A 71,374-nucleotide genomic window follows, 5' to 3' on the forward strand; every position below is an offset into this window, starting at 1 on the left:
TTTAAAACACTGTTATAAATGAGTTATTGCGAAGATCCATTCATCATTTTCCATTTCCTTGGCCGAAAACCTCTCTTGGGACCCCTGTTCCACAAACCCTAACCCCCAACGGTGCAAGAGTAAGAAGAAGATCAGATCTACAACCTATGCCCTGCGCAAACCTCATTTCCTCTTTGCTTCACAAATATTGACCTCGACACCGTTTCTTCTACTCCCAGACTTTAGTGTGACCCCATTTCCTTTACAAACCTGCGACTCGTCGCTCACTTATCGATGCTCTGTCTTATGATCGAGCTGAGATCGTTGGCTTTGGGTGAGTTGTCGGAGGAGTCGCTGGGAACCAACAGGAAGACGAAGGTGAACATGACTAGCAAGGTCAGGAATGAAATCATGGGGAGCTTAGATTAGAGGTTGATTGGATTAGATTGGGAATTGGAACAACAAGATCTAAAGCTCTGTGAGGAGATATTGGATTAGAAATTGGCACACGGAAAATTCCTCATCCATTGGTTTTGATTTGTTTTTTCAAAAGTCTTGTTTTTTGTTTAGGTTAGACTATTTCAATAAAATTTTCAGTTTTTTATTAGTTTTCGATTCAAAAATTAGCAAAAACTGATGGGTTTGTTTTGTTTGATGAATTTGTAAATAAGCACCATATACATTGATGTACACGACAGGCCCCTGACATGCATAAGACATGCTTACAGATCTGAACTCAACTAAAAGCTCTCTTTCGACATCCTTCTATTTGAAATCAAACAAATGACTCAATCAACTGTGTATTTCTACAATTTATATGTGGGTATTTTCATCATTTTACCTTTGTACATGGTGTACATGGAGTATGCATGATCGATTTGTCCTATTTTGGTCCAAAATAACAAAATTGGTAATTTCTGTCAATTGTCCTATAATAAAAGTCTTTATTATGAGATGAAACTTTCATTAGGGGTTGTGTAATATCCCACATTGCCCAGAGAAGTGGATCATGTAAGCCTTATATGCATATTTTCATCTCTACCTAGCACGAGGCCTTTTGGGAGCTCACTGGCTTCGGAGTTCATCAAAACTCCGAAGTTTGCGCGAGTTTGTGTGAGGGCAATTCCAGGATGGGTGACCCATTGAGAAGTTCTCGTGTGAGTTCCCAGAAACAAAACCGTGATGGTGTGGTCGAGGCCCAAAGCGAACAATATCGTGCTACGGTGGAGTAAAGCCCGGAATGTGGATGTGACAAGTTGGCACAGTGCGGTTCGGCCCAATTCCACCTTAAACCGGAACTAGAAAATATTAACAGTTTGGTTCGGTGCAGTTCCGCTTGAATTTGTTATTAAAATTGTATACTTCGGTTAATGCTAGTTTACAGTTCCGAATACTAAAACATTTGAATACCAATTAAAATGGTAGTCAAAGTTTACTTGTTTTTTGCTTTTTTGCATGCATGTATTCAAATATGTCTTCTTCAATGGCTAAACAAAGTTACAAACAAAACAAATCATTTTCAAATATTAAATCAAAATGCAAATGTCCTTGGCACTTTGGCAACAAGCAAACAAAAAACTACATCAACCCGCTATTAAGGATATGGTAGAAAGAAATAATAGAAAAAGAGCTCCAGTATAAAGATCCTTAGTAGTACGTAAACCGATTGTATATCACCATTGATAAACACCAGAATAAGCGATATTCACTGGGCCAAGAGCACTCCCACAAGTAAAGGCTTCTATAGCCGATTGACCAAAATAAGGATCCCAAATTGCATGCAGCAATAGGTATTACATGTAAAGGATCATGTATCCATGCCTCAAAATTTCCTTGCCAAGCTACATGAAATAGATTTCCGGAAGTCCACAGAAAAATTATTGCCAATTGCCCAAAATGGGAAGCAAAAATATTTTGATAAAAACATTCCTCAGTAATATCATCATGACTCTCGAAGTCATGTACGGTAGCAGTACCAAACCAAATATGACGAGTAATGGGGTCCTGAGCTAAGCCTTGGCTAATCAAGGTGCCAAACCTTCATGTCGATGTGAAAGCTCTTAGGGAAGATCAGCATGTTATCCCTAGAGTAAGTTTTATCCGTTGAGCGATGACTTTTCCACTTGACACTATCGGATCACTAAGCCCAACTTTCGTCCTTGCTTGACAGGTGGGTCTTACAATCAAGCTCCCTATTGATTCTCTCCCAATTGGTTGGACCGTAGATGCGATGATTTACTTCATGGGTGAGGTCTCTGGTTCAAGTCCAGGATGGCCTAGCTACGCCAAGGAAAATAATAGAAGAAGCATTTGACTCATTCATGCATTCTTCAGTTCTTTTTTTTCAAAATACTTCAATTGGTACACGCAAGAAATAGGTCAATTCAGCAGCTTTTTGCTCAATCTCTCGTGGAGTAAAATTCTCATCAGTAAGAGTCAAGGGAATGGCTTATCCTTCTATCTCCATATAAAGGACACGACGAGCATAAATACCCTCTTTAATTTCTATTCTGATGGACTGAATGTCTCTCATAAGGAATCGGAGGAACATGCGACGATTTTTTCCAGGAAATCCCCAACGAAAAATACACACTATGCCCTTTTTTATATCGAATCAATCATAACCACTACCTACATTCCACGAATTTGTGCACCATAAATAGGAGCTAATAAAAGGACCTGTGATCCCATAGAAAGACATCATGATACTTTGTGGAAAAAAAAAATAATATTTGTTGAGAAGGAAATAAAGATATAAAATTCCTATCAAAATAACTAGACGTTCCAACCAATAAAAACCCTAATGAACCTAAAAAAAAAAAGAATAAAGGCCCAACAGAAATTACTTGTTTTTCGAGACCCCGCTATAAGTTCTACCCATATACGTTCTGATCGCCAACTCATACTCTAACTAGACCTAGTTGCATTTTATTGGAATTGGGAGAATAACAAAAATAATTTATTTTCTTTACTTTTTTTGTTTTCGAAGTAACTCTTATCAACCAACACTATTATGATGTGAACCTTTAGGGATAATTCATTGAATTTCTTAGATCCAAACTAAAATAATAACATCCCTTTCATATGATTTCCTAATACATATGGATATATTGACTTTACATTTCAAAAATTCTCCCCAATCCCGATCTATTTGAAAATAGTTATAATTCATTTATCATGTTTACACATACATAAGAGCTTATGCTCGAAGGAAGCAGCATATTATGCCATATTTTACTAAATAGATTTCCGTGTTATGATCCAAGTAAATCTTAATATATATATATATATATATATATATATAAGATTTGTCCTTGTTGTATCTAAAAAAATCTTGTTTTTTGAACATAAAGAGATAAAGAAGCCAATTGCCAAAAATACTAAGCCCATTAAGGCACAAAAATGGAGGGGAGACTGTTGAGAGTTATCATAGAATGGGTACCTCGATTTAATATTTGTACATGTTATTTATTGTTTTATATTTTAACCATATCCTTATATTGTTATAAAGATACCTAAGTGAGTATATATATATATATATATACTTAATAGGGATAGGGAGTCTATAAGTATATGTTTTAAGAAATATATTAATTAATAAAATACAATAAATATATAAATAAATTGACATATTCATCTTGAGAAATATGACCAACTGTGGTTTGAACGTATATACAAATAATTTCTTTTTTTTATACTTCTTACTATTAGATAGTGCCCATAAATCTCATGATAGGTACCCAAAGATTCATAGTGAACTTCTATGGGGTCGCACAACACATGTACTCTTTACCTGCTTAAGCATTCATAGCACAAACACTTTACTACTCAAGTTGCATTATATACTCATCACCAATACATCGCATGATTCATCATGACAAGGGCTTTTGCTCATGGAGCTATATTTTTTATTAGAGATTACAACCCGGAAAAACACAATTGTCCTAAAATAAACCAAAAAACAAAACTCCTGTTACGACACAAACCGTTCTACACTTTGTCCAAAAATTTTGGCATGCCGGCAAGGCAAGGGGCTATGAGGTGTGGATCCATGGAACCAATCGAGTCAAGCACTTCAAGAACAAGCTTATGGCTGGGTGAGAAGTGGGATGTGGGAAAGCATGAGAGAGAAAATCGGGTGGGAGAAAAAAGGGAAAATAACGAAAAATGCCAAGGAAGCCAAGGAATGGACATGAAACCCAGATCTAAGACAAGCTCAAGGAAATTGGGATCAAGCCTAAGAAAATATGAGAAAAGTACAGAGGAAAACTAAGAAAAGTGAAGAAAGGAAGAAAACAATGAGTAGTAGGAGAAAAGTGAGGGGGTTGCCATCGGCAACCATGGCTTTACTTTCTTTTGAGTTTTTAGAGGGCGAGAGTGTTTTTGGATGATGCTAGATAGCAGTCAATTATTATGAGAAATACTTTAATGATATTGACACTCTTCTTGTTATTACCAAAAAGACTTTCATGATATCAACATACTGCTAGGATAGCATCCCAAATTAGTTGAGAAAAACTAGCAAAAATAATAATAAAATGAGGATTTCATTAAATTTTTTTATTACAACTAATATTATGCAGAAACGGTAGCGATTTTATTGCTTAATAAGTAGTATCTTTAGAAAGTACAGCTAAATTTTTGGTATAAATCAGTGTTGAAATTTCTAGGAATTCCTTAATAATGTAATATAAAAAGTCTAAAATCATTTGGTTACATCCACTTCATCCTTTAATTTATGGGTAGGATTGCACGGACAAAATTTTATGGGTATAGGACTAAGGAATACGAGAAGAAGTTATATGGTGGTACCATTGTAACGTTGTTGCGTTATCGACACAAGATGTTGTGGTGGCAGTGTTTAAGTGTCATGTAAATTGATTTTTGAGAATGAAAGTTAGTCTTATAAGAATAGTAACTTCACGTGTTTGTATTCCGATTTTTCTACGATAATTCAGTCTACTCAGTAGTATAGAAAATGAACGATCATGATTGAATTGAAGAAAAACTATAATTCTCAACTTGGCAATCTATTAAAGACAAATGAGTAATTGAACTAAACTAAGCTATAAACTCAACTCATGGTCCCTTTACTTTTTCATTTGGGACATTCTTCATCATCAATTGAAACCGATGTTTTACGTCATTTGAGATGCCATGCTTTTGTGTTTTTATGCTTCAGTTATTTTATTTTTCATTTGGGTTTAGAACAGGAAAAACGACGTTGTGCAAACTTGACTTGAAAATTTTCAAAATAAAATAATTTAAAACAAAATTTTTTTTAAATTGGTGAATGACCAGGATGGCATCGTATAGACATTTTGGTAGTATGCAGGCGGGACGAGACGGAATGGAATGGAATTAGACGACACAGGACAGGACGGAACAGAGAGGGAGCAAATATGCCGTTGCATGGAAACAAGGAGGAAGAAGAAGGAGACGGAGAAGTTATAATTTTGTGTTACACGGATGTGGAATGAGTCGTTCCAGAGGATGAGATGGAACGAAAATTCATCCAAAACTCGTCCCGTGGAACAGCGCGTTCCACCCGTTTTAGGCACACCAAACATGGGATGGAACGCTTCGTCCCACTCCGTTCTGTCCTGTCCCACTCCGTTCCGTCCTGTCCCACGTACCAAACGGTACCTAAGAGAAACCAACGACGTCAGCAATTCAAGGTAGCAGCTGCATTGCGCGCGCTTTCTCATGTGCTTGCTTTTGTAAGTCATGCATCATTTTTAAAATATCACAACTCCATAGGCAGGACCTCAGAAGTCTTTTTTGTTCAAATTCTTCTTCTTCCTCTTGTCATTCTATTTCAGTTTTTTAATTTTTTGGTTGTTGAATTCTGATATATAAATTTGGGAATTAGGGATTTGGTTAGCTTTTCTATACCGTAATGTAAGGTACCACTTGGATGAGTAACTTTAAGGAATATGGTGGAACATGAAGTAACTTATTTATTGTTACAATTCTCCAATTGATTCCTACTAACATCAGCATCATTTCTCATCTTCTGATCAGAATATGTGTTTCTTCATGGTGTTTGATATAATGCTTGAAAGAAAATTGGTGTTTCGACACATTGCAGGCTTTTGTATTTGCTTAATTCCACAACTAAATCTCGTCCACTAATTTACCAAACAAACCACAACCAAATCCCTCTCAACTGCAAAAGTTCCTCACACACACGCCACACTAAAGGATTCAATAATACCTTTTGAGATTTGGCTTCATGAATTAGCAAGTGACTTCTTTTTTTTTGTTGATCTTTGTGTAATTTTGTTGATGTGGCTTGGATTTTAATAGATTTTTGGATGTTTTCAGATTTTATCTTTGCAATTTTAGTGGCTTGGTAGGTTCACCATATAGGGTTGAGAAGAGGCTTTAGAGGAACAATCTCTAAGATTTTGTAGAGGTAAAGAAGATGAAGAATAAGAAGAAGAAGGTAGTGAGTCTTTAAGAGCTTCAGCTGGTTGAAGGACAAAAGGGTCTGATAAGGCGAGTTGTGAAGTTGGAGAAGCTTAAGTTGAAACTCTGAGTTTGGTTTTAAGGGTTTGGGCGTAGAAAATAATGGTGCCGACGGTCTTTGAATGTGGGGTGTGAATGATACAGCAGCCATGGATTTGGTAGGCTATGAATAATAAGAAAAATAGAATGTTGTTGCTAAAGATGGGGTGTGGGCTTAAACTTTTAAACGAATATTCATGAGCAGAAAGTTTATCTGGAAACTTCAGTATAATCCTCTTTGCTTTTATGCCATTTCCCAAATTGTACGAAACCTGTTTAACACTTAAATACTTACTTCTACGTTATCACATTCGCTTTTGGTCTATTAATGGAATCAGGGCTCCAGATATAACCGTGATTTATGTATCAACTGGGTGCAAGTTAGAATATCTAGTTTATCTGCGATACTTTGCAAATAAGGGTGGTGATGAAGGGTTAAATATACTGCCATTGTCAAATCCGAGGGTGGTTGTGTAACTTGTGTTGGTGGAGAAGTGAGAGGAAATTTGTATAATTGAGGAGTTCTTGAAGATGAACTCTCAATTTTGGTCACTTTCCATGGCCTTATATCTGTAAACGGATCGAGTTTATTGGGTTTGGGTCGGGTTGAACTCGACCCGTTAAGTTAACGGGTCATCCGAACCAAACCTGTTAAAGCACCCGTTAAATCCGTTAACATGTATTATTATTTTTTTTTTTGCATAGAGTTTATATTTTGTTGTTAAAACTTTATTGAAATTACTAAAATATTCTCAACTAACGGGTGTTAATGGGTGCTAATGGGTTTAACGGGTTGACCCAAAGTGACATGTTATTTAACGGGTTGACCCAAAGTGACCTGTTATTTAACGGGTTGTTAACGGGTTCACTCGTTAACGACCCAATCCGTTAAACATCCACCCAAATACTAATACTAACGGGTCAGGTCCAAAATACCAGGTCTGCTTATACCTGATACAAAATTTTATCCCTCTATCTATCACGCAGTTCCCGTTGCATAAAATTTGTGAAGTTGATTGCTTTTTAGGAATCAGCTAGTACATATGAGCTTTTGGAAGTTAATTCTGGTGGGAAGTTGAGCAAGCATAATCTCCATGTTCAACAACTAGGACCAGACACAATCACCGATTTATAAAAAAGCAATTGTCTATCAGTAATCAAACACAAGATCTACATAATAATGCAGTCCTGGACCATCCATGGGGTTATTTCAGACAACTTCACAAGTGCATCGTGTCTCATTCTCTAGGACAAGCTGTTTTTTTATGGGATCATAAAGGTCAACATGTAATCTCTTTCATCTGATTGTCCAGATTACTGGGACTTCTTAACTTTGTCTCACAAAACTTTGTGTCCATTCTCTCGCCCGATATGAATTTTTTGTTTATGGAGACTCTCAGATTTTATGTTTATGTAGTTCTAGACCAAGTAAATTAGATGTCTCTACTGTGTGAAAGCAATGTTAATTTATGGGGTTATTTTAATGAAGTTCCTTTGCTTGGACAGCATTTTTTCTGAACTTATGAGGCTTCTTCTTGTATCGTTGACTAGATTTATGTTTGCTGCTCACTGATACAGTCACAAAATTTGCACTTCTAATTTGCAGATATGCTCAGCAAATAGGCGGTAGGCAGTTGACAAAGTCTTCTTCTTTCTTACACCTCGTGCAACTGTAAATGTCAAACCCAATCTTCAAATTATCGTTGACGGTATCAAATGTTCCCATGGATGTGCAATTAGGTACCGTTTGGTACGTGGGGCGGGACGGAACGGAGTGGGACGATGTGTTTCTTCTCACGTTTGGTGCGCCTAAAATGGGCGGAACACGTTGTTCCACGGGATGAATTTTGAGTGAATTTTCGTTTCGTCTCAACCCCTGGAACGACTCATTCCACATCCGTGGAACACAAAATTATAAACTCTGTCTCCTTCTTCCTCCTTGTTTCCATCCGATGATACCTTTGCTCCCTCTCCGTCCCGTCCCGTCCCGTGTGCATACCAAACGATAGCCATGTAGAAGAAAGCCAACTCTTCTATTTCCAGGCACGTGACATCAACGTAGAGGCAGCAAGGAAGGCTCTCCTATTTACCTTTGGTGCAAAGGGGATTGAAATTATCTACTTGGATGAAGAACAACGTGAAAAGTCAAATTAAAGAGTTGTTCGATCCTACTGCTGATACATTATATGCATAATGGGATGATCTAGCACTGATCGTCTTATGAGCATTCTAATTCTCATTGATTATCGAACGATTCTTCTCCATTTGATTAATGTTGTCAATGTAAAATGGTTCCTGTTGTGTCAAAGTTGTCACGTATTCATCATCAATTGAAACCGATGTTTCACGTTATTTAAGATACCATGCTTTTGTTATTAACACTTCAATGTATGTGTTTTCTGCATCGATGCAAATTCACCGTGAATTCGGGTGTATTTAATTAGGATTTGAAATTAGCTTATAACATTTTAGGTGGATTCAAGTAGAAATGGATTTTAAAGGATTTTAAAAAGTTAGAAAATTTGATGGAATTATAGAGGTTTCATAGTGTATTTCAAGTATTTACAAATTTCACCTCTCCCTAAGAATTTGAGGGTATTCATTCAAAATTTTACATAGAATACTTAGAAATTGTTTGTACCATACTTAAGGCCTCCGTATTTAGATCTCATATAAATATTCGGGGGACTCAAATGTAATTATATAATAAAGGAAGGGGCAAATATGTAATAAGTGATGAGCCCTTATTCTATAAAAGGACCCATCACCCTCACAATTAGAGGGGCCTCACTCTTACCCTCAGAGGCCAACTCTTAGGCCTGAAGCCCCCTCATCCTCTTAGATCCCCTATCACGTTACAGAGGTTCTCTTCCTCACAATTCTCTAAGAGAAATACAATATCAGGTGTGGACATAGCCCAAACATTAGGGTGAACCACGATACATCTTGTGTTATTTACATTTATTGCAGATTCACGGTCGGATTTACGTTGTTTCAAGACCTTCGGTTTTGTGCATCAACATTTGGCTTCGTTTGTGGGAATCGACACAAAAAACTATGTCGGTTCTCTTTCATTTTTTCACCTCCACCATGAATCAGCAAAATCTGCAAAAACCCAAAAACCCAAAGCTTTCCTAAAAAACCCAGAAACAAAAAAGATCAAAATCTTAAACACTCCCCATCTCTCTCTCTGCGTATCTGCACTCATTTAATGAAAAATAAACCTTGAGAGATAACCCTGTCATGCTCGAATCCAATCGAGCTATCATAATTTATGAATGCATCTGAGAGAATCCAACAGCAGGAGGCGACTTTCACCGCAATCCGAATCCTTTTTTTCGTTCAAGTATTTAAATCCAATTGGACAGGATTCAGCGTCCGTTTTCGCTGAGTCTTTTGTTGTTGCTGTTCTCCATCTTTGTTCTTGATCAGACGACTGAGATTCTTTCGAAGATTAGATCGAGGTACGCAGCAGGGTGATCAACCGGTGTTGAGCTTGAGACTTGGGGGCGGTCACGGTAGCAGTAGACTCCTTGGTCATCGCCTTGACTCCTCCTCCTCCGCCATCCAGCAACGAGCCGTCAGGCCCATCATTAAGGGCCGCGACGTCATAGCCCAGGCCTAGTCCGGTACCAGCAAGACCTCCATGATTGCCCTCACCGTTTGCTAGCCCGTCTGCCAACTCGGTCTGCAAGCAGTTCCCGGCGCTGACGTCCTCAGCCATGGTTCCAGTTGAGTTGTTATCTATATGCGCAAAGCTTTTGCAGATGAAGGAACCTCCAGCTTTTCCAGTTCGAGACCTACTAGTAATGATATACTCCCAAAATGATGATCTTCATTTCTGAGTTTCGAAAAGGCAGATGATCTCCTGACATTGGGTACCTTTCTCCAGCTGCTCTCAAACAACCCAGCTGCTCTCAGGTTGCAGCCATTGATCCGCGACCCAGAAACCGGCGAAGCCCCACCTTTCTCTGAATTCTCCTTCACCGGCCGATCGAACCGCAACTCGAGCTCACTGACTCGGTCGTTCAGGCTCTACAGGAACAGCTTACCCCCAAGCTTCTCGACTCACCGAATCATCCTGTATGAAAGAAGCGACATCGTTTTGATCGGGGTTGGACTCAACAGCTCCGCATATTCTTCATTCCAACTCTCTCAGTGTCTCATTTATAAGCCAGTCCCCAGCAAGCTAGCAAGCCCCATAGTCGACCCACTACTCGAAACACTATCGTTTTGTAGCGAAACAGCACCCGGCATTCAAATCAGCAATGATGGTTGATCATCTGTTCGAGGACATATTTCAGATTCTGCGATTGAACCCAGATGGAAAAAAGTTCGATAAAGTTACTCGAGTAGAAGCAAAGAGTGAGACTTGCTAGATGTTCATGCACCTAGATGTGAATTCAGAGGTGTATCCGATGAAAGAAGGGCAATCGCAAGACATTGGCTGACGAATATGAGTATGTCATGCAAGGGAAGCTTTTTAAGATTTCAGAGGGTTCTAAATGTGATCCAAAAACCAGTGCCAGCACAGCATCACCACCGTCGATTGCCAGCTCTCTAGCCCCATCGACGTCATGCTCGTCTTCGTTAGCGGTAATCTCCAGCTTGCCGGCGAACAACACGCTCTCAAGTTTAGCCAGATAGAGACTGAGACTGAGTGAGAAAGGTGCAGTGGAAAGAGAGGACCGAAGGTGGGGAACTGCACGTGAGGGAGGTAAGCATGCAAGTGGAGGCCAGCAAGGAGAATCATGGGGGAACACATGGGGGACAACACAAAAGAGAAAGAAAAAGAAAAAGGAGACCACCAGTAAAGCTAAAGGAAAAAAAACAAAAGCAGAAAAGAGAAAGTAAAATCAAAAGAGAAAGCAAAAGCAAGGAATAAACATCCCACCAGAATGATGTGATTTACTTTTCTTGTTTTTGTATGATGTGATTTATTTTTCTTATCTTTCGGAGACATCTGTATAAACCCCATCAGAGGGTAATAAAAAAAAAACATCAAGCCCAAAATAATGGGCTGGAATGTTATGTGGAGGGCAAATGCCCATATGCCCAAAAGAGCCAAGCCCTATGGCTCCAAATTTATTCGGCAGTCTGCCGCTATTATCACCAACCAGGTGATCAAAAGTACGCCCAGTACTCCCAAAATTATTCGGCAGCCTGCCGCTATTATCACCAACCATGTGATCAAAAGTACGTCTGGTACTACAAAAAATTATTCGGCAACCTACCGCTATTACCACCAACCAGGTGATCAAAAATATGCCCAGTACTCCAAAATTATTCGGCAGTTTGCCGCTATTACCACCAACCAGGTGGTCAAAAGTACGTTTAGTACTCCAAAATTATATATGAGCAGCACTCATGCCAATCATACATAAACATTCATGAGCATTACTCATATCAATCATACATAAACATTCATGAGCATCACTCATGTCAACATCCATGAGCATCACTCATGTCAATTAACATAAACATTCATGAGCATCACTCATGTCAATCAGCTTCAAAAGCTTCATTTACAAAGCTCCAGCTTCAAAAGCTTCATTTACAAAAGCTCTAGCTTCAAAAGCTTCATTTACAGAGCTCCAGCTTAAAAAAACTGCATTTACAAAAGCTCTAGCTTCAAAAGCTTCATTTATAGAGCTACAGCTTCAAAAGCTTCATTTACAGAAGCTCTAGCTTCAAAAACTTCATTTACAGAGCTCCAGCTTCAAAGCTTCACTTGCAAAGCTTCACCTATAAGGCTTCAGTGCAGGGTATACAAATCCACCTCCGAACAACCGCCACGTCGGCCCATACATGGATTCAATTTGAAGTCTCCAGCCAACAGACTCTATTGACCGAAGACTTGGGGGACTACACTATGTACCATATATTGGGCCTCATGAAAAATACTTGGGGGACTCTAGCCCATTATTTATGTATTGAAGAGTGAACCCTTATTCTATAAAAGTGACTCCCTCACCAACATTAGAGAGTATCAACTCTAGCTCATTATTCATGTATTGAGGAGTGAGCCCTTATTCTATAAAATGGACTCCCTCACCATCATTAGAGAGTATCGCCACCTACTAAGCAACCACCTCACCGCGAGCATCAACTCTAGCCCATATTTATGTATTGAGGAACGAGCCCTTATTCTATAAAAGGGATTCCCTTACCTCCAACGCCACAAGCCGAGCCAACCAAGGCAACATAAGCCACAAGCCTCGCAACCTCGCAACATGTGCTACTTCTAGTTGAGCATCATTTCACATTGAGCACCACCTCGTATCGAGTATTCAGTTCTAGACGACATCTAGTTACTTCGGCCTACACATGGACTGAATTTCAAGTCTCCAGCCAGAAGACTCTCTTGACTGAAGACTTGGGGGACTACTGTTTGTACCATACTTAGGGCTTCCGTATTTAGATCTCGTATAAATACTCGGGGGACTCAAATGTAATTATGTAATAAGGGAAGGGATAAATATGTAATAAGTGAGGAGCCCTTATTCTATAAAATGACCACTCACCCTCACAATTAGAAGGGCCTCACTCTCACCTTCAGAGTCCAACTTTTAGGCCTGAAGCCCCCTCACCCTCTCAGATCCCCTCTCACATTACAAAGGTTCTCTCCCTCACAATCATCTCAGAGAAATACAATATCAGTGTGGACGTAGCCCAAACATTGGGGTGAACCACGATACATCTTGTGTTATTTACATTTCTTGCAGATTCACGGTTGGATTTACGTTGTTCCAACACCTCCGGTTTTGTGCATCAACAAAAATCAATTAAACTTCATCAAAATCCATGATTTTTTAAATCTGTTAAAATCCCTCAAAATTCCAATTAAATACAAAAAAGAAAGATGGGGATTTGAATATGTTTTCCTTTGTAACTACAAGTGTCAATCGCGAACTTAGTTGTTGATATTTTAATTATACTTTGTTTGTACCATACTTAGGGTCTTCGTATTTAGACCTCGTATAAATACTTGGAGACTCAAATGTAATTATGTAATGAATAAAGGGGTAAATATGTAATAAGTGAGGAGCCCTTATTCTATAAAATGACTCATCACTCTCATCATTTAGAGGGGTGAAGGTTTTTGGCCTATAGCCTTAGAGAGAAAACAGAAAATAGCCTAGAGAGCACTGCCTCTAGCCTTCTTGTATATTAGCCATTCAGAGTGAAACAATATCAACATCAGTGTGGATGTAGCCCAAACATTGGGGTGAACCACGATACATCTTGTGTTCTTTACTTTCTTGCAGATTCACGGTCAGATTTACGTTGTTCCAAGACCCCTCCAGTTTTGTGCATCAACATTTGGCGCCGTCTGTGGGAAACGACACGAAAAGTTATGTCGGTTCTCTTTCATTTTTTTCATCTCACCACCATGAGACCTTACCACAATATTCACCGTGAATTTGCAAAAAAAAAACCCAGGAAACCAAATACTTTATCTCTCACTCTGCTATCCTCTTACAAAAAAAAATCATAAAAACCAAGAACACCACTCTCTCTTTCTAAATACCCAGAAAGCCCATCTCTCTGTTTTAAAGAAGAAGAAGAAAACAAAAATGCGGCTGTGGATACTTTGATGGGTCCTCCTCGCGTCACTATCCAACATGAAGCTGCGCTGCCGTTGCCGCTGCTGCTTCTGCTGTCCTTGCTATTTCTGCTTCTCCAGCTCCTGCTGCTACACACTAAAAACCATGGCTAACACAAGCAGTATCAGTGGTTCAGATGCCTGCAGTATCACTCCAAGGCATTCCAAGATTGCATCAACGAATTTTTAAAGGATATCAGCAAGTGACAGTGGTACATGGATAATGATAAGCTGTACGAGTGCAAGAAAAACTCTAGCATGTTAAATGCTTAAGCATTGCTTCCGTGCAAATGAATTCATGTGCCTATCATAATGGTGAATGGGTCGTATATTTGTGGGGGAAGGATTTATATAAATCTTTATATTAGTACCTCTTCTTATTTGAACTCGATCGATCTGTGCTTGTTTCTTGCGTTCATGTTCGTAAACTAATGTTTCGTTTGCAACTATTTGGTGGAGACGGGTCGGCGGTAGCGGTAGTGTTTGTTGGCAGTGGTGTTCTTAGTCCCCCATTTCAAGAATGTGAATGGGAAGTTGTGCAGCGACGGCTTCACTAGCACTGTCGCCATTATTCCTGATCAACCCGCAGAGCTCAAGCCTTCAGAATTTCGAGCCCATCAGGCGGCTATACATACAAGACAACTTGGTAATTTAATGGCGTGAGCCTGAGGGCTTGGTATCTTTTCCGGTCAAAGTAAGCATGTGCTCTCCAGATCTCTTCACATCATCGCCAGTGTATGGGACGGCGCGCGACGCTATTGTCGGTTGTCGCTCTTTTAGCTGCTGCTCGGGCGGGCCAGACACTACCAGCCCGCTGCTGAGCTGTGAGATTTACCTCAGAGATGTGGCATCCCAATGTTTACGCTGATGGAAAGGTTTGTGTTTCAATTCTTCATCCCTCTGGTAACGATCCAAATGGCTACAAGTTTGCAACTGAGCGCTGGAATCCAATTCATACAGTAATGTCGACGAGCATGGAAACCAAGATGCAGGCTTGTGGTTGAGCTGCAGTGATGGTTTATCTTTAACAACCTACTTGGACAAAGGGAATAACTTTTCCCAACAAGGACTTAGCTTTACCAGATATTCACATGAGCTAGCATGTTGATGCTCTGTCGCCTAAGGCTAAAGAAAAGTTGAATTCAGAGTTTCATGACGCTTTGAATAAAGGACCGATGACTTTGTCGACCACATGGAAAAAGATAAACGCTTTATCTTTTGTCTGATTTATTTAAAATTATCATTTGTTTATTTAATATCTTATTATTTTTGTCATGATGACTAATTATAAAATAATAATTTTATTATTTTTATGTCAGGATGGCTTTTGATTAAATAATATAATTATTATTTCTAATATCATATGATTACTACCATGTTATTGATTTATACAACATGTGATTTATCAAACAACTGAATAAATCATTTATTCATGATTATATATATTCACACACATTTAGGCAATACCTAATATATTATTGATTTATATAACATGTGATTTATCAAACAAATAAATAAATTGACACACCCCAACCCAGAGGATCAAGGCGTGCTGGCCGTCACGTGAGCGTGACGTAACCAAAAGTGCGACGCGGAAGCAAGATATAACAGAAAATGAAGGAATTCAAACCAATCTCTAGTAGAACCACCTACTAGAATAAAATGATGAGTTATAAGGTAAACACATAAATTCAGAGCATATGTTTAAGTGCAGTCAAGTAGGACCAAAATAAAATACATCACCCGCAGGTGAGTCCTACATGCAGAACGTCTGTCAGAATGCCGAAAAGGACCTCGAGAGTCACCAACCGCTAACAAGAACCTGGAGGGGCGCAAAACAAAGATGAGTGGGTCAGTAAAATCAAAGACTTTCCAAAACATTTCATTTAAAATATTTCTAACTCCTCACCGTAAAACCTGTATACTTTCCCAGAAAAATAGTATATAAACATATATATACACATATCATCAAAACTCAGCTCATATCCATCAACATAACATATCAGAAATAATATACCACGTCATGCCAAATATAGTCTGAAATGCATCAATATCAATCAGGTGAAATAATAAATCAATCGGAGACCCTATAATGGTCCTGTACGGCTGATTCTAAAGCTCAACATCCCACTCAGCCGGAGTCACCATAGTGACCTATACGGCCCTGCCGGAGTCACCAACTGTGACCTGTACGGCACTACACTGCACATCACTCGAAACTACGTATAGTAGTCTGTACGATGAAATGTGTATAAATACGCTCTAGTGCTTCTCTCATCAATCATCAGCGCGCATAACTAAGGTCACCCACTAGTCAGAATCACATCTAGTGATCTATACGACTAGCATGTCGGAACCCTCACATGGTCTGTACGACATCCACCTACTTGGATCCAAGACGAGCGTGCGGTGTGGTGAATAATAATATAAGCACTAACACCTAGGGTGCAGGTTATGAGCTTTCAATGCAATTCTCATAAAATAACTCATCTGAATAATATAAAAACTCACCTGTGCGTCCACCGCGTCAATTAACATATATATGCATCCATTATCAAACTAAATATCTCAACATTTGCATGCATGGCAATTTAAATCATAATTTTCATATAAACGCATTTTTTGGGAAAAACAGTTGTATATAGGTAATACGAAAACAAAACTGCCCACTCACTGATAAGTCGATGGGTTGTAACCCCCGTGTCGTCCCTGGATGCGCTCGTCCTCGGGATAAGTGTCACCTATATGTGAAACAACTATAAAAACGTTAATTTAAACACATAACCAACAATTCGAAATAACTTCTCATACGATGCTCAATTTGGGTATATGAATATACCACATCGACCTACTCGACGTCACGGACGTCGAGTAATTTTTAGAAAATTTTTTGGAGGCTGCACGCGCCCCCACGTGCCAGGACAGGCACGGGGACACGCGCCCCCACGCGCACCATCTTCAACCTTGGGCTCGTTGGACTGAACTTTTCGGCGGCCGGTTTCCGGCCAAACTTTGAACGTCTCGTTCTCCTTCGTTTCTCAACCATTTTCTTCGTATTTTATACCAAAATGAAGCCCCAAACATGTAGAATCACGATACTCTACTTTTAAGCTTCAAAAACAACTAAATCTCACCAGAAAAATTCAAGCAAAACCGGCCAAACTTAACCCTCGTGATCCCGACGTCCAAATCCTTCAAACGAAGCACTCCGAGCTTCCTTGGGACCTCACTAAGCTCACTATAAGCTTAGAATTCCCTGAAACACAACATTTCACGTGTGCATGAACAGTGACCAAAAATGGGGGTTTCGAATTCACGTGAAATCGAAGGTTCTACGTCCTAAAACCAGTACCAATCAACTCAAAACATCTCAAGGATGAAGATTCTTACCTTGGTTACCTCGATCCACTGACTTTTGGGGGATTTTGGGTGAGGCCGTACAATATGGGTGTGAGAGAGAGGGTGCGTTGAGATGGAGGAGAGAGAGAGGGCTACGGGATAGAGAAAGGGAGAGTGTGAGGGTTTAGATGCCCACATTCAATCCACACCATCCATTTTTCCAAATCCCTAACCAAATTAACAAGAACCAAATTAATAAGCCAACTCATCATATTTATTTTCTTCCAAAACATATCTAAGATTAGACCAAATAATGTCACACACCCACGTACCTTAATGCCCGTTAAGGGCAATTCTGTCATTTCACGTCCTGAATAAGAAAATCTCGGGACGGGCTGTGACATAAATCATTTATTCATGATTATATATATACACACACACATTTAGGCAATACCTAATATATTATTGATTTATGCAGCAAGTCATTTATCAAACAATTGAATAAATCATTTATTCATGATTATATATACACACACACACACACATTTAGGCAATACATAATATATTGTTGATTTATGCAACATGTCATTTATCACACAACAGAATAAATCATTTATTCACAAAAGGCACATAATACAATATTATGCATTGACAAACTTTGTCAATTTAATTTATTCATTATACGGTCGTACTTATACTGTCATTTATTATCAGGAATTATTGAGCAACTAGATCCATTGATCAACATTGTTGCTGATTAAAGAAGTCTACCAACTTATAGACTGATAAACCACATGCTCATGGTGATCTCTTGTCTAACTAGACACCCACTTGCTTATCACCAACCATGTGATTAAAAGTACGTGCAGTACTCCAAAATTATTCGGCAGCCTGCCGCTATTATCACCAACCATGTGATCAAAAGTACGCTCAGTACTCCAAATTTATTCAGCACCCTACCGTTATTATCACTAACCAGGTGATCAAAAGTACGCCCAGTACTCCAAAATTATTCGGCAGCCTGTCGTTATTATCACCCACTAGGTAATAAAAGTACGTCCAGTATTCCAAAATTATACATGAGCATCACTCATGTCAATCATACATAAACATTCATGAGCATCACTCATGTCAACATTTATGAGCATCACTCATGTCAACATCCATAAGCATCACTCATGTCAATCAACATAAACATTCATGAGCATCACTTATGTCAATCAGCTTCGAAAGCTTCATTTACAGAGATCCAGCTTCGAAAGCTTCATTTACAAGAGCTCTAACTTTGAAAGCTTCATTTACAAAACTCCGACTTCAAAAACTTCATTTACAAAAGCTCCAGCTTCAAAGCTTCACTTTCAAAGCTTCACCTACAAAGCTTCAGTGCATGGTATACAAAGACCGCCTCCAAACAACCGCCACTTCGGTTCATACATGGATTGAATTGAAGTCTCTAGCCAACATACTCTATTGACTGAAGACTTGGGGGACTACGCTATGTACCATATATTAGGCTTCCGCAACTGGGTCTCATGAAAAATACTTGGGGGACTTAGCCCATTATTTATGTACTGAGGAGCGAATCTTATTCTATAAAATGGACTCCCTCACTTTCATTAGAGAGCACCCATTATTCATGTATTGAGAAGCGATCCCTTATTCTATAAAAGGGACTCCCTCACCATCATTAGAGAGCATCGCCGCATGTTGAGCAACCGCCTCGCCGCGAGCACCAACTCTAGCCTATCATTTTTGTAATGAGGAGCGAACCCTTATTCTATAAAATGGACTCCCTCACCTTCAACGCCACAAGCCGAGCCAACCAAGGCAACATAAGCCACAAACAGAGCAGTTCTAGACGACATCTAGTTACTTCGGCCCACACATGGACTGAATTTCAAGTCTTCAACCAAAAGACTCTCTTGACTGAAGACTTGGAGGACTACTGTTTGTACCATACTTAGGGCCTTCGTATTTAGACCTCGTATAAATACTCGGGGGACTCAAATGTAATTATGTAATGAATGAAGGGAAAATATGTAATAAGTAAGGAGCCCTTATTCTATAAAAGGACTCATCACTCTCCTCATTTAGGGGGTGAAGGTTTTAGGCCTCTAGCCTTAGAGAGAAAACAGAAAATAGGCTAGAGAGCACACTGCCTCTAGCCTTCTTGTATATTCGCCATTCAGAGTGAAACAATATTGTTGATGCACAAAATCAGGGAGGACTTTGGTACAACAGAAAGTGTCAAGTTTGTGACCTTTGCTAGATCGCTCCGGTTACTAATGTGGATAAATATGTAAATGGATAGAGACAGGGAAGCAAACACAAGATGTACGTTGTTCACCCAGATTGGCTACGTCTACGGAGTAGAGGAGTTCTCATTAATTGTGAAGGGTACTAGTGAATACTAGTGAATGATTTAGTATAAATGACATTAGGCAATATTGTGGGAGAATGATCTCCTTTTATAGAAGAGAGTTTCTAGCTTTGTTTTGACATTGACAGGTGTCGTGTTGTGATTGGCATCTGATTACGTGTCGCGCTGTGATTGGCCTCCTGGTTGGAGGGAAACTTTTCTGGGTCCTTGACGGTATAACGTTGACCGGTGCTCAGTAGTTTCGGGATTGGTTAAGTATGGTACAAACAAATATCAACATCAGTGTGGACGTAGCCCAAACATTGGGGTGAACCACGATACATCTTGTGTTTTTTACTTTTTTGCAGATTCACGATCGGATTTACGTTATTCCAAGACCCCTTCAATTTTGTGCATCAACATACTCTAAAACTAACAAGTTACAACTTACAAGAGGACATCATACCATACCCTAAAACTTATTATCCCAAAGAGTGGGAAAACTTAGGCCAAAATCAAATAGTTGGAAAAAAAAAACCCTTAAAACTCTCTAGAAGCATGTAGTCCAAGGGACTTTGTTGGTGTTATCTCACTCGTATACACACATAACATACTTTATTTTCTTTTTTCCGAAGGGCTTGAAATATAAAAACGAAAAATCAAGAGTAAAATGCTCGACAAACCAACTAAAGAAGAGAGGCAGACCTACACACACAGCCTACAGCAATACAAATACATACTCTCTCTCTCTCTTCTTTCTCCTTCGCTTACAGTTTGGGGTTTCGCCTCTCTCGCTCTCTCTCTTCAAATCTCTCGACTTTCTCGTCTCTCTGCTCGTTACGGCCTTCGGCCTTCGGATGTGTATGCATCCGTCGCCTCCGTCTCTCTCCTCTCTCAGGTATCCCCCTCCGCTCTCTCTCTCTCTCTGTATCTATCGCTGTATCCATATACCTGATTTACTTTTTCAATCAAGGACAAAAATTTATAGGTTTTCTCGTTTTAGGGATTCGTGGTTTACCCTAAACCGCCAATTTCGTTCATGTTTGCTTTTGATTTTTGTTTTCTTTTCGTGGGTTTTTATATTTTGCTTTTCTGTGTTTGGTTTTGGGGGTTTGAAGTAGTTCGAAGTAGGGAAGCTGAGGTGAAAAGATGACAACCCTAAGATCAAACTTGCCGTCGAGGATTCGGCAACTTCTTTCAGCCGACGGTGCTCTCGGGCCATCCATCAAACTCGACTCCGAGCCAGTGAGTTACCTCTCTCCGTCTCCCTCTCATCTAGTTTAGTGTAAAAAATTTACCTGAACTTGTTATGTGTGTGTATCGTGCAAATTTTTGGATTTGTGTTTATTTTCTCATTCTAGTCCTTTAAACATTAGGGTTTTATCAGAATCATCAGGGTTGTTAGAGATAGGCCCTTAGGTTTTCGGACCGCATTGTAAACCCAACTCTAGGTTAAATTGTGTGGAGGCTGTATTGGGCCTGTAACATGTGCTTTTTAAATTTTAGAATTGGTTATATGCTTAGTTTTTGTTAAAGTTATTTAAAGTTAAAGATGGTTGTTTGGCTGCTGTTGTACAAGTGAATTTTCAATGCTTGTTTCGTATATAGGTTATCCACAAATCTACTATTATACTTGTTCTAATCGATGGATTGCTTTATTATAATTGTTAGTAGTACTAGTGTTATTGTTATAAAATAACATGTCGTATCACTCCTAGTTTCACTATAGTTTTCTTATTATTAAGTTTTACATTTTGATATTTGATGACCAAGGATCGTAGTATATTTGTAGATTTTCTATTCTCCTTTTTCGATATTGTTTTTCTGATTTTTTTTCAGTTATATTATAATTTGTACAATCTTATACATCATGTGGGATAGGGATAGAATATGCTAGTGAGTATCCTGGTACAACAATATTTGAAAATTCAGCACTGAATGCCTAAACTAGCAATTGAAGTAATTATGTACAGTTTCATTTACTTTTTCTGAATCATTAAGTGTTCGGAGGTTATACAGTCCAATAATCAGAAAAGGTACTTTATTTATATGATAGTTGGAGCATTGGCAGGCTACTTTCTGTGAAATTTGGAGAGTTTGGCAGGCTTCTTTATGCTAGTTTGGGTTTAGGGAGAGGAGACTGCTCTTTTCCCTTTTGCTGTCTTTTTTAGTTACGATTGGCTCCAGTTGGTTTTGTGTGGTCCTCTTGACCACCAGCCTTCCGTTCTGTAACTTTCTATGCGTATGTATGTCTCTTTAACCCCAAAAAAAATTGTAGTTAGAGCATGTTCTGTAAGATTTACTGTTATCTCTAAGTACTATACTAAAGCGATTAAGTTGCAGTTTGGTATTTTATACTCTTTACTTTGTATTGGATACATGTTATTTCTTTTCCCTATATATGGGTATACCGGTCAAGAACCAGGTATATGTAGAGTGTTGAGAAACAGTGCATTTGATTTATATCTGGTTTGAGTATGGCACCAAAATTATTTGTGCTACACAGGTTCTTGTAATATTGCCCAGTTTCTCCATGTCCAACTATGTTTTGTACATTTACCTTACATATCATGCTTAAGATGCACCCCAAGTTGCTAGTAGCAGACCCAAGTATCTTCAATGAATTTGTGGAGTATGAACTTAAGAATGTCAGTGGTATTATTTGCTGCAGTTGATGCAAATAAATTGTGGACAGCATTAACTTAATATGTTCAATTTCCTAAATAGTCTCTTTCTGTTGTTATGGAGATAATACAAATTTTTTCTAAACCCAAAGTTGCTAGTAATTTTATCAGTTCGATACTTTTTATATTTAATGTAAATAAGTTTTCTAGTTGTTAAAATTACTTTTTGTAGATTTTTTGGTATTTCTTATTGTTATATTTGATGCTTTCCTTTCTTTTATTTACGGATCTTCCTCTTCTATTTTTCCATTATTATTATTAGTATTATATATATATATATTTTATTTTTTTTTGGTGTTAGGCACTGAGCTTCCTTAGGCTCTTAATTGATTTTGTTTCCAGGATAAGATTCAACTAGATTCAATTGATGTCAATTTCTAAAATTGAGACAACCTAGCCGTGATAAATTTTTGTTTTATATAAATATTCATTGATGTTAATAATCTCCATATGGTATAGGAGTTATGGCAGAGTTATATATTTTCCTTTTTAGGGTTGTGAAATTTTGCAGCTGAGGAAGATTTATCCCCTCCTTTGAGGATATTACTGATAGCTATATCACCTAATGTTATACATAGCATAGTTTTCTTTGACTACATTTTCTTTCTGACGTTTTTAGTGTGCGATACCTTATGACTGCATTTCGTTTGTTTCAGCCTCCTAAGATCAAAGCCTTTATCAATAAAGTGATACAATGTCCGTTACAAGATATAGCAATACCTCTTTCCGGTTTCCGTTGGGAGTACATTAAGGTACTCCTTATTTTTCTTGGGTGAAATTTCTTCTTATTTTTCTTTCTGTTACTAATATGATGCTTTGACTTCAGGGTAATTTTCACCATTGGAGGCCGCTTTTTCTGCATTTTGATACATATTTCAAGACATACTTGTCTTGTAGAAATGATCTACTGTTGTCGGATAAAATCTTAGAAGATGATAGTCCGTTTCCAAAGCATGCAGTGCTACAAATTTTGAGAGTGATGCAAACAATTTTAGAAAACTGCAATAACAAGAGTTCATTTGATGGCTTAGAGGTATGTTTTCTTGGCGGATGAAAAATTGTGCTTTATTTTTTGGGTCTGATCTCTGCATTTATTTTTTGGCTCTGATTTAGCGGAAGTGTTTTTACCATGTGTCTTTATAATGTATCAATATTTTATTTCTTTTTCAGCATTTCAAGCTCCTGCTTGCATCAACGGATCCCGAGGTCCTTATAGCTGCATTAGAAACTCTCTCCGCACTTGTGAAAATAAATCCCTCCAAGATGCACGTCGGTGGGAAGATGATCGGTTGTGCTTCTGTAAACAGCTATCTCCTGTCTCTGGCACAGGGCTGGGGAAGCAAGGAAGAGGGATTGGGTTTATATTCATGTGTTATGGCAAACGAGACTACCCAAGATGATGGGCTCAATTTGTTCCCATCTGATGTAGAAAATGATTCTGACAAGTTGCAGTGTCGAATAGGTTCTACGCTCTATTTTGAATTGCATGGGAATGCCCAAAGTACAGAGGAGAGCTCTAACAATGTAAATAATTCTTCCAGTTTGGGGGTTATAAACATTCCAGATTTGCATTTGCAAAAGGAGGATGATTTAAAGCTAATGAAACGATATATAGAGGAGTACAGGGTACCTCCTGAACTCCGGTTCTCACTGCTGACAAGAATCAGATATGCTCGTGCCTTCCGTTCTCCGAAAATATGTAGGCTGTACAGCAGGATTTGCCTTCTTGCATTTGTTGTGCTTGTTCAGTCTAGTGATGCCAGTGTAGAACTGAATTCCTTCTTTGCTAATGAGCCAGAGTACACAAATGAACTAATCAGAATTGTGCGGTCCGAAGAATCGGTGTCTGGGACCATCAGAACGCAGGCAATGCTTGCCTTGGGTGCTCAGTTAGCTGCATATTCAGCGTCTCATGAGCGGGCACGAATCCTGAGTGTATCTAGTATCAGTTTTGCTGGGGGAAATCGTATGATACTCCTGAATGTGCTACAGAGAGCTGTTAGATCATTAAAAAACTCCAATGATCCAACTTCTCTTGCTTTTGTTGAAGCACTTCTTCAGTTCTATCTGCTCCATGTGGTTTCATCATCAGCTACGGGGAGCAATATTAGAGGGTCAGGCATGGTACCGACATTCTTGCCACTTTTGGAAGATTCTGATCCTTTGCATTTGCATCTAGTCTGTTTTGCTGTCAAAACTCTACAAAAGCTCATGGATTACAGTAGTTCAGCTGTGTCTCTGTTTAAAGAGTCAGGGGGAGTTGAGCTTTTGTCTCAGAGACTACAGATAGAGGTACACAGAGTTATTGGTTTGGCTGGTGATAATGATAACTCAATGGTTATTGGTGAAAGCTCAAGATACAGTGACAACCAGCTATACTCACAGAAGAGGCTCATCAAAGCTTCATTGAAGGCACTTGGGTCTGCTACATATGGCGCTGGGAATTCCTCCAGAGTGCAACACTCCCATGACAGTTCTTTACCTGCAACTCTTTCTCTGATATTTGGGAATGTGGACAAATTTGGTGGTGACATTTATTACTCTGCAGTGACTGTTTTGAGTGAAACTATCCACAAGGACCCAACTTGCTTTTCTGCTTTGCATGAAATGGGTCTCCCAGATGCATTTATATCCTCAGTTGTAGCTGGCATTCTTCCATCCGCAAAGGCTCTTACTTGTGTACCTAACGGTCTTGGTGCTATTTGTCTTAATGCCAAAGGCTTAGAGGCTGTGAAGGAAAGTTTAGCATTACGCTTTCTTGTTGACATCTTCACGAGCAAGAAATATGTTATGGCAATGAATGAAGCCATTGTTCCTCTGGCAAATGCAGTGGAAGAGCTTTTGCGCCATGTATCTTCGCTAAGAAGCACTGGTGTCGATATCATCCTTGAGATAATTGATAAAATTGCTTCCTTCACCGACAGCCACAATACAGGGCCAGAAGGAAAGGCAAATGGGAGTACTGCTATGGAAATGGATTCTGAAGATAAAGAAAATGAAGGTCGTTGCTGTCTGGTTGATTCTGTAGATTCAGCTGCAGATGGGATCAGTAATGAGCAGTTCATTCAATTATCCATCTTTCATTTGATGATACTGGTCCACAGAACAATGGAGAATTCTGAAACATGTCGGTTGTTTGTCGAGAAGTCAGGAATTGATGCATTACTGAAGCTTCTTCTCCAACCCACTATTGTACAATCATCTGATGGGATGTCTATTGCTTTGCACAGTACTATGGTTTTCAAGGGTTTTACTCAACATCACTCTGCTGCCCTTGCCCGTGCATTTTGCTCCTCCCTTAGGGACCACCTAAAGAAAGCTTTGTCTGGATTTGGGGCAGTTTCAGGATCCTTTCTGCTGGAACCTAGGATGGCATCAGATGGTGGAATTTTTTCTTCTCTGTTTCTTGTTGAGTTCCTCTTGTTTATTGCTGCCTCTAAGGACAACCGCTGGGTAACTGCATTGCTTACGGAATTTGGAAATGGTAGCAAGGATGTTCTTGAAGATATAGGACGTGTCCATCGTGAAGTTTCATGGCAGATTGCTCTTCTAGAAGATACCAAGTCTGATGCGGAGGATGATAATGCTGGTTCTACCACTGAGTCACAACAGTCAGAAACGAATACAAGTGAAACTGAAGAGCAAAGGTTCAACTCTTTTAGGCAGTTCCTTGACCCGTTGCTCAGAAGGAGGACTTCTGGCTGGAGCATTGAATCCCAGTTTCTGGACCTTATTAGCCTATACCGCGACCTTGGTCGCGCCACTAGTTCTCAACAAAGGACAAATTCTGATGGTCCTTCAAATCTTCGGATTGGATCCAGTCATCAATTCCAACATTCTGGGTCTTCAGATGCTGTTGGTCCTCTTAATAAAAAGGAGTATGACCAGCAGAGGTCATATTATACTTCTTGCTGTGACATGGTGAGATCACTTTCTTTTCACATTACCCATCTGTTTCAAGAGATGGGGAAGGTCATGTCGGTTCCTTCTCGTCGACGGGATGATATAGTGAATGTTTCTCCTGCTGCAAAATCTGTGGCTTCTACTTTTGCGTCCATTGCATTTGATCACTTGAACTTCGAAGGGCCTGCTAATTCTTCTGGATCCAAGGATTCCATATCAACAAAATGTCGGTACTTTGGTAAAGTTATTGATTTCATTGATGTAAGTCTACTGGAGAGAGCAGATTCATGTAATGCTGTTTTGCTAAATTGCTTATATGGTCATGGAGTTATCCAGTCAGTTTTGAAGACATTTGTAGCTACCAGTGAATTGCTCTTCACAGTTAGGGCTCCTGCATCCCCCATGGAAACGGATGATGGGAATTCAAAGCAGGATGAAAGGGAAGATATTGACCATTCATGGATTTATGGTCCTTTAGCTAGCTATGGTAAACTTATGGACCACCTAGTGACATCTTCTTTCATTTTATCTCCTTTCACAAAACACTTGCTAGCACAACCCCTGGCAAATGGAAATATACCTTTCCCGCGCGATGCTGAGACCTTTGTAAAGGTCCTCCAGTCCATGGTACTGAAGGCGATTCTTCCTCTTTGGACTCATCCTCAGTTTGTTGATTGTAGTTATGATTTTACTAGTACCGTTATTTCTATAATCAGGCATGTATACTCTGGGGTTGAAGTGAAGACTGTTAGTAGCAGCAACACTGCCCGTATTACTGGCCCCCCTCCTAATGAGACAACTATTTCAATGATTGTGGAGATGGGCTTTACCAGGTCCAGGGCAGAAGAAGCTCTGAGGCAAGTTGGATCAAATAGTGTGGAGTTGGCAATGGAGTGGTTGTTTTCCCATCAAGAAGAGACTGAAGAAGACAATGAACTTGCTCGGGCACTTGCCATGTCTTTGGGTAATGAATCAGACACTAAGGAAGCTGTTGCAAATGAGAATACTCAGCAGCTTGAAGAAGAGATAGTCCAACTTCCTCCTGTTGAGGAGTTGTTATCTACATGTGCAAAGCTTCTGCAGATGAAGGAACCTCTAGCTTTTCCAGTTCGAGACCTGCTAGTAATGATATGCTCCCAAAATGATGGTCAATATCGGCCTAATATCATCTCTTTCATTGTTGATCAGATTAAAGAATCTAGTTTATGTTTTGACAGTGGAAAAAGTACTTTGCTATCTGCTCTTTTTCACGTTCTTGCTTTAATTCTTCAAGAAGACACAATTGCACGAGAACTTGCCTCGAAGAATGGTCTCGTGAAAGTTGCATCAGACCTACTCTTCCAGTGGGATTCTGGTTCAGTTGGCAGGGAGAAACATGAAGTTCCAAAGTGGGCAACAACAGCTTTTCTTGCTGTTGATCGGCTGTTGCAGGTGGATCAAAAACTGAACCCTGAAATTGCAGAACAGTTGAAGAAGGATGGTATCAGTAGCCACCAAACACCACTTAGCATTGATGAGAACAAGCAAAATAAGTTGCAGTCTGCATTGGGATTATCTTCAAAGCATATAGAAATGAAAGAGCAGAAGAGGCTTATTGAGATAGCTTGTTCTTGCATCAGGAACCAGCTTGCTTCTGAAACAATGCATGCTGTTCTGCAGCTTTGCTCTACTCTCACAAAAACTCATGCTGTTGCTGTTCAATTTCTTGATGCCGGGGGTTTAAGTTTATTGCTTTCTTTGCCAACAAGTTGCCTCTTTCCTGGGTTTGACAATATTGCTGCTACCATTATCCGTCATGTTCTGGAAGATCCTCAAACTCTTCAGCAGGCAATGGAATTTGAGATAAGGCACAGCCTTGTGGCAGCTGCGAACAGGCATTCTAATGGTAGGGTTTCTCCCCGCAATTTTTTATCAAGTTTAAGTTCTGCAATTTCCCGTGATCCTGTGATATTTATGCGTGCTGCTCAGACTATTTGTCAAGTTGAGATGGTTGGTGAAAGGCCTTACATTGTTTTGCTGAAAGATCGTGAGAAAGATAAAAGCAAGGAAAGGGAAAAAGAGAAGGATAAATCTTTGGATAAAGACAAAACACTAATGGCTGATAGTAAAGCTGCTCTGGGTAATATAAATTCAGTAGCTTCTGGCAATGGACACAGCAAGGTTCATGATTCAAAAAGTGCTAAAGTGCATCGAAAGTACCCCCCTAGTTTTGTCTCTGTGATTGAGCTTCTTCTAGATTCTGTGTGTACTTATGTACCGCCATCTAAGGATAATGTTGTCACTGATGCACCACCTTCAACTGACATGGATATTGATGCTGCTGCTACAAAAGGGAAGGGTAAAGCAATTGCCTCAGTGTCTGAGGATAACAAAACTTGTACCCAAGAAGCTCCTGCATCTCTTGCAAAGGTTGTATTTGTTTTGAAGCTTCTAACTGAGATCTTATCAATGTATGCTTCATCTGCACATGTTCTGCTTCGGAAAGATGCTGAAATTAGCAGTTACAAGGCCCCCAGTCTAAAGGGTCCTACTGCTGTATGCACTGGTGGAATATTTCACCATGTTCTTCATAAGTTTCTTCCATATTCACGCAGTGCCAAGAAGGAAAAGAAAGCAGATGGTGACTGGAGGCACAAATTAGCAAGTAGGGCTAGCCAGTTTTTAGTTGCATCCTGTGTTCGTTCTTCTGAGGCAAGGAAGAGAGTTTTTAATGAGATCAGTTTAGTCTTTAATGAATTTGTAGAATCATGCAATGGTTTCCGGCCACCTAACTACGAAATACAAGCTTTTTGTGATCTACTTAATGATGTTCTGGCTGCCCGTACTCCTACTGGTTCATACATTTCCGCTGAAGCTTCTGTCACTTTTATAGATGTTGGTCTGGTCGGGTCATTGACTCGAACTCTCCAAATGCTGGACTTGGACCATGCTGACTCACCTAAAGTTGTTACTGGTCTTCTCAAAGCTCTTGAGTTGGTAACCAAAGAACATGTTCATTCTGCTGACTCAAATTCTGGTGGTAAGGGTGACAATTCTACCAAACCTCCTGATCATAATCAATCGGGAAGGACAGACACTATTGGTGAGAGATCCCAATCTATGGAAACACCATCCCAGTCCCGCCGTGATTCTGGTCCAGCTGAGCACATTGAGTCTTACAACGCGGTCCAGTCCTTTGGTGGTTCTGAGGCTGTGACGGATGATATGGAACATGACCAAGATCTCGATGGAGGTTTTGCTCCTGCAAATGAAGATGAATATATGCATGAAAACTCGGAGGAAACAAGGGGTCTTGAAAATGGCATTGATACTATGGGTATACGGTTTGAAATTCAACCTCACGAGCAAGAGAATCTTGATGACGATGACGAGGAGGAGGATGAAGATATGTCTGAGGATGATGGAGATGAAGTAGATGATGATGAAGATGATGATGATGAGGAGCATAATGATCTGGAAGATGATGTGCATCACCTACCACATCCTGACACTGACCAAGATGATCATGAGATTGATGATGATGAGTTTGATGAGGAAGTATTAGAGGAAGATGATGAAGAAGATGATGATGAGGAAGATGGAGTTATACTGAGGCTGGAGGAAGGCATAAACGGGATTAATGTTTTCGACCGTATTGAGGTTTTTGGTAGAGATCCTGGTTTTCCTAATGAAGCACTTCAGGTAATGCCAGTTGAAGTTTTTGGTTCTAGACGTCAAGGGCGCACTACTTCTATTTACAGTCTTTTGGGAAGAACTGGCGAGAATGCCACTCCATCAAGGCACCCTCTTCTGGTTGGACCTTTGTCGCTGTCGTCAACCCCCCCTAGACAATCAGGTAAATATGTTTAAATGCTTTTGATTTTACTTCTTGTATTTGATATATTATTTTGGTAATTCTCTTCTCTGATGGTGGGTTCCTGGCTTCCAGAGAATGCCCGTGATATGGTATTACAAGATTTAAACTCAGAGGTCACGTCGTCAAGATTGGATAATATTTTCCGATCACTGAGGAATGGGCGTCATGGACACCGATTGAACTTGTGGATGGATGATAACCAGCAAGTTGGTGGATCAAATCCAAGTTCAGTGCCACAAGGACTTGAGGATTTGCTTGTGTCCCAATTGAGGCGACCCATGGCTGACAAGACACCTGAAGAGAATAAGACAAAAGCAATGGATCCTCAGAACACAGCTGAAGCTTTAGAGTTACAACCACAAACAGGTGTCAGGCCCGAAATTCCCGTTGAGAACAATGTCACTATTGAGAGTGGAAGCCTGCCTCCTCCGGAGACAATTGATGACTCTGGAAATGCTGATTTGAGACCGACTACAGTGAGCGAATCTCTACAAGCAATGGACATGTCTAGCATGCATCCTCAGTCCGTTGAGATGCAGTTTGAACACAATGATGCAGCTGTGAGGGATGTAGAAGCTGTGAGCCAAGAAAGTGGTGGAAGTGGAGCAACTTTAGGGGAGAGCCTTCGTAGCCTTGATGTTGAAATTGGGAGTGCTGATGGTCATGATGATGGAGCAGAGAGGCAAGGTTCTTCTGATAGAATGCCACTTGGTGATTCACAGGCAACTCGAGCAAGAAGAACAAATGTATCTTTTGGGAATTCTGCCACTGTCAGTGCAAGAGATGTTTCTCTACACAGCGTAACTGAAGTGTCTGAAAATTCTAGCCGTGAGGCAGATCAGGAGGGTCCAGCAGCAGAACAGCAACTTAACAGTGACGCCGGTTCTGGGGCAATTGACCCTGCTTTCTTGGATGCCCTTCCTGACGAGTTGCGTGCTGAAGTTCTCTCAGCACAGCAGGGTCAAGCAGCTCCACAGTCAAATGCTGAGCCACAAAATGCTGGAGATATTGATCCTGAATTCCTTGCTGCCCTTCCTCCTGATATCAGAGCAGAAGTTTTAGCCCAACAGCAAGCTCAAAGGCTACATCAGTCTCAGGAACTCGAAGGTCAACCAGTTGAAATGGACACAGTCTCAATAATTGCAACATTTCCTTCAGAGTTGCGTGAAGAAGTACGTTATTCAGGTTCCTTGGGCTATATTAAATTAATAATCAAATTTGTAATTCAAGCTGTAATATTTTGTTTTTGGTTTATGTGCTCAGGTTCTCTTGACTTCATCTGACGCTATACTTGCCAATCTTACCCCTGCTCTAGTTGCGGAGGCAAACATGTTACGTGAAAGATTTGCCCATCGATATAATCGTACCCTGTTTGGTATGTATCCTAGAAACCGTAGGGGTGAGACTTCAAGACCAGGTGAAGGCATTGGATCTAGCCTGGACAGGATTGGGGGAAGCATTGCGTCACGTAGATCAATTGGTGCCAAGGTAGTTGAAGCTGAAGGCGCCCCATTAGTTGACACAGAAGCTCTGCATGCAATCATTAGGGTTCTTCGTGTTTTTCAGGTGGTATATGAGTGTAATAATATTTATTCGTTTTTATTTTGATTTTCCTTTTCTTACGAGAAACTGATTGTCACAATTTTACAGCCGCTGTATAAAGGTCAGCTGCAGAAACTTCTGTTGAACATATGTGCTCATAATGAAACCCGAAATTCGCTTGTGAAAATTCTCATGGACATGCTAATGCTTGATACAAGAAAGTCCGTTGATCACTCAACAGCTGCTGAGCCCCCGTATCGGCTTTATGCTTGCCAGAGTAATGTGATTTGTTCACGCACTCAATCTGGTAAGATCTCCTTTATGGATGATTTGTTTGAGATATGTGAGGATGTAACTGTGGGATTATACCGTAGCAGCTAATTTGGTCATCGGTTCTAACATTGTCTGTTACTCTATAGGTGTTCCGCCATTGTTATCTCGGCGAATTCTTGAAACTCTGACTTATTTGGCTCGACATCATCCTAATGTGGCAAAGATTTTGCTTCACTTTTCTGTCCCACAAGAAACAGATAATATCGATCATGGACGTGGAAAAGCTGTGATGGTTGTTGAAGAGACTGGACCAAAGAAAAGTCATCAGGAAGGATATTTATCTATTGCTTTGCTTTTGAGCCTCTTGAATCAACCCCTTTACTTGTTCAGAAGTATAGCTCATCTTGAGCAGGTGAAAATCTTATTTGGTTATTATTTAGTTTTTGTGTGGAGGGATTTATACTGCTATGCGAAACTGTAGTAATGTGGACTTACTTTCATCCTTAAATTCTTTATACAGCTTCTTAACTTATTGGAGGTCATCATTGATAATGCTGAAAGCCAACCATCTGTCAAATCTGGGGTTGGGGTTTCTGTTTCTGAGCAACCGTCTGCCCCTCAAATTTTGACTTCAGATGCTGAGATGAACACAGAATCTGGTGGGACTGCTGCTGTTGTGGTTGGTATGCCAGATAAGGTGGTTGATTCCTCCAAACCAACAACTTCTGGTGTTGATAGCAAATGTGATACCGCTAGTGTTTTGCTTAACCTTCCACAAGAAGAACTTCGCCTCCTATGCTCACTGCTTGCACGAGAAGGGTATGGAAATTATAACTTCGATTTTTCTGGCAGCTTAATTGTTTAACTAGGAACATTTTCTTATCTTTTTTTAATTTCTCAAATTGTACTGCTAGTTATTGGGAAGGGCCTGCTTCATGGTTAATGTTAGGGCGTTTAGGAGATGGCTGTGTTTTGTCTGTCCAATCTCTTTGTTCATCTTTATTTTATTTTATAATTATTGTCTCTTTTTCAATAACAATGTATTAACTAAGACCACTTTTCTGGAGATACTTGTATTGTCTTATGCTGCTCCTTCATTGTAACACTTATGTTGATTACAAGGTTAGTCTTATGTAAATTGCAGTTACGCATATCTTGGTTGCTGACATTTTTTGTTTTCAATCCAGATTGTCAGATAATGCATATACTCTTGTAGCGGAGGTAATGAAGAAGTTGGTGGCAATTGTTCCTACCCATTCAAACCTGTTTATTACTGAGCTAGCAGAGGCTGTTAGAAATTTGACTAGAGCTGCTATGAATGAGTTGCACACATTTGGTGAAACAGTGACAGCACTCCTCAGTACCATGTCTTCTGTTGGAGCTGCAATCTTAAGAGTTCTGCAGGCATTAAGTTCCCTTGTTGCTTCTCTGATGGAGAAAGAGAAGGACGCACAGATTCTTGCAGAAAAGGAGCATACTCTTTCTCTTTCTCAAGTTTGGGACATAAATGCGGCTTTGGAACCTTTGTGGCTGGAGCTGAGCACTTGCATAAGTAAGATAGAGAGCCATTCAGAATCTGCCCCTGATACAATGACTTCATATCGAGCTTCTACATCTAAGCCATCTGGTGTAATTCCTCCGCTGCCTGCCGGCACCCAAAACATCTTACCATACATAGAATCTTTCTTTGTGGTTTGTGAGAAATTGCATCCTGGGCAGCCAGGCCCTGGTAATGACTTTGGTGTTGCTGCAGTTTCTGAGGTTGAAGATGCCAGTACATCTGCTGGCCACCAGAAAACCTCAGGTTCCTCTTTGAAAGTTGATGAAAAACATGTTGCTTTTCTGAAGTTCTCAGAGAAACATAGGAAATTGCTAAATGCTTTTATTCGTCAAAATCCTGGTTTGTTAGAAAAGTCTTTCTCACTCATGCTTAAGGTTCCACGCTTTATCGATTTCGACAACAAGCGTGCTCACTTCAGATCAAAAATAAAGCATCAGCATGATCACCATCATAATCCTTTGAGAATTTCAGTAAGAAGAGCATACATACTTGAAGATTCATATAACCAGCTTCGCATGCGATCAACTCAAGATTTGAAGGGGAGATTGACGGTTCACTTTCAAGGAGAGGAAGGTATTGATGCAGGTGGACTTACTAGAGAATGGTATCAGTTGTTGTCCAGGGTTATTTTTGACAAGGGAGCACTACTATTTACAACTGTGGGCAATGAATCAACATTTCAACCGAATCCGAACTCTGTTTACCAAACAGAACATCTTTCGTATTTCAAGTTTGTTGGGCGAGTGGTGAGTACCAGAGTTGTTTAGTTGCTCTTGTTGGATTGAGTTGTTTTGCTAGAAGTTTTATCTACGTATCTTTTACAGGTTGGGAAAGCACTCTTTGATGGCCAGTTATTGGATGTTCATTTTACTCGATCTTTCTACAAGCATATTTTGGAGGCAAAGGTCACTTATCATGATATAGAGGCCATCGATCCTGATTACTTTAAAAACCTCAAGTGGATGCTTGAGGTATGTAGAAATCTAGCAACTTCCCTACATTCTCTTGCACTTACTCTCACTTTCACTTTCTCGCTTTCATTTTTTAATTAAGTTATTGACTCTCTTTCTCCTACTCCTTGCTTGGCGATCGTTTTACAGAATGATATTAGTGATGTACTGGACCTTACTTTCAGCATTGATGCTGATGAGGAAAAGCTGATATTATACGAAAGGACAGAAGTAATGAACCGTTACCCTGATGAACTAAATATTCTGTTTTTAAGGACTACATTTATTATACTAATTTTGTTGAACATAATGCAGGTAACAGACTATGAACTGATTCCTGGTGGCCGGAACATCAAAGTTACGGAAGAAAATAAGCACCAGTATGTTGATTTAGTTGCGGGGCATCGGTTAACAACCGCTATTCGTCCTCAGATAAATGCTTTTATGAAAGGATTCACTGAACTAGTTGCAAAGGAATTAATATCTATTTTTAACGACAAGGAACTGGAACTTTTGATCAGTGGGCTTCCAGATATTGATTGTGAGTTCCCATGTCAACTCCATTTCCCCTCTTCTCTACCTTTAACAGGACATGCATTCTCATAAAGATTTATTTTTCCATGTATTTCAGTGGATGACATGAGGGCAAATACCGAATATTCTGGATACAGCCCTGCGTCCCCTGTCATTCAGTGGTTTTGGGAGGTTGCCCAAGGTTTTAGCAAGGAGGATAAAGCCCGTCTATTGCAGTTTGTAACTGGCACCTCTAAGGTATTAGTTTGCACTTGTTTTCTTCGTTTACTCTTGAACTGGGATGTAATTGAGAGAAAACATTCATAAATTTATTACTGCTTCATGCTTTTTTTCCCCTTTTGTTTAAGTCGTACCGTAGAATTATTTTGGAAGCCGGCTTTGGAATTAAAAAATGCGGTGGTGATGTTCAAGTGGTTATATTCATGGCATAGCAAAATCTGAACATGTGGAAAGGTTTTTGAATGCATGGGTCTTGTACAAGTTAAATTGTTCCTGTATCCCGTGCTAGTGATATCTTGTTTTCTTATTTATTATACATGACTTCCTTTTACATTCGACATAATTTCACGATGTATTATGATATCTACTATATTGCTTGTATAAGATGTGGTCTGAGCATTGCTGCTCCGTATTGTTCAGGTGCCTTTAGAAGGTTTTAGTGCACTTCAAGGGATCTCGGGCTCACAGAAATTTCAGATACACAAGGCATATGGAAGTGCAGACCACTTGCCATCTGCACATACTTGGTAACTTCGACTCTCATGTCATTTTTTCTTGAATAGTTATCTGTTTGAGTTATCATATGCCGTTTGAAACTTTTCGCTTAACTTCTAGCCTCCAAATTATGTTTATCCAATCGCGAGTGCGCAGCTTATTGAAGAAATTTACTTATTTGTGCAGCTTCAACCAGTTGGATCTACCGGAGTATCCTTCTAAACAACATCTCGAGGAGAGATTGCTTCTTGCGATTCACGAGGCCAACGAAGGGTTTGGATTTGGTTAAAGAGCCTCGTTCTTTAAGGTATCACCGTGTAGATAATATCAATCTTGTTAAAAGATCTCATGGAAGGGGGAAGTGGTAAATGGTCGTATGAGATGATGAGTTTTTCTTGATACATTATATACTGTACAGTCGTTTCTTTTTCGCAATGAAAAGTGCTTTTGGCAGTTATTTTTTGCCATTTCGCTTTCACTCGTCATTTTAATGTTTGATCGCTGTTTGTTTGGATCCGAATCTCTCTCCTTCTCCTCCACACCACCGTCGTTATGAACGCCCTTGTAACCTTTTCGGTTTTTTCATTTTCCCGTATCATGGGCATGGGGCACTCGAACTTCCGACCTGTAGAAACAATTCCCTTTCAACCTTTGGGGATGTTGCGGTGTAAATTTTTCTGTGCGTCAAAGAGAAGTAAACTGTAACATCCACATCGTCCAGGGAGTGATTTTTAAATGTATGTTCACATTCCTACCTAGCATGAGGCTTTTTAGGAGCTTACTGGCTTCGGGTTCCGTAGGAACTCCGAAGTTAAGCGAGTAGGAGGCCAAAGCACTCCCAGGATGGGTGACCCACTGGGAAGTTGCTCGTGAGTTCCCAAAAACAAAACCGTGAGGGAATGGTAAGCCCAAAGCGGATGATATCGTGCTACGATGATGGTGGAACGGGCTCGGGATGTGGTGGACCCGGCTCGGGATGTGACATAAACGCCCCACGGTCACATTAAATATAATCAACATGGGTAAACTATATTAAAAGACCCAATTTTAAATTCATACATGAAAGAAATGAAATGTTGTTGATTTTATAATGCATATGCCACTTAGTACTATGGTTTAGTGGTCTATTGATATTCATCTTCACTTGTAAGTTACGTCCTAAGTTTGAATCTCATAAATGATTCTCTCCACTCCATAGTATAAATATATTCATTATATCAAGGATTCAGTACCTAAAACATGTAACATTTTAGCGCCATTCCAAATTGGTCTCAATCTTTTTAAACATTCCAAACAAATACCTAACCTATTAAAACGGTCACATCTATTGAGCCTCAGTTCATTTTTTTGTTAAATGTACAATGGCAACAAGGGGACCCACTTTTTAGCTTACTTGGACATCAAATTGGTCTCAATCTTTTTAAACATTCCAAACAAATACCTAACCTATTAAAACGGTCACATCTATTGAGCCTCAGTTCATTTTTCTGTTAAATGTACAATGGCAACAAGGGGACCCACTTTTTAGCTTACTTGGACATTAAAATAATAATAAAAATAACTTTATAAAAAAGACATGAAGATGAAATAAATAAACAAATTCACAAATAAAATGAAAAAAAAGAAGAAGATCGGGAATATCAAGTGAGTCGTGAAGATGGTTGTGGCTGCATCATGGCAGTCCATACCATTTCAGCAACCTCATGACCTTCTTCTCAGTGTTGGTCGACTGAATTGTAAGGTGGAGTTGGTGGTTGTGCATTGGGTTTGGAGGTGATGGCCTGATGGGGGAGGTGGTGGTAGTAGGTGGAAGCCATGCTTCTATGACCTTTTATTGGTTTTGAAGACAAAATAAGCATAGTTATTTAACATAAATTTAATTAGGGCTTACCAGATGTGACAATTTCAATAGGTTGAGTGCTTGTTTGAAAAGAATATTTGTAAATCATTTTTTTTTTCACTCAAACTTTTTTTCTCCATTAGAGAAAATCAAAGAATTTCGAAACCAATAAAAAATTCAAAATTTATAAAAAAAATTTGAAATAAAATAAACAAACGCACTGTGAAACCCTACCCCCAAATAAATTGTAAATTTTACATTTTATTTTAACAATTTATGAAATGATGATCTTGTCCCCTATCCTTACCCAATCCAGATCCTCTTTTTAGATTCTCCTCCTCTCTCTACTTGCCACGTGGCACCACCCTAACTCACTCCTTCATTCTCTCTCTTCTCCCCGAACCCTCTCTCAACTCACTCACTCTCTCTCCCTCTCTCGGACAAACTCTCTCACTCTCCCCGATTTACACACACGCACCCATTCGCACACCCATACCCACCGGCGACGATCACACCTTCACCAACCTCGCGAGGCTTCTCTCTCTCTCTCTCTCTCTCTCTCTATCACCTCTGTTAAGCACCAAGGGAATTGGTGCAGAGCTTAGAGACTCTGGTGAGCCCCGTGGGTTTCGAGCAAAGATCTGGCCACCTCCTGCCATTTTATGACGAATCTCAGGTACTTATCTCTCCCTCTCCTCTCTACCTTCGTTTTGATAGTTAGATCAAAAGGTCGGGTGGCCAATCGACGTTGACTGGAGCTCGGAAGGCTCTGACCTTCTTCCTCGGTGAGAAACGGGTCGGTTGACCCAAACCTAGAAGCCCAAGTCCCCTATTCCAGAGTTTTGGGCTGGTCTACAAAGCCTAACCCATTTACAAACCCAAACCTTTTTGGACTAAGGCCTTCGGGCTTCGCCAATTCGGGCCTCCAGCCGTTTAGCCCTAAACCCAAACCCCTTTTATTTAAACCCCAAAACCATTTATCTTGGGCTGGGCTTTCAAGCCCAAGGCCTAATAGAACCCAAACCCAAAACCCGCCATGAGAACCGGGCCTTTGGCCCGTTAACCCTAGGCCCATGAGGCCTAAACCCTTAAGCCCATAAACCATTTAGCCCAACCTAGAGAACCCAGGAACCCCAGGCCGTGCGTGAAGGTGCGTGGGCCTGCGTGTGAAGGGCCTTCTGTACTGGCGCGTGTCACGACGGTGCCGACGAATTTTTTGACCAACTTTCTCGGTGACCCACGACAACGTGTGGCAGCGCGTGGGGGTACTTGAAGTCCCCCTTGATGTTTTTCGACGTCTTGAATCCGTTTATGACATCCGTATCGTTTGAGTATAGTTTTATTAATTGGACCCTTTATTTGCTTAGGTGCAATTATTAGAGGCGATTCCGTCTTTCCTATTTCGTACGACTCTTCGATGACAGAGTATCTATGAGTGGATCCCTTCTAAAATGCATGTTTTAATAGTAGAAATGCATACATGAAAATCATGATTTAATGGTAACGTTTTATAAGTAAATTGGATTTACATTATATGATTATCATGCTTTACTGAGAATATTTTGGAATACCATACTTTATCGAACTATTGTTCTTTGTAGTATATATGATGAATGACTATATACTATTTATGAACATGTTTTTACACTTATTTATAGTATATATGATGGATGACTGTATACTATGAAGAAGTTTTTGAGATATATGTACTTATGTTGGAAAGATTATATTCAATGTTTTGTGCGTGTCTAATGGTCATTGTTTTGGCTTTGGGCCGAGGGAGATATATGTAGATGGCTTCGAGGCGAAGGAGATATATGTAGATGGCTTCAGGCCGAGAGATATATGCAATGGCTTCAGGTCGAGAAATATAGTGCCTATGGGCGATTTGATACCACTATTTAACACACTATATATGATGTATGGTTTATGAAGGTTTTATGGCATGCTAGGGTTTTCAGAAAACCTATTACATAATATGCTATTAAATTTCCATAAAACTTTGGGGGTTAGTACGCTGTTGAATAACTGTTTCAGTAATATATATATATATATATATATATATATATATCAACTTGGTCCACTCATGTTTGTTTTGCGCCCCTTTAGGACATAGGAACGAGGCTTACAATTCGAGCTACGAGGCATTCCCCTACCAGTGATATCGTGCCTTCATCTTTGCTTTGACATCATTGTAATAGCACCTTCCGTTGTATTCTGAATTATATGTATGCTCTGAACATGTCATGCACTATCACTATCTTTATCATTGTTGGCAGTTGAATATTAGTATATTATTTTATGTAGTTCGAACGAAATTTATACGCATGATTTACATGTTCTCAGCATATGCATTCATTAAATGGCTTGCGTCACCCTTGGATGTCGGCTAGCACGTGGTCATCCCGATGTCCCTCGGACATCGGGATCGTGGTGTGTCACGCACACATTACTCATTGAAACAGAATGTGTAATAAACACACACATTATTCATGTGGGAGAATTAGATCCTAACGTGTAAGTTGCATGAGCCAACAAGAATATTGGATACATAAGCGTGGTGGAATGTTAGGATCTAGTTATCCCACATGAAAAGTATATAATGTTGATGCACAAAATCAGCGAGGACTTTGGTACAACAGAAAGTGTCAGGTTTGTGACCTTCGCTTGGTTGCTTCGATCACTAGGGAAGATAAGTACGTAAATGAATAGGGACAGGGAAGCAAACACAAGATGTACGTGGTTCACCCAAATCGGCTACGTCCACGGAGTAGAGGAGTTCTCATTAATTGTGAAGGGTTTACACAAATACATAGGTTCAAGCTCTCATTTTGTGAATTCTAGTGAATAGTTTAGTACAAAATGACATTAGAGATTATTGTGGGAGAATGATCCCTATTTATAGAAGAGAGTTTCTAGTTTTGTTCTAACATTGACACGTGTCGTGTTGTGATTGGCTTCTGATGTTGACATGTGTCGCACTGTGATTGGCTTCTGATGTCGACACGTGTCACATTGTGATTGGCCTCCTGGTTGAAGGGAAGCTCTTCTGGGTCCTTGATGGTATAACGTTGACCGGTGCTCAGTAGTTTCGGGATTGGTCAAGTATGGTACAAACAGTGCTCCCCTAAGTTCCCGAGTGAGGGAAGCTTCTCGGTTGGGGACTTGCAAGATCCAAGCCATTGAGTAATCACGAAACTTCTAAGTACTGAAGTGTGGTATCATTTTCACGTGCCTTATCTGTCTCATATGTAGATGTGGCATCTTCTCTAGAAGTACTTTTCCTCCATCCATGGGTGGTATCTTTAACCGATAAAGATGCACAAAGTAATGTATCAATTTCACTTGAAGCTTACTTGTAGTTTCGGGCTTGGTCAAGTGCGATACAAACCCTATAGTAGGAGTCCCCCAAGTCGCCGAGCTAGGAGATCTACCGAAAGAGGTGACAAACAAGGTAAGCAGTCAAACTTCCAAGCAAGCAACCCAGGATCGGAGGTTCGACTTCGGCTTCCGGTTGATTGTTCTCCTTCTCCTTGTGTCGTAAACAGCAACAAGATTAAGGAGAAGCAAATGGATAAGAGATGATATGAGATACTTTTGCTTTTGAAGATGTAACTTTCCACAGGCTTATTCTTGAACTGTGCTGGAGGGTTTTCTGGTTCCCTTCAGAGTATAAGGCCGACTCAAGAATTTGAGGGTCAAAACAAGTCCATCAAATCTAGAGTACGTTTGACCTTGATGATATGGGATACTTTTGCTGTTGACGAAATAGTGAGTGTGGTATGGAAATGTGTCGTGCTGTAGTGATCTGTTTCAGCTCACCGTTGAACCTTCTGCTTCAATCTTTTGCATGGCAGAAGTGGTGTGCAACCTTTGCATTTAAATGGTCATTCAGAACATTCCTTCATAATGACTCATCCACGCTTGGCAGCTTCAGTGTAAAGAGCCAATATCTGATCAACTGTCATGAGGTATGTGCCGGTGGAATTCATGACCTTGACAGCAGTTGAGGATGAGTTCTCGAGAGCAATGCTAAGTAAGCAACCAGGAAAAGGTCTCAGGCAGTCAGTTCCAGATTGGAGGTTTGATTTCAGGTTCCGACTGACTGCTTTCTTTCTCTTTGTCCTGCAGGTGTGGACAAGGACGAAGACAAGGACAGGGAGAAAGCATGATATGGGATACTCTTGCTTTCGACCCTGATGATATGAGATACTCTTGTTCTTGGTGTGGCTTATTTGCTGAGGTATTATCGGGGGGAAATAAAGCTGAGTATTTTGAGAGGTTATGTTGAGGGTGCATTCTCGAATGTGAGAAAGGGTTGAGCATTTTTGCAAGTTTGCCTGTCCGTTGAGGAGGGAGGTCGATGTATATAGGGATTTCCCAATAACAAGTAGTAATGCTATTCCTTTACCCTTCTTGGTCACAGCAATGTAGTGGGAGCTGCCAGCTTCACGTGTTTTAACTTTGTCAAAGCACTTTGAAAAAGTGGTATGTGGTATCTGGAAAGCTGATGTTGCGTGTGAAGATTACAGACAAGCTTTATCTAAGGAAATCTGGCTCTCGAAGTTCTGAGAGCTGTGCCTCTTCGGTTTTCGAACAAGCAATCCTGTTGGGGATCTGGCTCTCGAGATTCGGAAAGCGGTGCCGCTTCAGTTTTTGAGAAAGTAATTATGTTGGGAGTCTTTTCTCGAATGTGAGTAAAGGTTGGACGTTCTTGCCAGCCTGTCTTGCCACAGAACACGGAGGTCGACACACATAGGGACTTTCCAGTTGTCAAGCAGTGGTGCTGTTCCTTTACCCTTGTGGGTAATAGTAGGGTAGCTGGAACTTCGAAATTCTCGTGCCTAAACTTTGTCAGAGATCTTTGGCAAAGTTTTATGTGGTACCCGAGGAGTTGATGGTGCGTGTGGAGAGTGGTGATTGAACAGTAAGATTCACGTGCTTTCTACTTCACCAGAAATCTTCGACAGATTGCCCATAATTTCCGCAAAGTTGAGTGTGCATGTGACAGGTGCTGACGAGGCTGAAAAAGCAGGTGCTTCTTCGATTTCTGAGATCGGCCCTCGTGGTCTCTGAGCAGCTCAGCTTTCGAGAAAGCAAACGCCTCTTCGATTTCTGAAGCTCCGTCAAGTGCAGATTTTTATAGAGGTTGGCATTAAGTTTCACAACACACTTGAATCTCCACCAGTAGAAGCTCCCTTCTTGCACTTCTAAGATCTTGATTTGTCTGACCTCTTCCTTCTTCAACACCTTTGAAAATGTCTGGCCCCTCCGACTGTCGTTTTGACTTGAACCTTGGAGAAGAGACAGCCACGCCTTCTCCAGACAACATATGGCGCCCATCCTTCATATCCCCTACTGGTCCTCTTACCGTTGGGGATTCTGTGATGAAGAATGATATGACCGCTGCGGTGGTGGCCAGGAACCTTCTCACTCCCAAAGATAACAGACTACTTTCCAAACGGTCTGATGAGTTGGCTGTTAAGGATTCTCTGGCTCTTAGTGTTCAGTGTGCAGGTTCTATGTCTAATATGGCCCAACGCCTATTTGCTAGAACCCGCCAAGTTGAATCATTGACTGCTGAAGTGATGAGTCTCAAACAAGAGATTAGAGGGCTCAAGCATGAGAATAAACAGTTGCACCAGCTCGCACATGACTATGCTACAAACATGAAGAGAAAGCTTGACCAGATGAAGGAATCTGATGGTCATGTTTTACTTGATCATCAGCGGTTTGTGGGTTCGTTCCAAAGGCATTTATTGCCGTCGTCTTCTGGGGCTGTACCGCGTAATGAAGCTCCAAATGATCAACCTCCGATGCCTCCTCCTTCTGGGGTTCTGTCCAGTACTGAGGCTCCGGATAACCACCCTCCGGTGCTTTCTCTTTCTGGGGCTCTACCGACTGCTGAGACTTCCCCTGAGCAACCTTTGTGAAGGCTCCCTCTTGTTTGTTTATTTTGATTCATGTATATGTACATATTTGTAACTTATCAGAAATATCAATAAACAAGATTTGCTTCATTTCAACGTATTGTGTTAAATACACCAAGGCCTTCTTCACTAAGTTCTTTGAATTTTTCTTTTTGTTGAAGCTTGTATGTTAAAACTTTGTGAGTGAGGCATGTAGGTTGAGGTAGTGCTCCCTTAATTTCCCGAGTGAGGAAAACTTCTCGTTTGGAGACTTGAAAAATCCAAGTCACTGAGTGGTCGTGAGACTTCCGAGTATCAAGGTGCAGTAGCATATGGTAGGAGTCCCCCAAGTCTCTGGTCGAGGGAGTTGACGAATGAGGCATTTCCTTTCTAAGTGGTAGCCCAAAACTCCTTCTTCATATATATTTGTTATGAAAGTTGTTAGGCCCAAAGAAGAGGAGGCCTAGGCAATTTTTTTTTTTTTTTTTTTTTTTTTTTTTTTTTTGAATTTTCAAATATCCGGATTTTTTAATTTTTGAATTTCCGAAAAAATTAAAATTAAAAATAATATATATATATTTTAAAGCTTTGTAGGTGAAGCTTTGGTGTTGAAGCTTTGTAGGTGAAGCTTTGAGGTTGAAGCTTTGTTGGGCACCATGAATTGATTTTGCTTCACACTATCTTGATGAAGAGTGTGTGAAGCTTTTATATGTTTTGGTGTTGAAATTTTGTATTGTAGGTGAAGCTTTGGGGTTGAAGCTTGATAGGTGAAGCTTTGGTGTTGAAGCTTTATAGGTGAAGCTTTGGTGTTGAAGCTTTATAGGTGAAGCTTTGGGGTTGAAGTTTTATAGGTGAAGCTTTTGTTGGCACCATAAATTAATTTTGCTTCACACTATCTTGATGAAGATAGTGCGAAGCTTGTGAGATTGATATTTGTCGTCCATTGATGAAGCTTTTGTTGGCACCATAAATTGATCTTGCTTCACACTATCTTGATGAAGATAGTGCGAAGCTTTTGAGATTGATATTTGTCCTCCATTGATGAAGCTTTTGTTGGCACCATAAATTGATCTTGCTTCACACTATCTTGATGAAGATAGTGCGAAGCTTTTGAGATTGATATTTGTCCTCCATTGATGAAGCTTTTGTTGGCACCATAAATTGATTTTGCTTCACACTATCTTGATGAAGATAGTGCGAAGCTTTTGAGATTGATATTTGTCCTCCATTGATGAAGCTTTTGTTGACACCATAAATTGATTTTGCTTCACACTATCTTGATGAAGATAGTGCGAAGCTTTTGAGATTGATATTTGTCCTCAATTGATGAAGCTTTGTTGAATTTCCCAATTTCCAATTTCCTCTTTTTTTTTGTTTTTTGTTTTTTGTTTTTTTTTTGTTTTTTTTTTTTTGAGAAAACTAGAAATTTGTTGTTTTTTTTTTTTTGAGAAAACTAGAAATTTGAAAATGTGGGAGAGACAACATATACAAATTTTGCTTCCACACTGTTGAGTGAGAGATTGTGATGCAAGCCACATCTTGTAGTAGTTGAAGGTTTGGATGAACCATATAAATTGAATTTGCTTCGAACAGTCTTGATCAAGAGCGTGTGAAGCTTTCTATGAGTTGTAGTGTTTGCATTGTTACAGAGGAGAAATGTCTGAAGCAGATGCAAGAAGGCTGAAGAGCTTGATCTTCGTATACCATGCACTGAAGCCATTGCTGGCTTGCAATAAGACTTTGTTGGTGACTATAGCTCTTGTTAGGCATAAGTGCTCCCCTAGTTGAGTTGTAAAGTTTGAGGGTTTTTGATTATTTGTGAATGCTAGGAGTTCACATGTACAAGTTGTACCACTCGTCTTCTGGTTAGTGGGATGAATGGTGGGTTGCTTTCATCACTGGTTGGTGGTACGAATGTGAATTCCTTAATCACCTTTCATCACATTTCATCACCTGGTTGGTGACATGAAGGAGAGTACGCGTTGTACATTTCATCACCTGGTTGGTGGCATGAAGGAGAGTACGCGTTGTACATTTCATCACCTGGTTGGTGGCATGAAGATGAGTTCCTTCTTTACCTGATTGGTGATAAGGGTGGCAAGTTTCCAAATAATATTAGAGTATGGGTTGTACATTTCATCACCTAGTTGGTGGTACGAAGGTGAGTTCCTTCATCACCTAGTTGGTGAGAATAAGGGCAAGGTGTCGAGGCACATTGTGGCAAATGTCGAATGACACAAAGTGTGTTGAACCCTTTCGAAGCACAGTTGGCTTATGTATGGATGTGTTGGAATGTATGATGTTTATGTATGAATGTGTTGGAATGTATGATGTCTATGTATGAATGTGTTGGAATGTATGATGTAGATCCTTTGTATAGTCTTGTTGACACATACTTAGATTTTGTTTTGTATTGGAAACATTTACGTTGAAGCTTCAACACTTGAGTGTTTCATTGCTCAGAATGTAAAAGAGTTTAGGGCCGAGTTGGCTAAATCACATCTTTATTGAATTCATACCAAATGGTCTTTGTTACATAGGATGCCGAACGGCTGTAGCTTAACACTTGTACAATGTGAGTCTATTTGTAATAGTACTTCAAGTGGTCAGCATTCCATGGATGGCCAAGAGTCTTGCCGTCGGAGCTTCTGAGCTTGTAGGAGCCAGGGCGGCTGATGCCGACGACCTCGAACGGTCCATCCTAGTTAGGACTGAGTGTTCCTTCACTCGGGAGTCTATCACAGAGTAATCTTTTCTTCAGTACCCAGTCTCCCACTTTGAAGGAGCGAGGTTTGACCCTTGAGTCGTAGTAGTTGGAGATGTGCTGCTTGTAGGCGACATTCCTCAGGTGAGCCTGATTTCTGTGTTCCTCGACTAGATCCAGGTTGAGGGTGAGTTGTTTGTCGTTTTCACTCTGTATGTAGTTCTGGATTCGGTATGTTGCTTGCTCAAGCTCAACCGGGACAACTGCTTCTGTACCAAAAGCAAGTGAGAATGGAGTTTCTCCTGTGGAAGTCCGATATGAAGTGCGGTATGACCAAAGAACTTGGGGTACGAATTCTGGCCAACAACCTTTAGCTTTGTCCAAGCTAGTTTTCAGAGTGCGCTTGATTATTTTGTTAACGGCCTCGACTTGTCCATTAGACTGGGGATGGGCTGGAGAGGCAAAACATAAGTTGATGTTGAACTTAGAGCAGAACATCCTGAAGTTCTTGTTGTCGAATTGCCGCCCATTGTCCGTGACTATCGCATTGGGAATGCCGAATCTGCAGAGGATGTTCTTCCATACGAAGTCTTCTATTTTTGCCTCAGTAATGGTTGCCAAGGGTTTTACTTCAGCCCACTTTGTGAAGTAGTCAACTGCAACGATTGCATAGCGGACCTTGCCCTTCCCTACAGGCATTGGGCCAATCAAATCAAGTCCCCATTGGGCCAAGGGCCAAGGGCTGATCATAGGAGTGATCGGCTCGGGAGGGGAGTGAGGGATAGTTGCGTAGTGTTGACACTTATCACATGAGCAAGATATTCTGATGGCATCTTGGTGGAGTGTTGGCCAATAGTATCCTTGGCGAAAAGTCTTGTGTGCTAGGGATCGAGACCCAGCATGATCTCCACAGACTCCTTCATGTATTTCCCGAAGGACAATTTCCGCCTCCGCAGGTGTAAGGCATCTTAGGTAGGGCAGGGTAAAACCGCGCTTGTAGAGTTGGTCATTAATGATCAGGTAGCGAGCAAACTTGTATCGAATCTGCTTAGCTTGGACTTTGTCATTTGGGAGGGTGCCATGGGCAAGGAATTTATAAATTGGGGTGATCCAACTATCTCCTTGTTGTAAATTGCACACTTCCGCGACCATGGTGCTTGGTACTGCCAACAATTCGACATGAATTTTTCTCCCAATCTTGTCTTCCACTGCCGAGGCGAGGCGAGCCAAAGCGTCTGCATGACTGTTTGCCGCTCGAGGAACTTGGGTGATCTGGTAGTGGAAGTGCTTGAGCAAAAGTCGCGTTTGCGCAAGATATGCTGCCATGGAGCAATTCTTAGCATTAAAGTTGTTTGTGACTTGGTTGACCACTAATTGGGAGTCACTGAAGATATCAATTCGTTTAACCCCAAGATGCTTGGCCAAACGTAAGCCTGCTAGAAGGGCTTCGTATTCGGCCTCGTTGTTCGATGCCTTGAATTTGAAACGAATAGCGTATTCTATCGCCACTTTGTCGGGGGTAGTGAGGACTAATCCTGCTCCGCAGCCCTGTTGGTTGGATGAGCCATCAACATACAGACTCCATGTTGGGGTTGTTGGTTCTATCTTCTGAGCTTCCGATGGTAATGAAGCTACTGCTTCAGGTGTAGAAGCAATGTCAACAGGATATGTGAAGTCGGCGATGAAATCTGCTACTGCTTGACCTTTTTCGGCTGGTTTTGGTTGGTAGGAGATGTCAAACTCACCCAATGCTATCGCCCATTTGATCATTCGCCCAGACGTGTCAGGACTCTGGAGTATCTGTCGAAGAGGGTGATTAGTAAGCACAATGATGGTGTGTGCTTGGAAATAAGGGCGAAGTTTTCGAGCAGACATGACCAATGCTAGAGCTAATTTCTCAATGTTGGAGTATTGTGTCTCCGCATCTTGTAGGGCCTTGCTAGCATAGTAGACGGGCCGTTCGACACCATTATCCTTTCGAATAAGAACAGAACTGACTACTGAAGCCGAAACCGATAGATAGATAATGAGAGTGTCACCAACTTCTGGTTTGGAGAGCAGAGGGGCTTTACTCATGTACTCTTTGAGGTTCCTGAATGCCTTGGCACATTCCTCCGTCCATGTAATGTACTTCTTATTTCCCTTGAGTGCTTTGAAGAAAGGAGCACATCTGTCTGTGGCCTTAGAGATGAATCTGGTTAAGGCTGCCACTTTGCCAGTACGGCTTTGGATGTCTTTTGAAGTTACTGGCTCTTTCATGTCGAGGATTGCTTTGATCTTTTCGGGGTTAGCTTCAATGCCTCGTTGGCTAATCATGAAGCCTAAGAATTTGCCAGAGCCCACGCCAAAGGCACATTTGTTGGGGTTCAACCTCATTCAATACCTCTTTAGAATGGTGAAAGTTTCAGATAGGTTGGTGATGTGTTGGTCAGCATGTTTGCTCTTGACTAACATATCATCAACGTAAACTTCCATGCTCTTCCCAATCTGTTCGGCGAACATTGAATTGACCAGTCTCTGATAAGTTGCTCCTGCATTCTTTAGACCGAAGGGCATGACTTTGTAGCAATATAGTCCCCTGTCAGTAGTGAAGGCTGTGTGTTCTTGGTCTGAGGGGTTCATGAGGATTTGGTTGTATCCTGAATAAGCGTCCATGAAGCTCAAGAGCTCACATCCTGCCGTAGAGTCTATAAGTCTATCAATGAGAGGAAGGGGGAAACTATCCTTCGGGCATCCTTTGTTTAGGTCGGTGTAGTCGACACACATTCTCCACAAGACCTTTTGAAGCAGGAGACTTTCCTTGGTCGGATTTTTCTTAACAAGGACAACATTTGCTACCCATGTTGGGTAATTGACTTCACGGACGAAGCCTATGTCCTTGAGTTTTTCAACTTCTGCTTTCGTCGCCTCGTATCGTTCAACATCATAAGATCTTTGCTTCTGTTTTACTGGTTTGGTCTTGGGATCAATACTCAAGTGGTGACAGATGATATCGGGAGAGATGCCCGGCATATCTTTATATGACCAAGCGAAGACCTCGACGTTCTCTTGCAAAAAGGAGATCAGCGACAACCGAAGGGGTGGTGACAAAGTGGTGCCAATCTTCACCATGCGATCTGGATGGTCTTTGGAGATAGAGACATTCTCTAACTCTTCAGCGGGTTGTGCTTGCTGGGTGAATGAGTCATCTTGAGGGTCGTCGGGTTGACTGTTGCCATCATGAAGATCCGAGTTGGCTTCATCTGGACTGGTCTTTACTACCTGGTTATGTATAGAGAGGGTCTCCTTGGGGACAGGCAGGTGTTGTTGCTTAACTGAAGTGTTGTAACATGATCGAGCACTAAGTTGATCTCCCCTGATGTATCCATTGCCGAAAGGGGTTGGAAACTTCATCAACAACATATGTGTGGATACCATGGCCTTGAGATCATTGATGCCTGTGCGCCCAAAGATGACATTGTATGCCATCGGGCAATTGACCACTAGGAAGTTAGTGGTAATAGTAGCTGTGTAGGGGCCTGTACCAATGGTGAGGGGGTAAGTGTATACTCCCTAAAGGTTGCACGATATCGCCAGAGAAGCTTATCAGAGGAGAAATCGAGCGATCGAGCAAGTGTTCAGCTACATTAAGTGCCTTGAAAGCTTTAGCAAACATGATATTGACTGAAGCACCTGTGTCTATCAGGATTCGTTTCACATCAAAATTTGCTATGTGAGCCTCCACGATCAGCGGGTCGTTGTGAGGGTAGATGATACCTCTTTCTTCCTCAGGGTAGAAACATATTGGATCCCAGTTAGGCTTTTGATACTTGCCTCCCCTGATGTCTTCCACGTGAAACACTTGATGGCCAGGTCTCAAAGTTCGTTCACTGTTTTTCATGGCCCTATTGGAAGATTCAGACATAGGTGTGCCGCCGCTTATAGAATATATCACATTCACCTGGCGTTGGTTACGGTTATCCCTTGGAGGGTGAAGGAGGAACTGATCAATTTTTCCTTCACGTGCCAAAGCTTGAATATGATCACGGAGGATGACGCACTTCTCGCCATCATGGCCATTATACTCGTGATAGCAGCAAAACATGCCCGTGTTTTTCGTGGACTTGTAATCTGGCTGTCTTGGCTTTGGCTTTGGTATCAGATGAGCTATACTGGGGTAGATGGCCGCGCATGTAGCGTTCAAAGGTGTGTATGTCTCATACCTCGGGGTAGCGCCTGTCTTGACATGTGATTGGCCCACTGCATTGACTGCCTGGGGACGGGCGTTATTGTGACGATATCCTGAGTTACCCCGATAGTGCCCCTTATTCTTTTTATTAAAATGAGATTGGTGAGGATGGAAATCTTTCCTTTTGCCCTGGGATTGATATGTCTGCTGACTTGGCGAAGCATTAAATGAGGCCGGGGGGTGTGCTGCTACCGTTTGGAAGGTTGAGGTCTTTTCATTCGGTTGGATCTGGCCTCCACTCCCTACTTGCTGATAAGGGGTGACTGTAGGGGTTTCCCTTGATATGTCCTTGCCTCGGCAGAGGCATGGTTGTAAGCTTGTGCCATCACCTCAGAGTAAGTCTTCCAAGTGTTGGCATTGATCATGTACTTGAAGAAACAGTCACGTAAGCCTGCCGTGAAGGCCTTGAGGGCGGTCTTGTCATCTGCCTCAGCGTAGCGGGAATACTCATGGCTGAAGCGGCCAGCATACTTTCGTAATGACTCGTCCGGCTTCTGGCGAATAGTGTACAAGTCATCTGCGGAATGCAAGCGATCGGTGAGAGACAAACAACTTCCTCAACTCTTCAAATGAGTCTACCGTCTCGGGTGGAAGACGGCAATACCAGTTTAAAGCTCTGCCAGAGAGGGTGGAGGGGAAGAGAAGGCACCGTTCTTCATCGGTGTGTCTCCGGTATACCATGGTGGACTCAAAGAGGTTAAGGTGTTCAATCGGGTCTTCCCTTCCAGTATAGAGTTGTAAGTCAAGCTTCTGCTTTGTCTTCGCTTGGAGGGGGGTGTTGAGGATCCTTCTTGTGAGGGGGCCAGGCCTGGGTTGGTTCCAGTCAGGTATCTCGGCTTGACGTTCAGCCTTCAACTTGTTTACTTCCTCCAGGAGCTGTAGGACGAGGGGGTCCTGAGTGGAGTTGTGCATCACTGAAGTTTTCTTCCGTAAGTCCCCATCGCCTCTTGGAAGTAGGAAAGTTTGATCAAGATAGCATGATTTTTCCTTGGACTCGTCACACTGACTCCTAGAGTGAGTATGTCGGAACATTTCCGAGTCCCCTGTACCTTCATGTTCTTCTGGGACTTGTTGCCCATTCCCTAGATTAACTGCTGGCCTGGGTCGTGGGAGAGGACCGAGTCTTTCAGAAACTCTTGGGTCATTGATCTTCGAGCTTATGTGGATGGAATTCTCTCGACGTTGCTTTAGGAAGTCTCGACAATCGTGATAGACGGCTTTTGATCCTTCCACTCTTTCTGTGAGGAGGTGCTTTCCTCTACTCCTTCTGCTTCGGGTTGAAGCAGCTGGGTTGAGAGAAGTCTAATGTTGATTATCACATTGATGTGTAGCTCGATCCCTATCAGGGATGTCCGTGTTGGATATCGGTGACCCTCCGTGTTGGGGGGCATTCAGATGATTGTTGACCTCAGCAGGGGCGACGAGCTTGTGTGCTTGAGCATGCCTAGCCTTGTGAAGCATCTCAAAAAGTTTTTCATACTGCTCCTGGAGGACCTCGTTCCTCATCACTATCTTGTTGTTCTGAGCTTCTAACTCATCGACTTTAGCTTGAAGAGTAACTCTATTTCCTTCCTGCTTTCGTTGCTTCATACTAGGTCCAATGAGGGTGTCATTCTGTGTGCTATGGCTTCTTTCGCTCCCCATGTTGGAGAGAGATGTTTGGCCAAAAGAAAGTGTACGAGCGGTGGAAACCAGCTTAACAAAGCTGAAGAGAGTGGGAGTAAGTGTCTTTCCCACAGACAGCGCCAAATGTTGATGCACAAAATCAGCGAGGACTTTGGTACAACAGAAAGTGTCAGGTTTGTGACCTTCGCTTGGTTGCTTCGATCACTAGTGAAGATAAGTACGTAAATGAATAGGGACAAGGAAGCAAACACAAGATGTACGTGATTCACCCAAATCGGCTACGTCCACGGAGTAGAGGAGTTCTCATTAATTGTGAAGGGTTTACACAAATACATAGGTTCAAGCTCTCATTTTGTGAGTTCTAGTGAATAGTTTAGTACAAAATGACATTAGAGATTATTGTGGGAGAATGATCCCTATTTATAGAAGAGAGTTTCTAGTTTTGTTCTAACATTGACACGTTTCGTGTTGTGATTGGCTTCTGATGTTGACATGTGTCGCACTGTGATTGGCTTCTGATGTCGACACGTGTCGCACTGTGATTGGCCTCCTGGTTGAAGGGAAGCTCTTCTGGGTCCTTGATGGTATAACGTTGACCGGTGCTCAGTAGTTTCGGGATTGGTCAAGTATGGTACAAACATATAACATATTTTGTTCAATTTGCCACTTAAGCACTTAACACCTGTGCCAACGTGTGTATAGGGATTAGTTTGGGGGATTTTATGTAGTTGACCCAAAAACTAGATAGAGAAGATGCATATGACTACTTCAAAAGGTAGACCTCTTAGAGAAGAAAATCGTTGTACTAAATGAAAGAACGTAAAGTTATAAATCTCAGGTTAAGGGTTATGAGTATAGGAGAAAAAACCGAACTTCCATTCCAAAGATTGCTTGGACAATTGATATAGTGCAACAACTCATTGTTCTTTGTAACTCAAACGTATGGATTTACATTCTCTACTAGTCTCAAACCTTTACTGCTCATATGTAACATCTCAAACATCTGGAGGATGTCAGAATATGGTCATGGAACATTTTTGAGGATGCCTTGTCTTTATCGTAACCAAGTCCTTGACCTGGAACCTGGAACCTGATCTCTATAGTTTTTGTTGCTCGGGTTCGAAGGGCCTGGTTTTTGACCAGTGGCTGCCGGTCTTGTTAAACTTCTTGTGATCCTGGACAGTGGTTTTTGGTCACCAGACTTGTCAGTGCTGGATTCGGCTGATGACATCTTCCTATCAGCCAAAGTAGCTGGCAACATCACATTCTCATGACCTTTGCTGTGCAACTCTCTTCGTCTCCTCAACTCGCGAAGGGAGTCGGTTCCCTTGAGTAGGATGGACTCCCGGATTGTCATTTGGTTACTATCGCTCAAGTTACTTAGCCTCAACGGGTCTATGTCACCACCAATAGTCTCTCTTCTCGGCCAGGATTTTCTGTCATTGGGGGTTGATGCAGCTGACTTGTTGCCACAAAATGTCGATATCACATGTTCTTGTTCTTTCTGTCTCAATTTCTCTTCAAGCTCTTTAACCTGGCAATATTTTAGGAGGAAAACATTACTCACTGGTATATCAATCTGTCAAGCACTTTTAATTGCAGAATGAAACTCATATAAAGAACCTTCAGTTGCAGAGATCCCTTGTTGTTTTCCTCCGTTATCAGCCTTTTCTCGAGTTCTTGAACCTGCCACAATAAAAAAGCAGTAAATTAAAAATGTGGTCAATTTGCAGATGTGAACAAAATATGACATTTTCTGATTTTTTTGGTCGAACAGAACTACAGCATTGAACCCCCAAGATAGGAACAAAATATGACATTTTCTGATTTCCTCAGTCGCAACTGAGTCATTCCAACTAGTACACATCAGCATATACACATAAATAAATCAAAGCCTAGTGTACTGCTACTGCAAATCTACATTACGAAGTACCTACCCATTATGAGACTGTATATGATATTGTATCACTGCTACTCGCAAAACAGTAAATAAAAAACGTGGGACTTACCATTTAGCTACAAAAGTAAGTAGTCTAGAAGAGAAAGACCATTTGGCAGGATAAACTTCTCTGTGAAATTTTATAACTAGGACGTGTGAAAGACCTAGAAGAATTTTTTGATAATTTGCATTGTGACATTAGAGAAAAATAAACTGAAGGTTACCCTTGGAATTTTTGAAAATTACCTTCCACTGAAGTACGGCAGTATTGTGCTCATACTCTTGCGTTCTTTCTTTTAACTTGTTCTCGAGGTCCCTGACCTGTGTAGCATGAGCGAGAAGTCAAAGCTCAACAGATTTACAAGAGCCAAACTTCTGTTAGACGCATATCAGTCAGCATTTTTCTTTAATGAAATTCCTACTCGTTTAGCATCTGACACAGGAACTAATTCTTAGTTGATGACAACCAATAGTTCAGACAGAGCTACAGTTGCTTCCCCTAAGTGTGAAGATGACTAATAAGTAGTACAACTCGTGTCACTCCGAATAACGGAGCCACATTACAGGACAAAGCGCTGCAATAACACTAGAAGTGTTATTAGAGCTTCCCTTCCCACAATATGCAAGTGGTGTAGCTAGAGCATTCTATCTAATGAAAGTCACAGATCATAAAAGCCTTATTTAGTCTATGATATTCGTGGTGGTCAAGGAAAACAGCTACGTCAAAATTATAGTTTTAGGTAGATTTCACTTCACATACCTTGTTTTGAAGAACCATGGAATCTGCATGTTCCCGTTCTTTCAACTTGTCCTCAAGCTCTTTGACCTTTGGGTAAAACAGAAGCAATATGTTAGCCAACATAATTAAACCGTGCACAACAAAGGAACATGAAATTAACATAAATCATCTGCCAAGCAACCTTTTTGTGAAGATTCAAGCATGATTCTTTCTTTCCATTTGCTTCATCTGAAAGTTCCAACAACTGATTTTCCAGTTGTCTGCACACATCGGTCTTCACAGCAATCTGGCCTTCAAGTTCATTAATCTCTTCTTGTCGACTTCTAGACAGTTGAAACTCCCGTTTTGCTTTACCTTCTCGATTCTGCAAGTTCTCTTCTAATTTATGTAAATCATCATCTTTGGATTTCAACTCTTGCTTTAGCTTGTCAAGCTTCAAAACAAAATAAAAGAGTGGAAATTAGTAAAATCCACCATCTGTTAGTTGCTTCTTTAGTTGAAAGTTCTCTTCTAACTTGTGCAGAGCACCATCTTTGGCCTTCCCAAAACTTACCATTAGTTTTAACTTTTGAACCTCACCCGTATCTATTTGCTTCCTTGCAGGACCCAATTCAACACCTCGAACCCGTGTTGCAAAGTTAAGAGAACTTAGAGTCTCACTTACATCCTGCTCAGACGGGCTTATTTGGACAAACATTAGAGTTTTAGCATCACCACCTGTGACATGCCAAAAGAAATATATGATATTACACACTGATCTCTATATAAATAAGAAATTCCAACTTGATGCTTGTTTTAAAATTCTTTTATCAATTATCAGTTGACACACCAAGTCTTTAACATATCAATCCTCGCATTCGTGAGACCGTAATAAAAGTTGTTTCCCACTTCCTACTCTAAAGTTATAATAAGGATGTGATGTATAAAGATTGTGATGTACAAATGCTTCCGTTTCCTGGCATAATAACGGAGCATTCAATCTGCAAGCAACATTCAATTTCATGCTTACCCAAGGAGTCTTGAAGTAGATGCGTGAGCTTGGAATTCCTGCAAACACCAACACACACATCAGATTATAAAAGAATGGGATAGACAAATGTCAATACAAAAAAAAATAGAAACAAACCTGTATGGAATGTGGCTTCTTTTTGTTGCCAAAGCTGAGATGACATCCCCCAGAGCTGAAAGAGATCTATTGATGTTTTGAGCTTCCTTAAGGCGTTCCCCTTGAACTTCAGTTTTTGCTAGTCTCTCACTGCCAGCCAAATCCACAAGCCAAAGCTTGCTCATTGTGGACTCACCAGTGATCAAATTCTGAGCTTTTACCATGATGCAGAGTATGCTGACAGAAGATGGAATGAAGAACATCAACAAATATAATAAGCAATATTATAAAAGCCAACACAAGCACACCCTCTTTCTGTATGGATCAAAAGGTCAGACCAATATATGTAGATTAAACTAAGGTCAATTACCAATGAGATCGGCTGCTATGCTCGTTCACATTGTTTGATCCAACTGCCCTTGCACTGCTTCCAGCTTGCAGAACATTCCAAACCTCTTTAATGCTCTCAACTTTGGCTTCAACAATTCCAGGTATGTGATGAACACCTTCAGGAGCTTGCCTCATCTCCAACCTATAATGAAAAGAAAATTTCTTGTCAAATCGACAGTCTCTGCATGTTATAAGAACAAACCAAGCCGCATCTACACTATGCTAATAATTAAAAAATTTACTGGCTAATGGAACACTGTTGCTCAGGTGAGACCTCTGAGTTACAAACAAATCAAGCGGCATGTACACTACGCTAATAATCCAAATTTAATGGCTAACAACAAACTATTGCTTAGGTGAGATCTCTGAGTTGCACTAAATTGTACGAGTAAAACTTACCTTTTCGATGTCGGAGAGGCTGCTAGCAAGTCTCTGATTTGCTCATTATAAACTTCAAGCACGCTAACAGATATGCTATATGTAAAAATTTCTTTCCTTTCCTCAGCGGTTTTAAACAACTGTTCCAAGGTCCTGTAATTGACCCCTCGATTAGTTTCAGAACCTTCCATCGTGAAAGTTTTTCCAGTCCCCGTTTGCCCATAGGCAAATATGCAAACATTATAACCATCTAACACTGAGGTTATCATTGGTGAAGCATCTGCAAATACATCAACTGTAACAAGACAAAACCTTAAGTCAACAAATTTTCGTGTGTAAAATCATTGACTGACCAGTTCCCCGTAATCAACTAATACACCAGGTTAAGTAAGGTAGAAAGTTTTTACTGTGGTGTATGCACAATACCTTGATCATCCTCTGGTGTGTAAACTCTGTCAAATCTGAACATCTTTTTAGTGGACCCACTAGTAAGTATCCCAAGTTCTCCATCCTTAGCTGCGTCAAATTTTACAACTGTTGCATGCCCAGCTAATAACTCATCCTTCCGCAATGGGCGACACCGACAAAACACCCGAATGTTCCCTGAAATGTACAGTTCAAGGTAAGAGCACCAACCAATTTGATTCACAACTACTAAGAAAAATATTGTACCTTTTGCCTCCTGCATTTGGTTATAAAGTACCTTCCTCTTTGCCTGCTCCTCATTGAACTTAAGCTTAAGTTCATCAGACTGTTCAACTAAAATATCAATAGTTTAATTAGATATATGGTTTCAGATAAATCTTATTTAACACTGATACAAACTTACCCATCGTTTGAATTGCAAGTACCATATTGTTGAATTCTGGAATTACATCAGTAAATTTGTGCACTTCAGAATAGAGTTGAGAATAGTCTTCCTTCATCAACTGCAAATTATTTTCAGTTCTATCTACCAAGGGGTCACTACATGAATTTGGAAATAATAAATGAAAATAGTGTACCTACCTTGACTTTACTTTCTAAATTGTCAGCAACTGCGGACCACAACCCCTTATCATGCTCATATCTAGTAGAAATATCTCTCAATTTTGCTTCAGCTTCGTCTCTAGCATGATCTGAAAAGGAACAAATGATAATCATAAGACTATATGTGATCCAATATAAATGTTCTAAAACCATCAGATTGACCGTAGCTCCCTTATGATACTCAAAAGTAAAGTATTAAACACTATTTCATAGTTGGATCTTGCCTTACCTAAGCAATGACTTTCATACAACTTGTTATCGAGTTCCATGGTGATATTCTGTAACTGTTTGTTTGCAGATGTCAGTGACATCCAGGCCTCATGGCATTCATCTGTCTTGAGCTGGAACTGTCTCTTCAGATCCTCTATCTTCTTTTCATACTTGGTTGTAAATTCCAACCTCATATATTTGTCCTGCAATTTTCATCAATTCAGAGGCAATGTAAAAGAAAAGTCAAGCGTTCCAATCTTCTTATATCAATTGAAGCTAAATCTAACCTGAGCAGATGAAATTTCTATCTCAGCAGCACAATTTTTACATACAAGATGTCCAAGTTTCATCTTTGATGCTGCATTCAAGTTATATAACACAAGGCATGAGTTTCGAGAGTAAGTTACATACAAATACATCTCATGTGGCCAACTAAAAGTAGAAATATGAATATACCAGGTAACGTAGCTTCCTGCTTTATACAAATTCCCCCAACAATTGGACTTCCATTAACTCCATCAAACCTTATCAAAATTGCCCCATCCTCCCCCACCGAAACTGCAACATCTACCAACTGTAGCGCCTTATTAGCTCCAACGATAGAATAGATATCAATTCCTGATAGAACCTGTTATCACACACCGAAAAACAGACCACTTCCAGAAATTACTAGTCAGCGAAATTATGCACGAATCAAAATTCATGTACCTAACAAACATGTTAGCAAACTATTTTAATTAGATTTACTTGCCTTCTCGTCCTGCATGAACACATCAAACACTCTCATTCCTTTCGGACCATTCGTGTATACAATTTCCGCAAAGTGAAGATCCACGAAGTAATCTCCTGGAGACAGGTTCTCAAAACGGTACGAAAAATCCCCAAACCTTGCAGATTGATAAACAGATGGCACATCACTGCCGTCAATGGTCTCGTTAGTTCTTAGAACATCACCTCCTTGAAAAAACCCGTCAGGCTTAACTCGAATCCCGGGATTTATGTTTTCCCTTACAGCCTCCCCTCCGGCATTCACAAATAACACAATGCTATCTGATTAAAGAGACAAATCAGTGTGGAATTATACACCAAGAAAAAAAGACCAACCAAATGCAAAATTATCAAACCCTAATTGTACAAATTGTGGTCAATTTATTTGATTAGTTTCCAAGAAATGAGCGAGTTGCGTTGGTTACAAACCTGAGCAAGTGGACTGAACAAACCCGGTTCGGACCAATCTCGAACCTCGCACACAGAGCGCGGAGAGGGTCGAGTCTTCGTCGTCAGCGACATGGCCACTGTCGATCGGTTTGGGGTGTGTTTCGAGGCCAAGAACGTTGCAAGACCAAGAACCAGGGAATTCAGCGTGGGAATCGGTGGGCTGTGCCTCTGCCATGAGAGAGAGATTTCAGTATGCTTCCTTTCACTGCTTCACAAATTTGAAATCTGAAATTAATCGACCGTTTGAGGGTTTGAAATCTCCGTCTCCTTCCTTTTACTGCTTCACAAATTTGAAATTTGAAATTTGAAATAATTGACCGTTTATTATTAAGCTCGCTCATTAGGCTTTTTTTTTTTAAAGAATTAGGCTTTTTTTTTCCCTAACGAGGAAAAACGATAAATTTGGTGGGTGGGCTAGTAGTTTTTGCTATTGAACATAACCATCTCTAGGGATGGTTTCGGTTTGGGCCCCGAACTAAAAATCGGAATTGGATCTACTTCGGACTTTAGTGTCTGAGCTCAATGATTCATAAATCTGAATCACACAAATTGAATCAAACTATTCCCATTAACGACTGCGATTTCTTTTCCACACAAATGTGTGGCCCAGATTTGTGGATCCCTAGGCTTCGGACACTAAGGTTCGAAGTGGATCCAATTCCTTGGAAACCCAATCCCAAAGCCCGAACTGCAATTATCGGTTTGAAATCTTTGTCTGGATTTCAAACCGAAAGTCTTAGAATTCCAAAATTCGAGAACATCAAAATGTGTTTGGATTTCAGGTCGGGTTGGGAGTTAAACAGGGCTTTTTTGGGCCAATTTTGAAGGTCCTGATGGGGTTTTAAATTATGAAGATGGGGTTCGAAGGAGGACAAAGGGACGATGATTTCCTCTCTTTCACGCCACGCTTGCATGTAGTGAAGATTTCCGATGCGCATTAGTCACTTATGTGATTGATGTCCTCGCCCATATCTTTGTTTTCTAATACAACTCGTTTCTTTCCGTCCTCACCCTGCTTGAGTTTAACCGCAGACGCTCAAGACTTTAACTCATTCAAACAGGTAAACTTGAACCAGAATCAAACGTAAAACTTGTGGGGATGTGATGAGATTAAAGCTTTGATTAACACTTAACCACGAATTATGGAGTTTCAATGGTAACTGCATATACGATTGAGCCGAGATAAATCAAGTAAATATCATAGTTAGGTGTCCTTTGGTGGAGGGTTAGAAGAAAAAGAATTGAACAAGCATGCTAATCAAGTCCAAACAGCAAAATTTGTTGCCTACTTGTTGGCTCCCTCCAACCTTCTAATTAGTGCGCATCCCCACTGCCGCCAAAAGAAAAACAACTTGAGGTTTGAAGAAAGCTATTTCATGCTACTGTTGCAATTGGACCTTAAACCGGAAAAGAAACCGTTGGGAGTTGTCAGGCTTGGCATATCTTTGTCTATCAATGCCTCATCTGCACAAGCGGTTAGAAAGTGTCAATGCCTTCACCATATACAACGCTAGGACAATAAATCTTTGCACAATATTATGATAAACAAAAAATGCCCGATGAAAACCATGGGAAAACAATGCACAGGGCCGGTCCTGAGATTTTTGAGGTCCAAGACAACGTAAAAAAATATGCCCTAACTCCATATAATAAAATTTATTTGTTTTTACAGGTAAGACTTCGATAAAATAACACTTAGAAAAGCACACCAACTTTAATAATTTAGAAAGGGTAATGTTAAAAAGACTAAATTTGTAGACAAAATATGGTAAACTAAATGACATAGAAGTTGATGATTGGATTATTATTTAAGGGTTGATTAACGCGCTTATTTCTATTGATGACACAACATTTGGTTTGAGAGAAGGGAACCAAAAAACCCTAGCTTACAAGTAGATGTTTCCCCTCGAAATTTTAGAGTGCTTTTATATAAAACTGGGAGGTGTTTTTTCTTATTTACTTACTTTGTCAATATGTGACTAAAAAAATATATCATATTTTTGAGTTTTTAATTGAAATGTATAAGCAATGCATGAGAGAATTAAAAATAATTAAAATTCTGAGTCCCACCACCTATCTTTGTTCTTCCTCAAACTTTAACTTTTATCTCTTTCACTTCCTCCACGGGTCGCAACAGCTATGCCTCTCGACATGGAATTTCTCATCATCGTTCACATTTTAACCCCTAAATCTTGTAGAACTAATGACATGTTTTTCGTAATTTTTTCTGAAATTCGTTAGCTAGGTAAATTTGTCATCAAAATCCTTCTCCAATTCTACCTCTTCGTCCCTATGCCTTTGCAATTTTCTCCGACCTACAACCATATGTGATTGTTACTGTAAAATTATTTTTTCAAGAATTATATTTCTTTATAAATAAAATAAGAGAAATTGAGAGGCATGGCTTGTGGCCGTTGCCCAAGGAAGTTAAAAGAAACGACAAAAGGGTTGAGGAAGAACATTAATAGATGTTGGGCACCATATTTATAATTTATTGTTTTATTAAAGTACATCTTGCTGTTGGGCACCATATTTCTAATTTGTTGTTTTAACTTATTTGTAATTTAGTTTGTTGTGCAAATTACATCCTGATGTTAAATGGTGAGGGGAAAGGCATGAAAGGAAAAGCACAACGTGCCTTGCTTTGATCCCAAACAGAATATCGTAAAAAATTGGAAAAAAAAATGAACACATAGGGTTTCAAACACGACACTGTCTTGTTGAGTAAGCAACGAAACACCACCGCTCCTGCCTAAAGTTCTTGTTGATTTAAGCAAGGTTTCAAAATTTATATGCTTACGAAAATATATATGAATATACTACCCTATCAATTTTTGGTGCCCCTTGAGTTTTTGGGCCCTGGACGGTCGCACTGCTAGCCCTGGGCCAGGGCCGACCCTGCAAATGCATGTAGGGATGAAAAACAAACGCATTGGATACTAGATGCTAATGCACATAAAAAATTCCTAGTAGCTAGCTGGATAATTTGGAACACTTGTATGGCAGTATATTCAGCTGATTCGTCCAAAAAAGAAATATACCTGCCGCTTGCTAGAGAAAAACAATGGGAAGTTTTCAGATATGAAAAGTTCAGGATTTACGGTACACTCTTGTAACAAATCTCAACCAGTCTTGATTATGAAATGTCAACATCTCTTAACTTGACAGTTGGATAGTTTTACACTAAGTAACATTCACTGACTGGTGGATATATCATGATATTACATGAAATGCCAAGAAAACTTTTAACTTTGTAGGCATGATATAGATTCATATGCACATGTCGTTTTGTACAACTTCAAGATTCTGACCATATAGAAACATAAAGGAGAAAAACAGATGCAGTCATTCAGAGATGAGTTGTGATTAGGTAAGAAATGCATAAGCATGGCTATAGTCCCACCACCAAATATTCTAATTAACATGGTACAATTACTAATCAGTAGTCTTAATTCAGATACCGAAATAGTCATTTTCCAGATTATACAGAGGCTCAAGCATTCAATATAAAGATGCATTTATCCCTAAATGGTTGGCATACGATGCCGACAAGCATGCCCATGAGAACGAGACATGCTTTCTAGTTTTCCAATAGGCTTTTATAACATGGCCATTCATGTCCTACATTTATACCCACATATTTAGTACAGAGCAACAACGTCAAGGGAATATAAGGCAGTTGTCGCAGAATCATACATCAAGAGCAGTCGTTGCACGTTAGAAAAAGTCCAAGTGAAACAAAACAAGAATGCAGTTGGCTCAAAGTATAAAGGAGCACACATTTCATAAAGTAAACTTGCTCATTTTTCAAGATATCATACATTATACTTTACATGATATACCTTGTGCTTCTTATGCCTCCCCATTCCACCCCTAGCACTACTGAAGCTTGCTACCTGCTCATCATTCTCATCGTCCAAAGGTAAACCCTTGATTTCAACATAGAAATTGTCCGTCAAACCAAGTAATCTAAGAGAAACAAGTTCAGAATAGTCTTCCATCAACAAATCTTACATAAAAATAAATTTTGAATAATTGAAAAAGAATATCATAAAATAAATTCTTAAGTGTGCATACCCATTTCTTGACTTCTTTAAGTGTTTCTCTCTCTGTTTCTCCTTCTTTGTAATAGGAGCACGCGTAAAAAGTACCTCTTCTTGTCGTTCACGTTCATCCCTCTTTGCCCTATATCGGGCTAGTTCTATACAATCTATAAATATCAGCAAAAAGCAGTTACGAGAACAGTAAATCCAGCCATCATGCCTGTTACCCCTATAAAAATAGGCCACAACAAGCCTCTTCAGGCCTCCCCTTCAAATCATCCACCAGTTCCCTCACAAAAGCACTTTGCTTAGCTTATCGTAGAGTATTCTTATCCCTTCTCAATGCATTTTTGTCCTGCTTTGACAACTTATCTTCCTCCATTGAAGTCGGGGCAAATTTGGGGGGTCGATACACATCATTATGATCCTACAATATACAAAATAGAAGATGAAACCTCAAATATTGTTTGGCAGGTGACAAAAGAGGAATTCAAACATTGTACTGATGCACATTTCACCTTAGAATTCACATCTGTTTTGCTAACAAGCATTTCAGGGTTAGGGCGGTATCTCAACAAATCATCTGTTTGCCAAGGCACACTGGATTGTGGTTCATTTCCACGTGGCCTTACATCTTCAATTGTGCTTGAAGTAGCCTTCGTAAGCTTCTCAACTTGGTATTGGAGCTTCTTGTTAATGGGTCAAATATGTTGCAAAAGAAAAAGGTCATACTGAATACATAGTTACTAGAATGACAAAGAAAAAGAAAAAAAAGGATCACCAGAGGCCCATACCTTTTCCAGAAACAACCTTATCTCCACAAGGCTACGAACAACAAGATGCCCATTTATTGAAAACCCTTTAGCCTTACGAAGTAAGTAATAGACAAGTGACTGGTAATAGTTTAGAAGCAGCAAATGCTTGGCTTCAAGATAGCTTATCCCGTCTACTGTTGGATAATTATTTGCTTTCACCTTATACATTTGACATGGAGAAGAAAACAAATGAAACATGTGCCTTTTGATGCAAATCATGCTTGTTGTACTAACATGCCAATGGGATTCCTATAATCTCCAATTATTAAAAGATTGCTGCAAAAATTGGAATGTTTCCCGAAGAAAACATAGCTTTATAGTCGAACGGTTTTTATCCCTCATTATTATTAAACCTCATGGAAGTAAACTATCAATCTAGAAACAGTTTTCCTACAATCTACAAACTGGCAGAACAATTTCGAAACAAGATTTTTCGACCGAAACAAACGAAGTGATAGCGAAACTAAAACGACCCCAGAAGAGGGAACTCTTTCACCTTTGCAATTAAAGCTTGGACTTTTACCGTGACTATATCTAATCCTTCCTTCATTTCTCTCAAAAGCAGCAAGATGGGGAGCTTCTCTGAAAAACGAAAGCAACATGAAGTAAATATCATACATAATTTGTATATCGAAACCCAATTAGCATAATTGCAGAGTGAGAAATTGAACTCACTGCTTTACTCTTTTGTCGGGGATTACGTTTGAATTTGAAGCATCTTCCATGCTTGTGAAGCTTCAGATTTCAAAACCCTAAAGGTCGTTCAAGACGTAAAGCTTGATGAGAGAGAAGATGAACTAGAAGAAAATGAGGAGGAAGAGAGACACTTGTGTCGTTGCCTACGAGAGAAAGAGAGGAGGCGGGACTGGAAAAACCCTTGCTGTTCAAATTGAGGTTTTGGGTTTTGTTTTACTTTTTTTTTTTTGAGGTTTTAGAGCCTATAGATTAAAGATAAATTAGGTTTGATTAGATTAGCAATGTGATTGTGTATATCCTAGTGTATCTAGCGATATCTTGTATATTCCTTTGGCTAAATAGCTAAAATGGTCCATGATATTTGCATAACTCATCACTTTGGTCCCTAACATTTCAAATCGATAAAAGTGGTCCCTGAGATTGTCCACCATCCATCGTTTTTGTCATTCCGTTAAAAACTCCGTTAAGTGTCCCAGAGTTCTTGACCGGAAGTTTGAGCAATTTTCAAAGCTTCGTTACTCAAGCGTTTTTTAACCAAATTCGACCCATAATATATCAAAATGAAGATAAGAAAGTGTAGAATAAGATTATACCTATCTGGAAGCCCAATGGATGCCGGAGATGGCTGGAAAATAGCCTCAAAGTTGACTAGTCCGAGGGAAAACTGGAAAACTCGCCGGAAACTGGGTAAACTTTAAACGTTCATAACTTCTTCAATACTCAACGAAATCAAGTGATTCAAAAAACTCAAATCATACTTCTCGACAAGACAAAGAGAGCGGTACCTTTTTAGATGGATAAATCGTTGTGGTTTGGCCGGAAAACGGCTCGAAAGTGGCTAATTTGAGACCAAGATAGCCACTTTCGAGCCATTTCTGGCCAAACCACAGCAATTTAGCCATCAAAAAAGGTATTATTCTCTTCGTCTCGTCGAGAAGTATGATTTTTGTTTTTGAATCACTTGATTTTGTTGAGTATTGAAGAAGTTATGAACGTTTAAAGTTTACCCAATTTATGACCAGTTTTCCAGTTTTCCTTCGGACTAGTCAACTTTGAGGCTATTTTCTGGCTATCTTCAGCAGCCATTGGGCTTCCAAATAGATATAATCTTATTCTACACTTTCCTATCTTCATTTTGATATATTATGGGTCAAATTTGATTAAGAAACGATTGAGTTACGAAGCTTTGAAAATTGTCCAAACTTCCGGCCAAGAGCTCCGGGACACTTAACGGAGTTTTTAACAGAAGAACCAAAATGATGGATGGTGGACCATCTCATGGACCACTTTTATCGATTTGAAATGTTAAGGACCAAAGTGATGAGTTATGCAAATCTCAAGGACCATTTTGGCTATTTAGCCTATTTTTTTGTAGTAGTTAATATCCTATTAGAGTTGTAATTCTAAAAGGGTAAGGAATTAACATTTCCTACTACTATAAATAAACGTACAATGGGGTGGAATATAACACACCTCACAATTACACATATCTCTTTCTCTCTTTATTTCGTATCTTCCCTCTCTCTCTAGCTTCCATAATTGTTCAGTAAATTATGTCTACAACACATTATCAACATGTTCTTGACGCTGCGCTATATAGAGTTTATTTTTCAATTAGGGGAGTATTACGTTTTAATCATTCTTTTTTATGATTAATTTATTATTTTATTGAATTGATCTACATGCTATTGATTCAATTTAATTTTTCTGTGTTGAATGTGATACAACGCATTGAAGATGCAATTCTAGCTTTCTGAGAAGGATGTTCTACAAATTCAAAGGCTTTTGTAGTTTTTTACCAATCAGGTACACTTAAAATAAAGTAAGATGTTTGAAACAACCATGAAGCATGAAAACATTCCTCATGATACATGAACCCCCTACATTTATATTTACCTTCCGATATATGTATTGTATATGTTTATATATTTGTTTCATGCATCACGCAATTATATTTGTTATGTGGAATATGTGAGTCAAAATATATTCATAAATTAGAAGCAAATCTAGGGTTTGTAAAACCCTAACAATTTAAAAAAAAAACTAATAATAAAATAAAAGAAGGGAAAATTAGACACCATGGCACCACCACCGTTGGCAAAGTTGCTGGCCTGAAGCCCAGCTGACCATCACAACAACTAGGCCTCGGCCTGGGGTCAATCTTGATAGGGCCTGAAGCCTCGCGCCCACCAAACAGTTCTAGTCCGATTGCCAGCAAGCCTTTGTGTCTGCTAAGCCTTGTTGTTGCCCCGGCCTGCAACCATTCCACCAGCCTAGTTGGCTGGATCTTTTCCCACAGCCCGTGCCTCAATTAGCCAGCCCACGAGGCTGGGCTTAGTCCTCATGCAAACCCGTAGACCAGCACTTTGCTGGGACTGACCCGTGCCTCCCCTTCAGCCCAAATCAAAAACCCAGCTGCAGCTGGGGTTTCTCTCGCACTCGTAGGCCTCTGGGCCTGCCCTATGCTATGGTCTCGGCCCAATCTCGCCAATAGCGTATTGCTAGGCTTCTATCATTCGGCCTGTGGCCTGAAGCCACTCTATAGGCTTTTATTGCAGCTATACCCGTGCCTTTTGCTCACGACACTTAGCCCAATTTTTGGGGTTATGGTATTTTTGACCCAACATTATTACTTTAGCAATATTTTGCTTCTACGATTGACCATGTTTGGTCCCAATATATTGAATTAATTAAAAGTGACCTGCAGTCCATTAATTTGATAATGAATCCAAAATTATTGACCTAAAGATCACTTTTGGATATTAACGATTCAATAATTTATTTTTATACTTTGAACCGTTGACTCACTTTCATAGTCCAGAAGCGCTCACACTTGAGTTCCTGAAGCAACTCAAATCCACAACACTTAAATCAACATATTGCATTCTATGTTCCTACAGAAACTTCTCCTTCATGAACTAAACGTTCATAAACTAAATTGAACCTGTAGTTTCAAATTTAGTGCCTTTGAAACCCGAAGTTTTCATAAAACAATACACCCATGAAAACCCAACTTTTTTCATGAAAACCATGTCTTAGAACTCAACTGTTCTAACTTTGATGCTTATGGATGGTTCATTCCCATAACACCAATCATAATCTTGTTCCCTCCAAGTTCAATGGAATGTCGAACCGTCACAAGTTCAATTTCCCTTATTTAGACGTTTCTAATAGAAATCACTTTTATATGGGGTACAAGATATTGCCTGAAGCACACCATGATTACGTCCATGAATGAGTACAATTCTGAAGTTTATAAATCCGATCGAATTTTGACTAGAGAATACTTTTCTCGTCTTTCTATGTTTTTAACTCGCTTCTGAAGCAGCAGTGTAGAAAGTAGAAGTTTACCAAATTCTCGGATCTGATTACTACCACAAACGTGAAAGAATGACATAAACTCGGTTTTGCTGGAGTCTACCGAATGGCTCGACCTAGTTCAGTCACAACTTACCGAAAGGTGGTGCCTTGCTTCAACAGAGGTGCACCTAACGATGCTGCTCTGCTTCACCAGAAACCTATCGAACAGACCCTTCCATCTTCAATTGGAGCCTACCGAATCCAATTCGAGGCCTGTCTCTTTCACGATCCAATTTCGTTTGTTTTTACAATGTCTGGTAGAATCAGGGCATTCCAATGTGTGGCATCATGCCCGAAGCATGATCTTTGGCACCTAAGACCTAAAAACTTCAAGAATAAGGGAAAATATTCCTAAACCTTAATCCTGCAGAATCTACTTCCGTCTCGATGGAATAGATCATTGGTTATGCACTTGTTCGTGCCCCTACCAATGTTGTTGATGAGTACCATCCTTATAGGCAATATGTGAGACTAATTTTGCTCCACCAAACACCGTTAGAAGAGCATAATTTTGACATGGATGGCCTTGTTGGCCGAATCCCCTTAATAAACCATTTACTTTGTGAACATTTTTCCATGTTCTTGGATTCAAGTTTAGTGTATGTTTTACTTATGGATAATCTTATTGATATTGTCCTCAAATACGAGTTAATTGAATCATGTTTATTGTATACATGTGACCGAATTCAATTAAACACATGATTAGGTAGGAATGTGGGAAAGTTAGTTGTTTGGATGAATGCAATACTATGCACACTAACTTTACACCTAAATCACATCTCTAAAAACGACTTTAGGTCTATCCAACCTAATTAAGAGCATTTGCACGCTCCTCGTTGTATGAATGGTACCGAATTACCATTTAAGGGACTTTAAATTCTCCCTGTCATTGAGTTTTTAAGGATATTTGAGAGAATAATGATCATAAATGAAACCATCGAAGAAAATAGAGTGGAATATTTTTGCACCACCTCCAAAAATGAGCATGCAGTTTTGATTTGGGGCTAATGGGTTGTCTCCCAACTGGGAACACACCACATGTGGCCGGCCTGGAGCCTAGTGATTGATCAGTTTACTTGCTTTGGCACGACCATTTGGGACACTTAGGTCAAATAATGATGCTACAACGCATCTCCTTACCTAGCTTGAGCCTACTAGCACACTTTGCCAAACCTGCTCATTAGGGAAATTGATTTTCTATATCATTCCTCGCAAAGATACGAAATCACCCTTTTTCATAGTGGATTCATGGGAATATATGTGGACTAATCCAACCAAAATGAGAGTACTTTTGGCTTTGGTTGATAAATCGACAAACTGGTCACATGATTGTCCACACACATTGTTGCTAAACCTCCTGGCCGATTAAGGGTTCACCACCCTACTTATCCCACAAAGTCCGTGATACTGAATAATGCCGGAGAGTTTATATCAACGGTTTTTGATAAAGTATTACATGTATTTTGGGTTTATAATTGAACATCGAATTCCCATATTCACCCCAGATAGCCTCGCCTAGCGATCATAAAGCGCAATTTAAATGATCGCCCGAATTTTGGTAAACGTACCAAGTTTTTAGTTTCTTCCTAGGGTTATGCAATCTTGTACGTAGTTATGTTGGTTTGCCTTAAGGCCCATTGCCACCCAACTTACATGACGTTACAATTGGTTACTGGGTATGAACCTGACGTTTTTCGTATTTACGTATTTGGGTGTGCATTCCATGTGCCAAGTTGTGTCGCCACAACGTACCAACATGGGTCCTAAAAGAAGGATGTGAATTTTTGTCAATCATGATTCTCCTTCACACTAGCTCTCTTAGAGCCTTTGCACATGATCTTTTTACCGCTTATTTGCAGGTTATCACTTTAATGAGACAGTCTTCCCGCTGTTAAGGGGAGATAAGAACATCAATGTTCCTGTAGAACGGTGCAAAGTTGTGTGGACGTTGCCTACTATGTTTCATCTCGATTCCCATACCGCACAAGTGTGATAAGCAAGTGCGATGAATTCTAGCTTTCAGAATGTTGCTCCAAACGCATTCCTCTGATCAGCTAAAGTGACGAGATCATATACCAGCTGCAAACATGCCTGCAAGGATAGATGTACTTAACGGAAGTCAAGTCAACATCCCTGGAAGGTGTGCCACGCCTGTTAGACGGTTTAGAAGCCCATGTTGGACGGTTCGGTACATCGGCGGATAGCCAATCAATCTGTCTTAGCCTGGATCATGACATATCACTCGGTTCGTAGGATTCACTTCCCTAGAAGAGGAAGACACGACACAACAATGAATCTAAACTCGATCGCTGTCTTATATCATTTCCATCTCATGAGATTAATTTAGATTACTCCCAAGACTTGAAGTTCTTGGTCCAGTATACTAGTTTGGATGCGCTAAATGGAATTGAAATGAGATTACCATCGATGATGTTTTCACTTATATGATAGCTATTGACATAAATGAAAAGTGACGATATCAAACCGTGTTCTGTTGATTAAGTGACAACATAAAACTGATTGGACAACCGAAATTACAATTTAGGTTAAATTCCTTACCAAAGTGTGTATTGGACCTGTCGTTCCTACATTGCCCAAGGTAACCCTATTGTGTTACAAGTGAGAAATGAAGCGTCATGAGATGAATGAAATAGTGCGATATGATGCACGTCTTATGGCGCAAGGTTTTTCTCAAACGTCATGTGATTGATAACAGCATTATGAAATGTGGTTAATGTTTTCTTCATGGGGATATAGATACGGAGATTGATATGTAAGTTCTCAAAGAATTACATGGACTTGTTCAAATAGTTCCAAAACCATAAAACACCCTCTTAACTTGTTTGAGGCGTTCACTTACAATCTGACGAATGTGGTATACCCATCTAAGTGATTATTTGATCACTCAGAGATATGAATTATTCCCTTGCTTGTTAAACTATGAAGTCTTATTCTTAATTGCTAGAGTTATAGTTTATGTCGTTAATACGAATCTCACTAAGACTCTAGAAGAGCTTAAGAAAACTGTCTCACACTTGAAGATGGAATTTGAGATGAATGATCTTAGGAAAACTTGTTTATGCCTTGACCTGAAGTTTAAGTGTTATTCTGACAGTACCTTGGTCTACCAGTCGAACTACACCCTGAATGTGTTACCTTTGAGTATACTTATGACCGTCCATACGTTATATGTAAATGAGACCATTGAAGAGATTATAGAATCCGAAATTCCATATCTAAAGTTCAATTTTGCGCTTCGTTGTACTTAGCTCATTGTATTAGATAGGACATCTCATTCGCTGTTGATCTATTGGTAAAGATGTAGCACCGTGCCT

The 71,374-nt window shown here is 40.2% G+C and overlaps 3 protein-coding genes, 1 long non-coding RNA gene and 1 pseudogene across 6 annotated transcripts; 3 read left to right on the forward strand and 2 right to left on the reverse strand.

The window, feature by feature from the left end:
* Positions 1–8,643, forward strand: part of LOC103416264 (protein ABCI7, chloroplastic-like) — a 15,256-nt pseudogene extending 6,613 nt beyond the window's left edge.
* An 11,822-nt stretch (positions 8,644–20,465) lies between these two features.
* Positions 20,466–36,277, forward strand: LOC103402013 (E3 ubiquitin-protein ligase UPL2-like). 2 transcript variants are annotated; one of them, XM_008340756.4, is made up of 17 exons: positions 20,466–20,691; positions 20,915–21,038; positions 23,134–23,229; positions 23,304–23,510; positions 23,648–30,215; positions 30,309–31,408; positions 31,500–31,802; positions 31,887–32,085; positions 32,198–32,463; positions 32,572–32,870; positions 33,239–34,358; positions 34,437–34,583; positions 34,713–34,793; positions 34,878–35,103; positions 35,194–35,333; positions 35,736–35,842; positions 35,997–36,277. In XM_008340756.4, exons 2-17 carry the CDS (start codon positions 20,943–20,945, stop codon positions 36,097–36,099), a joined length of 11,058 nt encoding a protein of 3,685 aa, XP_008338978.2. In that variant the 5' UTR covers positions 20,466–20,691; positions 20,915–20,942; the 3' UTR covers positions 36,100–36,277. The 2 variants fall into 2 exon arrangements, with proteins under 2 accessions (XP_008338978.2, XP_008338976.2); XM_008340754.4 differs by having other exon boundaries at positions 20,470–20,691; positions 20,912–21,038.
* A 1,818-nt stretch (positions 36,278–38,095) lies between these two features.
* LOC114821283 (uncharacterized) lies at positions 38,096–39,978 on the forward strand. The gene is made up of 2 exons (XR_003768726.2): positions 38,096–38,326; positions 39,760–39,978. It is a non-coding gene; the product is annotated as an uncharacterized lncRNA (long non-coding RNA).
* A 12,994-nt stretch (positions 39,979–52,972) lies between these two features.
* On the reverse strand, positions 52,973–59,532 carry LOC103425274 (kinesin-like protein KIN-14R). Its single transcript, XM_008363359.4, has 19 exons — positions 59,105–59,532; positions 58,659–58,957; positions 58,364–58,535; positions 58,195–58,265; positions 57,927–58,110; positions 57,677–57,786; positions 57,498–57,597; positions 57,341–57,427; positions 57,095–57,271; positions 56,690–56,963; positions 56,271–56,432; positions 55,922–56,137; positions 55,805–55,842; positions 55,349–55,512; positions 54,977–55,228; positions 54,817–54,882; positions 54,303–54,377; positions 53,741–53,803; positions 52,973–53,651 (listed from the first exon to the last, which is right to left on the reverse strand). The coding sequence occupies exons 1-19, from the start codon at positions 59,298–59,300 to the stop codon at positions 53,172–53,174; spliced, it is 3,186 nt and encodes a 1,061-aa protein (XP_008361581.2). The 5' UTR covers positions 59,301–59,532; the 3' UTR covers positions 52,973–53,171.
* Positions 59,533–62,892: 3,360 nt separating this feature from the next.
* LOC103425272 (uncharacterized) lies at positions 62,893–64,850 on the reverse strand. Of its 2 annotated transcripts, none has more exons than XM_008363358.4 (6): positions 64,659–64,850; positions 64,480–64,565; positions 63,963–64,142; positions 63,687–63,857; positions 63,203–63,595; positions 62,893–63,094 (listed from the first exon to the last, which is right to left on the reverse strand). In XM_008363358.4, the coding sequence occupies exons 2-5, from the start codon at positions 64,531–64,533 to the stop codon at positions 63,482–63,484; spliced, it is 519 nt and encodes a 172-aa protein (XP_008361580.1). In that variant the 5' UTR covers positions 64,534–64,565; positions 64,659–64,850; the 3' UTR covers positions 62,893–63,094; positions 63,203–63,481. The 2 variants fall into 2 exon arrangements, with proteins under 2 accessions (XP_008361580.1, XP_017185036.1); XM_017329547.3 differs by having other exon boundaries at positions 64,507–64,565; positions 64,659–64,800.
* Positions 64,851–71,374: the final 6,524 nt, after the last annotated feature.

Source organism: Malus domestica, chromosome 15 (genome assembly GCF_042453785.1).
Source record: "Malus domestica chromosome 15, GDT2T_hap1".
NCBI classification, from domain to species: Eukaryota; Viridiplantae; Streptophyta; class Magnoliopsida; order Rosales; family Rosaceae; genus Malus; species Malus domestica.

What these genes read in the sequence shown, in the direction of transcription:
- LOC103402013 (XM_008340756.4), top strand. Translation starts at nt 20,943, where the DNA reads ATGACAACCCTAAGATCAAACTTGCCGTCGAGGATTCGGCAACTTCTT. An exon ending in AACCCCCCCTAGACAATCAG is followed by an intron (nt 30,216 to 30,308) that starts GTAAATATGTTT and finishes CCTGGCTTCCAG; the next exon opens with AGAATGCCCGTGATATGGTA. An exon ending in TCAAGTTTGTTGGGCGAGTG is followed by an intron (nt 34,359 to 34,436) that starts GTGAGTACCAGA and finishes TATCTTTTACAG; the next exon opens with GTTGGGAAAGCACTCTTTGA.
- LOC103425274 (XM_008363359.4), bottom strand. Translation starts at nt 59,300, where the DNA reads ATGGCAGAGGCACAGCCCACCGATTCCCACGCTGAATTCCCTGGTTCT. An exon ending in CCAAATGCAGGAGGCAAAAG is followed by an intron (nt 57,272 to 57,340) that starts GTACAATATTTT and finishes TGTACATTTCAG; the next exon opens with GGAACATTCGGGTGTTTTGT. An exon ending in TTCAAAAGTTAAAACTAATG is followed by an intron (nt 55,229 to 55,348) that starts GTAAGTTTTGGG and finishes TTTGTTTTGAAG; the next exon opens with CTTGACAAGCTAAAGCAAGA.
- LOC103425272 (XM_008363358.4), bottom strand. Translation starts at nt 64,533, where the DNA reads ATGAAGGAAGGATTAGATATAGTCACGGTAAAAGTCCAAGCTTTAATT. An exon ending in TCCAAGCTTTAATTGCAAAG is followed by an intron (nt 64,143 to 64,479) that starts GTGAAAGAGTTC and finishes CAAATGTATAAG; the next exon opens with GTGAAAGCAAATAATTATCC. An exon ending in TAAGGTTGTTTCTGGAAAAG is followed by an intron (nt 63,858 to 63,962) that starts GTATGGGCCTCT and finishes CCCATTAACAAG; the next exon opens with AAGCTCCAATACCAAGTTGA.